Source organism: Bos grunniens, chromosome X, assembly GCF_055505025.1.
Source record: "Bos grunniens cultivar Pamir isolate PY7600 chromosome X, Bosgru_T2T1.0, whole genome shotgun sequence".
NCBI classification, from domain to species: Eukaryota; Metazoa; Chordata; class Mammalia; order Artiodactyla; family Bovidae; genus Bos; species Bos grunniens.
Window position 1 is genome coordinate 90,098,239 of NC_141194.1, and position 72,089 is coordinate 90,170,327.

The 72,089-nt window shown below is 42.0% G+C and overlaps 1 protein-coding gene across 2 annotated transcripts; it reads left to right on the forward strand.

Annotated features, from left to right (window-relative positions):
* The first annotated feature begins 31,378 nt into the window (after nucleotides 1-31,378).
* On the forward strand, nucleotides 31,379-48,079 carry PLP1 (proteolipid protein 1). 2 transcript variants are annotated; one of them, XM_086386978.1, is made up of 7 exons: nucleotides 31,379-31,491; nucleotides 40,133-40,319; nucleotides 41,863-42,124; nucleotides 43,197-43,365; nucleotides 43,802-43,875; nucleotides 44,626-44,691; nucleotides 45,962-48,079. In XM_086386978.1, the coding sequence occupies exons 1-7, from the start codon at nucleotides 31,488-31,490 to the stop codon at nucleotides 46,031-46,033; spliced, it is 834 nt and encodes a 277-aa protein (XP_086243104.1). In that variant the 5' UTR covers nucleotides 31,379-31,487; the 3' UTR covers nucleotides 46,034-48,079. The 2 variants fall into 2 exon arrangements, with proteins under 2 accessions (XP_086243104.1, XP_086243105.1); XM_086386979.1 differs by having other exon boundaries at nucleotides 41,863-42,019.
* Nucleotides 48,080-72,089: the final 24,010 nt, after the last annotated feature.

The window sequence follows — 72,089 nt, forward strand, 5'->3', positions numbered from 1 at the left end:
ATTTTACAACTGGCTTTGTTCACTCTATTAGCTGTAATTATTCTTTTCCTTTTCCCATTCTCCACTTACAGTCAAGTCAGGATGAAGTGGATCATGGACCATCCTTTGGCCAGTCATGCCTTTCTAAGGCTGGAGCTTGTCTGCCATTTTGGAATGTGTTGTCAACTCCCCTCCCCCTCCACATATCCAATAGCTACTGATGTTGTTTTAGTCTGCCTTCTAGGGAACTGGCCAGAGGATTTGATCCCAACTCCCAAGCTCACAATGATTCCTATTAGATACCTGGCCTGATCAGTTCAGTTCAGTTCAGTTCGGTCGCTCAGTCATGTCTGACTCTTTGTAACCCCATGGACTGCATCAGGCCAGACCTCCTTGTCCCTCACCAATTCCCAGAGTTTATTCAAACTCGTCCATTAAGTCCATGATGCCATCCAACCATCTCATCCTCTGTCATCCCCTTTTCCTCGCACCTTCAATCTTTCCCAGCATCAAGGTCTTTTCAAATGAGTTAGTTCTTCACATCAGGTGGCCAAAGTGTTGGAGTTTCAGCTTCAGCAACAGTCCTTCCAATGAATATTCAGAACTGATTTCCTTTAGGATGGACTGGTTGGATCTCCTTGCAGTCCAAAGCACTTTCAAGAGTCTTCTCCGACACCACAGTTCAAAAGCATCAATTCTTCGGCACTCAGCTTTCTTTATAGTCCAACTCTCACATCCATACATGACCACTGGAAAAACCATAGCCTTGACTAGATGGACCTTTGTTGGCAAAGTAATGTCTCTGCATTTTAATATGCTGTCTAGGTTGGTCATAACTTTTCTTCCAAGGGGAATATGTCTTTTAATTTCATGGCTGCAGTCACCATTTGCAGTGATTATGGAGCCCAGAAAAATAAAGTCTGTCACTGTTTCCACTGTTTCCCCATCTATTTGCCATGAAGTGATGGGACTGGATGCCATGATTTTAGTTTTCTGAATGTTGAGCTTTAAGCCAACTTTTTCACTCTCCTCTTTCACTTTCATCAAGAGGCTCTTAAATTCTTCACTTTCTGCCATATGGGTGGTGTCATCTGCATATCTGAGGTTATTGATATGTCTCCCAGCAATCTTGATTCCAGCTTGTACTTCAACCAGCCCAGCGTTTCTCATGATGTACTCTGCATTTAAGTTAAATAAGCAGGGTGACAATATACAGCCTTGATGTACTCCTTTCCCTATTTGGAACCAGTCTGTTGTTCCATGTCTAGTTCTAACTGTTGCTTCTTGACCTGCATACAGATTTCTCAAGAGGCAGGTCAGGTGGTCTGGTATTCCTATCTCTTTCAGAATTTTCCACAGTTTGTGGTGATCCACATAGTCAAAGGCTTTGGCATAGTCAATAAAGCAGACATAGATGTTTTTCTGGAACTCTCTTGCTTTTTCCATGATCCAACAGATGTTGGCAATTGGAACAGATCTCTGGTTCCTCTGCCTTTTCTAAAACCAGCTTGAACATCTGGAAGTTCATGGTTCACGTATTGCTGAAGCCTGGCTTGGAGAATTTTGAGCATTACCTTACTAGCTTGTGAGATGAGTGCAATTGTGCAGTAGTATGAGCATTCTTTGGCATTGCCTTTCTTTGGGATTGCAATGAAAACTGACCTTTTCCAGTCCTGTGGCCACTGCTGAGTTTTCCAAATTTGCTGGCATATTGAGTGCAGCACTTTCAAAGCATCATCTTTTAGGATTTGAAATAGCTCAACTGGAATTCCATCACCTCCACTAGCTTTGTTCGTAGTGATGCTTCCTAAGGCCCACTTGAATTCACACTCCAGGATGTCTGTCTCTAGGTGAGTGATCACACCATCGTGATTATCTGGGTCATGGAGATCTTTTTTTGTATAGTTCTTCTGTGTATTCTTGCCACCTTTTCTAAATATCTTCTGCTTCTGTAAGGTCCATACTGTTTCTGTCCTTTATTGAGCCCATCTTTGCATGAAATATTCCCTTGGTATCTCTAATTTTCTTGAAGAGATCTCTAGTCTTTCCCGTTCTATTGTTTTCCTCTATTTCTCTGCACTGATCACCGAGGAAGACTTTCTTATCTCTCCTTGCTATTCTTTGGAACTCTGCTTTCAAATGGGTATATCTTTCCTTTTCTCCTTTGTTTTTCAATTCTCTTCTTTTCTCAGCGATTTGTAAGGCTTCCTTAGACAGCCATTTTGCTTTTTTGCATTTCTTTTTCTTGGGGATGGTCTTGATCCCTGTCTCCTGTACAGTGTCACAAACCTTCATACATAGTTCTCCAGGCACTCTATCAGATCTAATCCCTTGAATCTATTTCTCACTTCCACTGTATAATCATAAGGTAGTTGATTTAGGTCATACCTGAATGGTCTAGTGGTTTTCCCTACTTTGTTCAATTTAAGTCTGAATTTGGCAATAAGGAGTTCATGATCTGAGCCACAGTCAGCTCCCGGTCTTGTTTTTGCTGACTGTATAGAGCTTCTCCATCTTTGGCTGCAAAGAATATAATCAATCTGATTTCAGTGTTGACCATCTGGTGATGTCCATGTGTAAAGTCTTCTCTTGTGTTGTTGGAAGAGGGTGTTTGCTATGACCAGTATGTTCTCTTGGCAAAACTCTATTAGCCTTTGCCCTGCTTCATTCTGTACTCCAAGGCCAAATTTGCCTGTTATTCCAGGTGTTTTTTGACTTCCTATTTTTGCATTCCATTCCCCTATAATGAAAAGGACATCTTTTCTGGGGTGTTAGCTCTAGAATGTCTTGTAGGTCTTCATAGAACCATTCAACTTCAGCTTCTTCAGCATTACTGTTAGGGGCATAAACTTGGATTACCATGATTTTGAATGGTTTGCCTTGGAAACGAACAGAGATCATTCTGTCGTTTTTGAGATTGCATCCAAGTTCTGCATTTCAGACTCGTTTGTTGACTGTGATGGCTACTCTATTTCTTCTAAGGGATTCTTGCCCACAGTAGTAGATATAATGGTCATCTGAGTTACATTCAACCATTCCAGTCCATTTTAGTTCGCTGATTCCTGAAATGTCAACGTTCACTCTTGCCATCTCCTGTTTGACCACTCCCAATTTTCTTGATTCACGGACCTAACATTCCATGTTCCTATGCAATATTCCTCTTTACAGCGTCGGACTTGGCTTCTATCACCAGTCACATCCACAACTGGGTGTTGCTTTTGCTTTGGCTCCATCTCTTCATTTTTCTGGAGTTACTTCTCTACTGAATTCCGGTAGCATATTGAGCACCTGCAGACCTGAGGGTTCATCTTTCAGTGTCCTATCTTTTTGCCTTTTCATACTGTTCACAGGGCCCATGGAATCTTCTAAAGGTTTTTCTCCAGTGATCCCTGGCTCAGCCTCAGACTCAGTCCCATAATCAGCCCTGAAGCCTTGAAGACTTCTGCAGGTGCTGCCTGTATTAGTTCCAACACTGTCATTCCTTTCATACTTAAGTTCCAGCCATCTACTTCATGCAGAAGAGACAGATGGTCTAGATTTAGGGTGGGCATAGGTGCCCCTAGGCTCATAGCCAAGAACAGCAGGAAAAGCCAGAGGGAGAACAGGAGGAGGTCATGACCTGCAGGGGCCAAGGAAGGCCTTCCTTGTCCCCAGAAAGAACATGGACACCCACCTGTTCTACCCTCCAAAGAGATTACCTCAGGAGCTTGATCAGCCTAAGAGAATAAGAAAGTTTCAAATCAGTGAAAAACCCAGCACAGAGGAAAGAGGAAAAACAATTGAGAGATCCAGGCCAACTCTGAAAAAGCAGAGAACTAAAAATAGCTGAGCTTTTTTTTTCTTCTTTTAGTGGTGGTGGGGTAATTAAGAGGGTGCTAGAACTGGACAGGAAGCAAGAACCATTTATTCTTGCCTGTTCCAGGAAGAGGTGAGTCAATGTGAATTCAGTTTTCTGGATCACTGCCTGCAGTAACCACAGATCTCCACAGATCAAGGATCCCCTTGCCCCCGGAATTCTTTGTGCAGTGGGCACTCCCTTCTCACTACCCACTAGCCCTCTGTCTGCAGCTCTTGCAATGTCAGGTCTTCCATAGGTGTGCCCATTTGTAGGATTCAGTGGCACCACATTGGTTGGTACCGGAAAAATTCACATTTGGTCCCTGCATACTGAAGGAAGCATTAAATTGGATGTTGGGTGTGGAGAGTGGCAGCATATCCCTGGCACATCCCAGTCATCAGTCAGCTCAGAGGACCCCAGAGGAGCTTGGAGCTGAGGGCTTGCTTTAGGAAGAGGGATATTATTAACCCCCACAAAACCTTTTTTAAAAAGGCAGGTCTTCAGTAGAGAGTCATTTCACTTGGGGTTTGTGGTTTGTGTGGGATAGGATGAAGATGGGGTATGGACCAGCTTTGGAAGGTGTGTAAAGGATCGTGCTGCCAAGAAGACACTGGTTAGGAGGGAAGTGGGAGAGTGGTAATCTCAACAAGATGCTAGCCAAGTCAAAGCCAGCTCTTAAGCTATGGGGATGAGGGAAGGAATTAAAGAGTGGTGTTCAAGAAGACTCTTGAGAGTCTCTTGGGTTGCCAGGAGATCAAAGCAATCAATCCTGAAGGAAATCAACCCTGAATATTCATTCATTGGAAGAACTAATGCTAAAGCTGAAGCTCCAATACTTTGGCCACCTGATGCAAAGGGACGACTCATTAGAAAAGGCCCTAATGCTGGGAAACATTGAGGGCAGGAGAAGAAGGGGACAGCAGAGGATGTGATGGTTGGATGGCATCACTGACTCAATGGACATGAGTTTGAGCAAGCTCCAGGAGATTGTGAAGGACAGGGAAGCCTGGTGTCCATGGGGTTGCAAAGAGTCGGACATGACTGAGTGACTGAACAACAACAAGAGTTACTCTTTATTAGGTCCTTGTTATGTGTCAGAGAGCCAGGGCTTTTCTGTAATGAAAATAGATATCTTTTAACAGGCAGTCTTCCCTGACAGCTCAGTAGTAAAGAATCTGCCTGCCAAGCAGGAAACCCGGATTTGATCCCTGAGTCTGGAAGATACCCTGGAGAAGGAAATGGCAATGCATTCCAGTATTCTTGGGCTTCTCAGGTGGCTCAGTGGTAAAGAATCTGCCTGCAATGTAGGAAACACAGGAGACAAGGGTTTGATCCCTGGGTTGGGAAGATCCCCTGGAAAAGGAACTGGCAACACACTTCAGTATTCTTTTTAAAAAATTATTTATTTTAATTGGAGGCCAATTACTTTACAATATTGTGGTGGTTTTTGCCATACACTGACATGAATCAGCCATGGGTATACTTGTGTACCCCATCCCAAACTCCCCTCCCACCTCCCTCCTCATCCCATCCCTCTGGGTTGTCCCAGTGTACCGGCTTTGAGTGCCCTGTTTCATGCATCAAACTTGGACTCGTCCTCTATTTCACATATGGTAATATACATGTTTCGATACTATTCTCTCAAATCATCCCACCCTTGCCTTCTCCCACAGAGTCCAAAAGTCTGTTCTTTATATCTGTGTCTCTTTTGCTGTCTCGCATATAGGGTCATCATTATCATCTTTCTAAATTCCATATACATGTGTTAATATACTGTATTGGTGTTTTTCTTTCTGACTTACTTCACTCTGTATAACAGGCTCCAGTTTCATCCCCTCATTAGAACTGATTCAAATATATTCTTTTTTAATAGCTGAGTAACATTCCATTGTTCATATGTACCACAACTTTCTTATCCATTTGTCTGCCAATGGACATCTATGTTGCTTCCATGTCCTAGCTATTGTAAACAGTGCTGCAATGAACATTGGGGTACATGTGTCTCTTTCAGTTCTGATTTCCTTTGTGTGTATGGTTAGCAGTGGGATTACTGGGTCGTATGGGAGTTTTATTTTCAGTTTTTTAAGGAATCTCCACACTGTTCTCCATAATGGTTGTACTAGTTTGCATTCCCACTAACAGTGTAAGAAGGTTCCCTTTTCTCCACATCCTCTCCAGCATTTATTGTTTGTAGGCTTTTTGATAGCAGCCATTCTGACTGGCGTGAGATGGTACCTCATTGTGGTTTTGATTTGCATTTCTCTGATAATGAGTGATGTTGAGCATCTTTTCATGTGTTTGTTAGCCATCTGTATATCTTCTTTGGAGAAATGTCTGTTTAGTTCTTTGGCCCATTTTTTGATGGGTTGTTTATATTTCTGGAGTTGAGCTGCAGGAGCTGCTTGTATATTTTTGAGATTAATTCTTTGTCAGTTGCTTCATTTGCTATTATTTTCTCCCATTCTGAAGGCTGTCTTTTCACCTTGTTTATAGTTTCCTTCATTGTGCAACATCTTTTAAGTTTAATTAGGTCCCATTTGTTTATTTTTGCTCCCATTACTCTGGGAGGAGGGTCATAGAGGATCTTGCTGTGATTTATGTCAGAGAGTGTTTTGCCTATGTTTTCCTCTATGAGTTTGATAGTTTCTGGTCTTACATTTAGATCTTTAATCCATTTTGAGTTTATTTTTGTGTATGGTGTTAGAAAGTGTTCTACTTTCATTCTTTTACAGGTGGTTGATCAGTTTTCCCAGCACCACTTGTTAAAGAGATTATCTTTTCTCCACTGTATATTTTTGCCTCCTTTGTCAAAGATAAAGCGTCCATGCTTCTGCTGCTAAGTCACTTCAGTCGTGTCCGACTCTGTGTGACCCCATAGATGGCAGCCCACCAGGCTCCCCTGTCCCTGGGATTCTCCAGGCAAGAACACTGGAGTGGGTTGCCAGGTGTCCATAGGTGTGTGGATTTATCTCTGGGCTTTGTATTTTGTTCCATTGATCTATACTTCTGTCTTTGTGCCAGTATGATACTATCTTGATGACTGTAGCTTTGTAGTGTAGTCTGAAGTCAGGCAGGTTGATTCCTCCAGCTCCATTCTTCTTTCTCAAGATTGCTTTAGCTATTTGAGGTGTTTTGTATTTCCATACAAATTGTGAAATTATTTGTTCTAGTTCTGTGAAAAATACTGTTGGTAGCTTTATAGGGCAGAGAGGGCAATGGCACCCCACTCCAGTACTCTTGCCTGGAAAATTCCATGGACGGAGGAGCCTGGAAGGCTGCAGTCCATGGGGTCGCTGAGGGTCGGACACGACTGAGTGACTTCACTTTCACTTTTCACTTTCATGCATTGGTGAAGGAAATGGCAACCCACTCCCGTGTTCTTGCCTGGAGAATACCAGGGGTGGGGAGCCTGGTGGGCTGCCGTCTATGGGGTCGCACAGAGTTGGACACGACTGAAGTGACTTAGCAGCAGCAGCAGCAGCAGCTTGATACGGATTGCACTGAATCTGTAGATTGCTTTGGGTAGTTTACTCATTTTCACTTATTGATTCTTCCGATCCATGAACATGGTCTATTTCTCATCCATGGTATATTTCTCCATCTATTTGTGTCATTTTAAATTTCTTTCATTAGTGTTTTATAGTTTTCTATATATAGGTCTTTTGTTTCTTTAGATAGATTTATTCCTAAGTATTTTATTCTTTTTGTTCCAATGGTGAATGGGATTGCTTCCTTAATTTTTCTGTTTTCTCATTGTTAGTGTATAGGAATGCAAGGGATAGCCTGAAACTTTACTGTATTCATTGATTAGCTCTAGTAATTTTCTGGTGGTGTCTTTAGGGTTTTCTATGTAGAAGATCATGTCATCTGCAAACAGAGTTTTACTTCTTATTCTTTTCCAATCTGGATTCCTTTTATTTCTTTTTCTTTTCTGATTACTGTGGTTAAAACTTCCAAAACTATGTTGAATAGTAGTGGTGAGAGTGGGCACCCTTGTCTTGTTCCTGACTTTAGGGGAAATGCTTTCAGTATTTTGCCATTGAGGACAATGTTTGCTGTTTATCATATATGGCTTTTATTATGTTGAGGTATGTTTCTTCTGAGCCTGCTTTCTGAAGAGGTTTTTTTTTTTTTATCATAAATGGGTGTTGAATTTTGTCAAAGGCTTTCTCTGCATCTATTGAGATAATCATATGGCTTTAATCTTTCAATTTGTTAATGTGGTGTGTCACATTGATTAATTTGTGAATACTGAAGAATCCTTGCATCCCTGGGATAAAGCCCAGTTGGTCATGATGTATGATCTTTTTAATATGTTGTTGGATTCTGTTTGCTAGAATTTTGTTGAGGATTTTTGCATCTATGTTCCTCAGTGATGTTGGCCTGTAGATTTCTTTTTTTGTGGCATCTTTGTCTAGTTTTGGTATTAAGGTGGCAGTGGCCTCATAGAATGAGTTTGGATATTTACCTACCTCTGCAATTTTCTGGAAGAGTTTTAGTAGGATAGGTGTTCGCTATTCTCTAAATTTTTGGTAGAATTCACTTGTGAAGCCATCTGGTCCTAGGCTTTTGTTTGTTGGAAGATTTTTTATTACAGTTTTGATTTCCATGCTTGAGATGGGTTTGTTATGATTTTCTATTTCTTTCTGGTTCAGTTTTGGAAGGTTATACTTTTCTAAGAATTTGTCTATTTCTGCCAAGTTGTCCATTTTATTGGCATATAGTTGCTGATAGTAGTCTCTTATGATCCTTTGTATGAAGTAAGATTAGATGTGAACTACAGGAAAAAAAAACTATTAAAAATACAAACATATGGAGGCCAAACAACATGCTTCTGAATAACCAAGAAATCTCTTGTATGCAGTAACACAGGAAAAAAAACTATTAAAAATACAAACATATGGAGGCTAAAAAACACGCTTCTGAATAACCAACAAATCACAGAAGAAATAAAAAAATAAATCAAAATATGCATAAAAACGAATGAAAATGAAAACACAACCAAAAATCTATGGGATTCAGTAAAAGCAGTGGTAAGGGGAAGATTCATAGCAATACAAGCTTACTTCAAGGAACAAGAGAAAAATCAAATAAATAAACTAACTTTGCACCTAAAGCAACTAGAAAAAGAAGAAATGAAGAACCCCAGGGTTAGTAGAAGGAAAGAAATCATAAAAGTTAGGGCAGAAATAAATGAAAAAGAAACAAAGGAGACTATAGCAAAAATCAACAAAACTAAAAACTGGTTCTTTGAGAAGATAAATAAAAGACAAACCATTAGCCAGACTCATCAAGAAAAATAAAGAGAAGAATCAAATCAACAAAATTAGAAATGAAAATGGAGAAATCACAACAGACAACACAGAAATACAAAGGATCATAAGAGACTCCAATATTCTTGTCTGGGAAATCCTATGGACAGAGGAACCTGATGGACTTCAGTCCTTGGCATCGCAAAGAGTCGGAGAAGACTGAGCAGCTGAGCATGCACACATACCTTATAACAAGCACCTACTGCACGTCAGACACTTTTCTGTACATGATCTCACTTAATCTGCATGAATTTGGCATTATTATGTCTACTTTAATTAGGCAACAGCAGCTCAGAAGAATTAAGTGACTTGCCCAGAGTGGCACAGCTGGTGCAGAACTGACGTTTGAATATGGTTCTGACTGATTTTGAAGCTGATACTCATTATATTACACAGGTGTTCCTCAGTGTCGACTCCTTAGAATCTTTGCTCCAGGAAATGCTCTAGGAAAAAAAAAGAATTTCTTGATTGTATTAATCAGGGTAGGATAGGAAAACTTCTGTGACAAACAGACACCTCCCAAATCTCAGTGGTTTAATGCAATAAATGATTATTTTGTATCCCTGTCACAGTGCAATGCTGCTTGGAAGGAGTGGGGGGCGCTGGGCTGGGGGTTTCTGATCTACACAGACTTCCAATGACCGAGGCTCATCTCATAGTGTGACTTGGTCACTTTTATGTCCCTGGAGTCCTTTATTGAATTCTCTGCATTCTGCCAAAAGGTGAGGGAAAATTGAGAAGGTGGAGGAGGCACAATCATTCTTATTTTTTTAGTTACATAATCAAAATAGTAAAATATGTTTATCAGTTTTCACAGTCAATAGTCAGAGAACAAATAAAAGATACCTATAATTGCAAGCCATAATAGGAACTTAACAATATAAAATAGTTACATACAGTTTGGGGGTTTAAGTAGATGTGGTAAGTGGAAGTGCATACATGCACATGTTCTCATCTGCCAAGCCAATCTATGTCTTTTGGTTGGTGCATTTAATCCATTTACAGCTAAGGTAATTATTGATATGTATGATTCTATTGGGCTTCCCTGGTGGCTCAGAAGGTAAAGAATCCGCCTGCAATGCAGGAGACTGGGGTTTGATCCATGGGTCAGGAATATCCCCTGGAGAAGGGAATGGCTGGCTACTCACTCCAGTGTTTTTGCCTGGGAAACCCATGGACAGAGGAGTCTGGCAGGCTACAGTCCATGGGGTCACAAAGAGTCAGACATGACTGAGCAACTAAGCACACACATACATGATACTATTACCATTTTCTTAATTGTTTTGCATTTATTTTCTGTAGGTCTTTTCCTTTTCTTATGTTTCCAGTCTAGAGAAGTTCCTTTAGTATGTGCTGTAAAGCTGGTCTCATGGTGCTGAATTCTCTTGCTTGTCTGGAAAGCTTTCGATTTCTCCATCAACTTTGAATGCGAGTCTTGCTGGGTGGAGTATTCTTGGTTATAGGTTCTTCCCTTTCATCACTTTAAATATATCATGCCATTCCCTTCTGGTTTGTAGAGTTTCTCTTGAGAAATCAGCTGATAACCTGGTGGGAGTTCCCTTGTATGTTATTTGTTGTTTTTCCCTTGTTGCTTTTATTTATTTATTTTTCTGCAGTTTTCTTTTTTTTTTTCTTTCTAATTTTATTTTATTTTTAAACTTTACATAATTGTATTAGTTTTGCCAAATATTTTCTTTGTCTTTAATTTTCATCATTTTGATTACTATGTGTCTCGGGACACATCCATTCTTTATTGCTTTGGCCTGGAGAGGACACACATCACTTCTACTTACATTCCAAACATAAGAACTAACCACCTCATTACAAGGGAGCCTGGGAGATCTAATTTGGCGATGGGCTCTTAAGAAGAGAAAATGTGTTTGGTGAGCATCTAAACAGTCTCTGCCACAGAGATCTAATATACTACAGTGCAATCTCCCAAAATATCAGCTCTGCTTGTGACCTTGGATGAGGTTATTTAACCTCTCTGTTCCTCAATTACCTTTAGAATGAAGAGAACAGTAGCGTCTATCTTACATGACAAGGGTTACATGAGGATTAATATAAGTGAAGCAAGGACTTCCCTGGTGGTATAGCAGTTAAGACTCTGTGCTCCCAATGCAGCGGGCCTGGGTTTGATCCTTGGTCAAGGAACTAGATCCTGCATGTTTCAGCTAAGATCCAGTGCAGCCAAATAAATAAATAATAAATATAAAAAAGTAACAAGCTTTAAAAACTACAAGTGAAGCACTTAGCTCAGACCTAGCACACAGTAAGGGCTTGATAAATGGCATCTAGCTGCAAACTCTATTCTTTCCATCTTTCAGAGACCATAAATGCACATTAGCATATTAGAGGTTCTAAGAAATCTCAAAGTAGAAACATTTTTTTTTTTAATGTTTGATTAACTCAGCCTTTCACAGGCAGATTTCTCCTCACAGCCACCTTTCAGCATCTGGTGGAACTGACATTATAAAAGAAGTACTTTGGGAAGCTCCATCCTCCTTCTAGGGAGTGACTCCAATGAACTGTGTCAGTGCTTTCAGAATGTTTCCATATCACGTTATTGATGCTTTCTTTCCTATTCGTTATCTCCTATTTGGAGAGGGGTTGAAGGGAGGTTCTTTTTTTTTAAATGCCAGCCTGCTGTCAGTTGGGCTGCTGGGGACAGGAGAAGAGGCATTGTGTCTTGTGGGGGCTGGGGGTTTCTAAGAAGAGGGGCAGAAACTGGGCTGGTGAGTAGTGACTGTGGGACAAACAAGATGACTGATGTCCAGATGGACCAAGTCAGCACCCCACTCTAACCTTCCAGGTTTGAATTTGGAGGATCCAATCTCAAGAAAGCCCCGGATCACTTCAGTGGTTCTATTCCCCTCTTAAATCTGTGAGTGAAGATGGGAAAATGTACTCTGATTATCTAATAAAGGCCAGCCATGAACAAGGCATCATATTAAACTAGGACTTTGTGGGGAGAAGATACCTGGTGCTTATAACCCTTACACGTGGGCTATATGAAGCACACCGTCTACCCTTGCCAGCCATAGTGCCCTCGTGGGAAGGCCCTCGATACGGTCTTGTGAAGTTCATAAATAGTGCCTCTCCTAACCAATTCTCAGGAGGGAACCACTATATCTTAAACAGTTTGTCCCCTGCTCCCCAGGCTTCCCAGGTGGCTCAAACAATGAAGAATCTACTTCCCAATGCATGATACCTGGGTTCGATCCCTTGGTCAGGAAGATCCCCTGGAGGAGGGCATGGCAACCCACTCCAGTATTCTTGCTTGGGAAATCCCACAGACAGAGGAGCCTGGTGGGCTCCAGTCCATGGGATCTCAAAGAGTTGGACATGACTGAGCAACTAATACACAGAACACACACACCTTTTCTCAAGACTCCAAACCCTCATCCTTGATCCCATCTCTCTGACTTCCTCTCTTGCTTGCTAGCCCAGGGAAGGAGCTCCTGTCATCATACCTGAGAGCAGGGATGTCTTAGAGCATCTTCAGTTCACTGATACTGCTATAAGCTGCCACCTGCTCACCATGCCACCCCCGATGAAACTATAATCCAAATAAAGCACCTTTAAGCAGATGCAGCCTCCAGGCAAACTCCCGTGCTCCCGTAACACACATTTCAGATCACTGTCCCTAAATCCCTACTGCATAGAAGTGGATAAAACTTTGTTCCTTGCCCCCTTCCCTCCTCACTACCCCTTGGGATTTTCTTGACAGGTAATTATCTGACAGAAGACATGCCTAGGTCAATGAATGTGCACACTTCTCCATCTTATGGCTCTCATGGCTGTGCCTCATGCCCACATCAGCCTGCGCATCTGCCCCTCCCTTATGAGAGTGCTTCCTTTAGCTTCTCAAAACATAGCGCCAGATGGGAGGGAGAGAAAAGGAGGCAGGAGGCATTCTTACTGGAGGAGGCCAAGATAATCTCCCCAGGGCAGAAACCATATCTCACAGCCCTTCTGAAACCCCTCTTTTACCCTCTGCACCAGGCACAAGGTGGACAGGAAGCTGACAGTAGGAAGAATTCACTTCATCCTTGCTGAACAACTGACACTCCTGTCATTTCCATTGTCAGCACTAAACAGTCAGAAGCCCTGCAGTAGCCACTCTGGCTCCTCCCTTCGCACATTGCACTGAGTTAGTGGCCTCACCAGGCTAGCTGGTTCAGCCTGTGAGCTCCTCAGCACCTGAGCCTGGAAGGGGCCTGAAGAAAGAGGTTTTTTTTTTTTTTTCCCTGGTTTTGCTCTGTACAGAAATGGATGGGTGATCCAAGTTATCCAGATGCAGGCCCCCAGGATAAATCACAGGACACATTAAAATACATCACAACCCCTCCAACCACACACACACGTACACGCACACACATGATTTAGTGAGCAGCTACTGTGTGCAAGTTAATGAGAACATTCAAAGTACCTGAGAATGATCATGAAGTGGTTGATTTACCACTATATCAACTAAGAATAAGAGGTAGCCTATTGAAAAATGGAATTTTCTTCAGAGGAATTGCCAGGAACCTAATAGAATGTCCTTCTGTATGCTCTGCTTAGTTGCTCAGTTGTGTCTGGCTCTTTGCAACCCCATGGACTGTAGCCTGCCAGGCTCCTCTGTCCATGGGGATTCTCCAGGCAAGATTACTGTAGTGGGTTGCTGGGCCCTTCTCCAGGAGATATTCCTGACCCAGGGATTGAACCTGTGTCTCTTAAGTCTCCTGAATTGGCAGACAGGTTCTTTACCACTAGTGCCACCTGGGAAGCCCCTAAAAGCAGTATGACATATTGTAAAGAGCAAGTCGTGGGTTCTTGTGTGGGTTTCCCTGCTTATTAGCTGGGTAATCTTGGGAAAGTTAAATTGTCAGAGTCAGTTTCATTATCTGCAAAATGGTGATGGTAATCATTTCTTCCTGTGGGATAAAAGTGAGAAAATCTATATGTCATTGCAGGAAAAGGAGAATGCACAACATGAGGACTTATGGGGTGCTTCAGGATTTGGACTTATGTGATTTTGGAGAATTCTGAAAGAGATGGGAATACCAGACCACCTGACCTGCCTCTTGAGGAACCTGTATGCAGGTCAGGAAGCAACAGTTAGAACTGAACATGGAACAACAGACTGGTTCCAAATAGGAAAAGGAATATATCAAGGCTGTATACTGTCACCCTGCTTATTTAACTTATATGCAGAGTACATCATGAGAAATGCTGGGCTAGAGGAAGCACAAGCTGGAATCAGGATTGCCGGGGAAAATATCAGTAACTTCAGATATGCAGATGACACCACCCTTATGGCAGAAAGTGAAGAAGAACTAAAGAGCCTCTTGATGAAAGTGAAAGAGGAGAGTGAAAAAGTTGGCTTAAAGCTCAACATACAAAAACTAAGATCATGGCATCTGGTCCCATCACTTCATGGGAAATACATGGGGAAACAGTGGAAACAGTGTCAGACTTTATTTTGGGGGGCTCCAAAATCACTGCAGATGGTGATTGCATCCATGAAATTAGAAGACACTTACTTCTTGGAAGGAAAGTTATGACCAACCTAGACAGCATATTAAAAAGCAGAGACATTACTTTGTCAACAAAGGTCCGTCTAGTCAAGGCTATGGTTTTTCCAGTAGTCATGTATGGATGTGAGAGTTGGACTATAAAGAAAGCTGAGCACAGAAGAATTGATGCTTTTGAACTGTGGTGTAGGAGAAGACTCTTGAAAGTGCCTTGGACTGCAAGGAGATCCAACCAGTCCATCCTAAAGGAGATCAGTCCTGGGTGTTCATTGGTAGGACTGATGTTGAAGCTGAAGCTCCAATACTTTGGCTACCTGATGCGAGGAGCTGACTCATTTAAAAAGACCCTGATGCTGGGAAAGATTGAAGGCAGGAGGAGAAGGGGATGACAGAGGATGAGATTGTTGGATGGCATCACCAACTCAGTGGACATGGGTTTGGGTGGACTCCGGGAGCTGGTGATGGATAGGGAGGCCTGGTGTGCTGTGGTTCATGGGGTCGCAGACTTGGACATGACTGAGCGACTAAACTGAACTGAACTGATTTTGGAGAAGGTTTAAGGAAGTGTGACTCCTCTGTCCATGGGATTCTCCATGCAAGAATACTGGAGTGGATTGCTATGCCCTCCACCAGGGGATCTCCTGACCCAGGGATGAAACCCAGGTCTCCTGCATTGCAGGCAGATTCTTTACCATCTGAGCCACCAGAGAAGAGCCTACACTAAGGAAGTGGGGCTTTGCATGGTTTGGAGGCTGTCAGGAAGCAGGAGTAATTCTATAACTGGGTATCTCAATAAATCATCTAAAATGAGAGAAGATTAAAGATGTAGTTAAAGAAGCAGCAGTCACTCATATTAGCCAGAATTGGGGGGTGGTGGTCATTTCTGAGGTTTAGATAATGTTCATATCTTGTTTTTGCTCAGATCAGATTATGCAGTGGCCTTTTCAATCTAAAGCTCTCCTACTGAGCTATTTTGGCCCTCACAGTGGTCTTTCTTGGCTTTGATCCATCATGGTCACAGGGTGGCCTTGTTTGATTTTGATGTTCTGTGAGGTTGTTTCGCAGAAGAACAGCAAGCCTTAGCTGATAGTATGAGGCTGAGTCCTAGCTGTCAGGGGCTACTTGTTTTTTCTTAGTGCTTCCCTTATAGCCAAGGGCAGATGAAGTTGGGTTGCAGGACATTAATCAATGATAGCCAGAGTTTTTCTTTTGCCAAGATTTTGCTCATCAGGAGGTTGCCTGGAGAATGTAGCCTATAGCAGGTATGCTGCTGTTGCTAAGTCGCTTCAGTTGTGTCCAATTCTGTACGACCCTATAGATGGCAGCCCACCAGGCTCCTCTGTCCATGGGCTTCTCCAGGCAAGAATGCTGGAGTGGGTTGCCATGCATGCAAGAAGTATTTGCTACAGTATAAAATTTCCCTTGACTAGTTAAGAGAAAATCAAGAGTAATGTGATTGCTTATAACAGCTCTGGACACTGAATTTTGACCAGGTTGTTGGGATTTCAGAGTTGAGTTTATATAATTTAAGATTTTTTTTCTAGGGTCAGAATCAAATTTTGGACTATCTTTGCTGGTTTCTAATGTGGGAATCACAGCTCCAATAGTATACATGAAGAGGCAATCAGTTATCCCTTCTGGGAGTTCTCCAAAGTGGCTGGTATATGCTTTATTTTGGAGGTGACTGGGTAATTTGGAGGCAATTTAAAAATTATTTATAGAGAAACATAATTTTCTGGAGGAGTGGTAATTTCAAATATCTGAAAATATCTAAAATTAGAGTGAATACACAAGTTAAGTTAGTGTGATGTCTGATGTCCACATATGAAGTACTACCCTAGTGAGGCACAGACTGTATTGGGAGCAAAACTGACACCTGCAACAATAGCAGAGAGCCCATTTTGTCTCCTTCTAACTTTATAGAGCTTTTTTTTTTTCTTTTGAGTCAGGTTAAGCAGTTCTTGCAAAATAGGCCAAAGTTTCTCTGAAGGTATTATATCAGTCTTTGTAGTTAAATATTAGTATGTTTCTTTTAACTTGAAATTTATTCAACATAGAAAGATATTTACATTTGAATATTTTATTTATGCTGAAGATAAACTCTATTTTTAATTTGTCAGATTATTTTTAATTCTAAGTTTTGGAGACAGAGTTCTCATAATAGTTCAACAATTAAAAGTTGGAGAAAATTTGACAGACTTACTTATTCTTCCTGTCCTTTCTTTTATAGAGTGAATGGGCAAATCCTTTTGTTACTTAATGTCCATTTTAGAAAACCCAAAGATAGTTTAGACATAAAAGACATTTTAATAGTTTTATCATTCTGCATTTGGGAAAGGGAAAATTAAAAATAGTTGTTAGAAGTGACAAGGTATAAGAAGACATAAATATCTAAAACCAAAAATATTTATAGTTAGCATGGTAGAATTACCTAGTGATAAACAACATCTATTAGGAAATTATTTTTTTTAAGAAGAGGAATCTTTATAAAATGATTTCAAATTACGTCACAAAGCTCTGAGAATTAACAATAATTTGGGGACAAAAAGGAACCTCTACTAATTTGGGCACAGAAAAACTTAATCATTCTACCAAAAAAAAGAGTCAAATTCTGCTTTTATTCTTTTGATACATTATTCATGCAGCAATTTAGAGCAAGGAATTGATTAATACAAGTATATATATATATGCACTTATGCATATTCAGATACATAAATGTGAAAATATGTAATAATCTCAAGCTTTTAACTATAGCTTTAAATATAATTACTTTAGTGTGTTAAATTAAACATCATATTAAGCAACTGACAGCTTCTTAAACTGGAGCCTATTATACAGAGTGAAGTAAGCCAGAAAGAAAAACACCAATACAGTATACTAATGCATATAGAGGGAATTTAGAAAGATGGTAACAATAACCCTGTATATGAGACAGCAAAAGAGACACTGATGTATAGAACAGTTTTATGGACTCTGTGGGAGAGGGAGAGGGTGGGATGATTTGGGAGAATGGCATTTAAACATGTAAAATATCATGTATGAAACGAGATGCCAGTCCAGGTTCAATGCACGATACTGGATGCTTGGGGCTAGGGCACTGGGACGACCCAGAGGGATGGTATGGGGAGGGAAGAGGGAGGAGGGTTCAGGATGGGGAACACATGTATACCTGTGGCGGATTCATTTTGATATTTGGCAAAACTAATACAATTTTGTAAAGTTTAAAAATAAAATAAAATTGTAGTTGGGGAAAAAAAAGCAAAATGAAAATAATATCCATTATCTTTTATACATGCTTCTATTTCTCTGTAATTTCTGTATTTAGTACAACTAAACATATATATTAATTCTTACCCTTTAAAAAATATTTGTTTATCTTATTTTTGGCTCTGCTGGGTCTTTGTTGCTGCATGCAGGCTTTCTGGTTGCTACCATCGAGGGCTACTTTTGGTTTTAGGGTGTGCAGGCTCAGTACCTGCAGCTCACAGCCCTTAATTCTTATCTTTAACCAAAGTACAGAACTTTTCTTTCTTCAAATATTAGAGAAAACTAGAGAACAGAAAATAAAAAGCTATTTAGCTATCTTTTCTCCATGAGCAAATTATTTCATATCATTTTAAAGTTTTAGGGGGCAAAAAAAAAGGTATAAAATATCATCCAAAAGGTTTTGTATGTTTTGTTAGTTGATTTCTATCAAACATAAGAATATAACTATATTTGTATCTGGCTTATTTATTTATTTATTTTGGAACTGTCCAGACATCCAAAGATTATTTACAATGAACCCAGGTCTAAGGTTTTAAAATTAGCTAAGAATCTGGACCGTCTAGTCAAGGCTATGGTTTTTCCAGTGGTCATATATGGATGTGAGAGTTGGACTGTGAAGAAAGCTGAGCGCGGAAGAATTGATGCTTTTGAACTATGGTGTTGGAGAAGACTCTTGAGAGTGCCTTGGACTGCAAGGAGATCCAACCAGTCCATCCTAAAGGAGATTGGTCCTGGGTGTTCTTTGGAAGGAATGATGCTAAAGTTGAAACTCCAATACTTTGGCCACCTCATGGGAAGAGTTGACTCGTTGGAAAAGACCCTGATGCTGGGAGGGATTGGGGGCAGGAGGAGAAGGGGATGACAGAAGATGAGATGGCTGGATGGCATCACCAACTCGATGGACATGAGTTTGGGTGAACTCCGGGAGTTGGTGATGGACAGGGAGGCCTGGTGTGCTGCGATATATGGGGTTGCGAAGAGTCGGACATGACTGAGCGACTGAACTGAACTGAACTGAACTGGAGAAACGGGAAATACAATTTAGCTAAGACATTGAACTCTTACAATACACAGCTTTTTAAGAATTTCATAAAATTAAAGTTTTGAAAAGATATCTATTATTTTCATTCTGTTTAGTTGAATACAACTTTATACATATAATTTTAATTTAAACAAGTTATGGAAACAATACTAACTTATTTAACTTATAAAACCAATGTAAAAAATTTTGAAAATTAGAAAGTTTAGTTATGAGACATTTAAACCTGGCTTTGAATAAACCAAGATGGTGTGCTAAAGATATAAAATCATACCAAAATTCTTCTTTTATTTTGAAAATAAAGCGTCTTCTTATTTTCTTATAAACTATAGCAACAAGGCTATTAAGCTTTTCAGTGCACACAAAAAGTAACATGGTTTAATACATTAAAATTTTCTTTTAGACAAATCTGTGTTTATTTGAACTAAATATTCCTAGGGTATATGTGAAACAACTAAATTGTTTTGTGATAAATTAATATTTCAAGTTTCACCAAATAGGAGAAAGAGAGAGAGAGGAACAGAAAAAATAAAAATGAGAGGGTCAGCCACAGTCAATGTATAATTATCAACCATAAAGGGTTAGTTATGTTTCCTGTGCAAGAATAAGGTAGAAAGTTCACATACAGAAATACAGATTTTGAGGTATACACATACAAAAAGAGTGGCATGTAGCTGGTTTTGACATAACATGGTCTCTGGATAAGTTTATCAAACTGTATAATTTAAAAGCCAGCATTTTTTAATCTTCCAAATATGGAAACTGAAGAGGTGATTCCTACATTAAACAAACTGTTCTCTCTTTTAGACAAAAGACACACTCTCCTCCTGAGTTTCTTTTGCTTTTTGCTCTAAAGAACCTCTCCTGTTCATGTCCAAAACTCCCCAAAGAAACCACTGCAGTTTTAAATCATCCCTGGTGAAATTGTGCCAGTTAAGGGGCTAAGTGTACAAATTAGCATTACGGGGAGAAAGCATGAAGGAAGCAGGTCTTGAGCCTGGAAGAGGTGCATTTTTAGACCGAGAAAACCCTATGAGAGCTCAACAGTCTATAAAGATGGTGGTGGTGAACTTCATGCATTCAGAGTTTGGCCAAAGGCCAGTCACTACCAGTGAGGGGCCAGACGAAATCCCCTGACACTGGGTAGATGAAACTGACCAAAGCAGGTCTCAGGGACACAAAGACAAGATTGAGAAACCTTTATAATGCTTTGAAACGATGTGTGTGTGCGCTCAATCATTTCAGCTGTGTCCGACTCTTTGCGACCCCATTGACGGTAGCCCTCCAGGCTCCTCTGTCCATGGGATTTTCATGGGAAGAATACTGGAGGGGGTTGCCATTTCCTACTCCAGGGATCTTCCTGACCCAAGGATCGGACCTGCTTCTGCTGTCTCCTGCATTGCAGGTGGATTCTTTACCACTGAACCACAGGGGAAGCCCTTTGAAACGATCAACTGAGATAAAGTTTGTCAGAAAGACACTGGTCTGAGGAGACCTGAACTCCTCAGTCCCTGGAGCCAGCTCAAGGACAAGTTCATTGAATTTGTGCCATCCTCTCCCCACAGATTTTTCCTCTTATAAACAAACAATGCTAAGACACTTAGACAAGCAGACAAGTAGGAGCATGTGTTAGAAGGCTAGAAAACAATTTTACCGGGGAACAATACAAATCTGAACAGATAACCAAAAATATCCCAAGGGATCATTCATGGAAAAGCAAAACAAACCCAAAGCTGAACGACTTCAATGAACTATCAGAGCACAATTCAGCACAAACTTACCTCCCAGATATGGGTAGGCTGGCACCTCAAACAGGTAGACAGGAGTCTCAGATGCAGTAACTATTACTAAGTGGCAGATCTGGGTCCAAGGCAGCCCTCAGCTGAAGGCTTCAGCTGAATACTGGTGAACCCTCATTTCTGTTGGTGTCCTCCAGCCAAAGACCGCCGGAGCACACCTGGAGTTGAACAAGTAGGACTTACTTCTCTTTGCCTCCAGGGAAAATGCATACCTTGTGGGACAGTAGGGTGTTGCCCTTTGATCCCTGGTTGGCGAGCTGGAGTGCCACAGACCACATGGTTGCCGCAAAAAAGAAAAAGAAAAAACCAACAAAACAAAACAAACAAATAACGCCCTACCCACAGACAAACAAACAAACAAAAAACAAAAATGTGATAGCTAGGTCATGTCTGAAGTGGTTCCTAGGCTAAACAACTCAGGGATCCAGTTGCCTAGTGAATCTGCGTTAACTGATTTTTGTGTAGACAGCACTGCTTTGCTGCCTCTGGAGCTGGCCTGAGGCAGAGGCTTATAGGCTTCAGTGGGTTCTTTTCCAGTGGGCCATTTCCACCTGAGAGTAATTTCTCCAACCCCCATCTCTGACATATTCTCTAATAGTTTGTAGTACACAATTTAGCTCTTTCTCATATTTTTTGTCTGCAGCAACCCCCATGGGTAATGGAAAGAACACCAGATTTGGACTTGAAAGAACTGCATTTGAATCCTAGCTCTTCCTGTGCCAGCTGTGGGCTTTAGACACCTCAATTTGCTCATGTGCAAAATGCGTGTGTGTGTGCTCAGTCACTTCAGTCCTGTCTGACTTTTTGAGACCCCGTTGACTATAGCCCGCCAGGCTCCTCTGTCCATGGGATTTCCCAGGCAAGAATACTGGAGTGGATTGCCATTTCCTCCTCCAGGGGTTCTTCCTGCCCCAAGGATCTAACTTGGGTCTCCTGTGACTCTTGCGTTATAGGTGGATTCTTTACCCCTGAGCCACCGGGGAAGCCTGTAAAATGGGTGTAACAACCCTAACTTATGTGCTGTGGGATTAACAGTGTTTACTTTCATGAAAGAGGAGTAGGGTGATATATTAGTTAACATCAAGGTTCCTCTTAAGAAAGGTATAGTCCTTTGTAAGGAAAATACTTGGATATGTCAGTTTCGGGGAAGGAGAAACTGATGGAAAGGACTGGAAGAGAACACATATGTGGCTAAATTGCTCTTTGTAAGAAATAAACATGAATAAATATTTGGACGTGGGAGAGAAGAAAAAAGAGGAAGTGAGAGAAGGGAGAAAGGAACAAGAGTGGATGCATAGCAGGAGGATGGAATTTGCAAAGAAATTCCAAGTAGCAGTGTAGTCAAGGACTTTTAAATACAGAAATGTTTAGTTATCACTTTCTAATTGTTTGTATCACTGTATGTCCCATCCATCTACCCAACCTTGATAAATTTGGTTACTTGTACAAATCCTTTATGGGAGTGGTTTTTCACAGAAATCCAGAAAGAAAAACAGCATTCCCAATCTGCTGTGACAAAAAATAGAAAGCAAGGAGTTGCTGGAAAGCAATAGAAAGCAAGAAGATGAACTGCAGATGAAGCAAAGTTCATTAGGAGCCCAAATTCAGAACCAGAATTGGCCATGGGATTTTGAGCTCCCTTAGAATTCACAGAAATCTTGGGGAAGACACTGATAAAGGGGCTTTCCTGATAAAGGGTAGTATGGGAGCTGTAGCCAATTTTATCTGAGTTTGAAAGGACAGGCCGATCCTCTGTTGATAATGGCTTCCATGCACACATAGGGCAGGCCAAGCATAGGTAGATGCTCACTGTTAGTTGTGTCTGAGTCTCCATTTGGTTAATATCTCTAATATGTTTTCCAGATGAGCCTGTAAATCCCCTCAGGCAAGGCCTGTGTCCAGAAATCCTCCTATTACTCTGTATTCCCCAGGATACAGGAGAGACGGGAGATGAACAGGAGAAAGGTCAGGCCTTAAGTACTGACAACAAACACTATTATTATTATTGTGCTGTGTCCTAAGCTGAGGTGTGATGTGAATCCAAACCCCTAATCCCTGCATTGTGCAGCCCACCTCGGGATCAATCACATCTAGCCTTGCTCCAAATGATCTTCCCTAGCACCAGGCATGGCTCAGGGGGTCTGGTAAGGCTCACAAGATGAAGGAATTGGAGGACAGAATGCAGAGTAGAAGGTGTGTCTATAGGGAACTGTGGTTTATTTTTTGAGGTCTCCCTAGCAAGTTCCCTGGCTCCCTCCCCAGAAGCCAGCTTGACTTGCCATGGAAGATTGCTCTGGCTTATATGGTTGCCAGAATTAGCAAATAAAAATATAGGGCACCCAGTTAAATCTGACTTTCCAATAGATAAACAGTGAACACATTCTTTAGTATAAGTATATCCCAAATAGTAATTGGGAACATAGTTACCCTAAAAAAATTTTTTGTGGTTTATCTGAAATTCAAATTTAACTAGGCATCGAGCAGTTTATCTGGCAAGCTTACTTGCCTGGCATGATATGTTAGACAGTAGAGGAAAGTAGGGTGGGGAGCTTTTGGAATTTCTTATTCAGCAGATTCAGCATTGGGAAATTGACACAGGCTGTTTTGCACAGCCTTCGAGGGAACTGCTTCAAGGATCATGCTTATGGCCATGCATGGGTGTGAGTGCTGATGTAGGTTGACCAGCTTGTCTCGGTTTGTCTGGAGTTTACCCAAGGTTAGCATGGAAATTTCCACATATTGGGAAACCTCTTGCTTTTTGGCAAATGAAGACAGTTGGCCATCCTGGTGAGGATGATACCTAGGGGAGCACATGGCTGAATTATTGAGTGAATCTCAATATTTCTTCTCAGCGTAGTTCCTTGAGTCCATTTAAAAGATGAACAGGTTCCAGGGAAGTCTAGGAATCCTGGATCTGAAAGGTGTTGGTTCTAGAGATCATTTAAGTTCAGACTTTGTTTGCTTAATGCTTATTAAACACTTCCAAAAATACTCTGTCACCTCTCCTGGTTATTATTGTTATTATTAGACCTTAGCATAAGCACTGTGGTAATTATTTGATGTTCATTGTCTTGTGTAATCTTTTCAATAACTCATTATTATTATTGTACCTTTTTGGAACGAAAAATTGGAAACCCAGAGAGGTTGAATTGCCCAAAGTCACAGAACTGGTATTTAGTGGAGCTGCTACTAAAGCCCAGGTGTGTCTGACTTCAGAGTCTATGTTATTAATCAGTTCTCTATGATTACAGAGCTCTGATCATCTGGAAGGCCTCCTTGGTATCTTGCTAAAATCCTTCATGCTGCAATTCTACTACTTCCTTCTTGTTTAGTTATTAACAGAGAGAGGACTGCTACTCCCAGGACTAGCCACGTTCTCCAAACTGAGATTTAACTGGGACAGCCAGCCCACCCCCAGCATCCTCCAGCTAACTTCATGATCCTTTTTGGAAGAAATTTGAGGACAGCTGGGGATCTCTTGCCCCAGAATGAAGAGCCCTATTGGCTGGCTCTCTAGGCTTGTAATATAGGCTCAGTGGCACTTTCTAAGCCAGCTCCTTGGAGGGTGTCTCCATGGGCTGAGCATTGGACAGAGCTTCTGTGGCTGGGCAGCTGCAGTATAGCCAGGGTAGAGAGGACAAACCAGGGAGGATTTGCTTTCCTTCCTGAAGATTTGTGCTGCAGGGAGGAAGCAGAGGCTAAAGGAAGCTGCTGCCACTCTATCTTTTGAAACTCTTCCAAGAACTGCTGGATTCAGCCTGCGGAAATAATTGCAGCGCTTTAGAAAATTTGAAGGATTTTCAAGGATAACCCGAGGAGCATGTAAAACCCTCTTTGGAGGGTCCTCTGGGGAAATTGCTTCTTAGACTTTATGGTTTTGGACTAACTGCACTTAAAAAAAGAACCTGGTTCCCTCCAAGGGCGAGGGTATCTACATCCTAGGAAGGGGCAAGCCAGGATGGAGGAGTACATTAACCCCTCGCTGCTGGGGATGCACGCATACCTATGGCTGATTCATGTTGATGTAGGGCAAAAACCAGCACAAGGAAATGGCAACCCACTCCAGTACTCTTGCCTGGAAAATTCCGTGGATGGAGGAGCCTGGTAGGCTTCAGTCCATGGGGTCGCAAAGAGTTGGACACGACTGAGCGACTTCACGAAAAATACAAAAATTAAAAAAAAAACAAAAACCCTCCCTGCTTTGGGGACTGGGGGAGGGGCAGAAGCTCCACAGAGCCTGTACACAGCCTCAGCTCCAGGGCCCTGTGCCCCTGGGCCCTCCCAGTTGTCACAGAAAATCCCACAGCAAAGGAGTTCCTAAGTGGGGGGGGGGGGTGTGTGAGAGTGGTTGGGAGGTGGGGGCTCCCCATGGCTCAGTGCCTGCCATGTGTTACTCAGTGGCAGGAGGAGCCCATGCTGATGGGGAAAGCAGCTGCCCAGGCTCAGCCAGGGATGGGGAGGAGGAGGTGGAAAGCAAGCCTCAGCTGGGGCAGGTGGGTCTCCCTGTGTAAGGCATCTTCTTTAAGTTCTGGCCCCATGATCTGTGCTTACCTGGAGTATATAGGAAGCACAGATCCCTGGTGGCTCAGACAGTGAAGAAGCTGCCTGCAATGCTGGAGACCCCAGTTGGATCCCTGGGTCAAAAAGATCCCCTGGAGGAGGGCATGGCAATCCACTCCAGTATTCTTGCCTGGAGAATCCTAGGGACAGAGGAGCCTGGTGGGCTATAGTGCATGGGGTCGCAAAGAGTTGGACACAACCGAGTGCCTAACACTTTCACTCTTTGCAGAATATGTTCTTAGCAGGGATAACTGAGGCTCCCCTTCCTCTCCATCCTGGATGCTGGCACAGTTCCTTAAGGAAGGCATCCCAGCCTCGAGGGTAGAGAATGTTCTCCATAGGAGCGAGGCTTTGGGTTGAGGTATTGGTACAGCCCACCTCTGTTGTAACAGGTGGTGTTGACTCCTTTGAACAAGCCAAGCAGCCAGGGCTGAAGGGCTTAGCCTGGCTTCTCTGAAGGGGCAGTCAACTTTGATGATGATGATGATGATAGAGGGGGCATAATCATATTTCTGGCATCCTGGGCAGCAGCTTTGAAAGGAAGAAGCCTGAGAATCTGCCTGAGGGGGTGGCTTCCACGGTAGGCATAGGCCTCACTGTTCTTGGGGCTAGCAGCAAGGCAAGGAGGGGCCTTGTTCCTCTGGAAGGTGAGGGAGTGGCCTCTTGGCCTGAGGAACTTTCTCTCATTCAAGGGCTCACATCTTCTCTTCCCATGGGGAGCAGGCAAGAGCAATCCTCCTCTCTCCTCCAGCTGTGCAGAAGGGGTTCCTGGGGGTCCTCTCCTGTGGCTGGAGGCAGCCCGTGTTTCAGAATAGGTCAGTGTTTTGGAAACACAGGCAGCTTGGGTGTGTGGGGGGAGCGGGGGCTGGCCAGCTTGTCATGGTGAGGACTTCTCTCTTGTGATCTCTTAGCATCAATGGAGCAGACTCAAGAGGCCTGCAGACTGCTGTCCCTCAATCTACCTGAAGCACATTTCAAATGAGATTTTCAACTGAAACACTAAGGCATGCATATAATTACAATTGTCCCTTGGTATTTGCGGGTGACTGGTTCTAGGACCCGCACAGATACCTAAATTTGTGAATGCCCCAGTCCTACAGTCAGCCCTCAGCCCCTAGTATCCACGGTTTCCACACCCATGTATTCAACCATTCACAGTGGTTGAATCCAAGGTTGTGAACCCGAGGATACCAAAGGCTGATTGTGCAAATTCCCATCACACAAAAATGCAGAGTGAAAAGTCTCCTTCTTACTCTTATCAGATTTTGTGAATCCTCCCAGGAATAGCAGAGATCGCTCTTGAAAATGTTCTCTTTCTTCTTTTTCCTGAGTTTGTTTCAAATTAACCATAAGGACTCCTCTTTTCTGACCTCAAGTTTAACCATACACAAAGTAGAGAAAATAGTATAATGAACCTCCATGTCCCCATCACTCAGCTTCAGTAGTTTTCAGCATTTAGCCAATGTTATTTTATCTAACTATAATTTTGTGAGGGAGGAAAAAATCCCAAGCATCATGACATTTCATCTGTAAGTATCTGGCTATGCATCTCTAACTGCTAAAAGATTCTTTCCCAAAACATAATTACCATGCTATTAGGGTCTTCCCTAGTGGCTCAGTGGTAAAGAATCCACCCGCAATCCAGGAGGCACTAGTTCAACCCTTGGGTCAGAAAGATTCCCTGGAGGAGGGCATGGCAACCCATTCCAGTATTCTTGTCTGGAGAATCCCCATGGATCGAGGAGCCTGGCGGGCTACAGTCCATGTGGTCACAAAGAGTTGGACATGGCTGAGCGATTACACAACAACCATGCTATTATCACACCTAACAAGTGTAAGAAAGCTCTTAGTATTAACTAATCCCCAGTGATTGATTTTGAATCCCACTGATCTACAAAGTTCACATAACTTGCCCTGCCTCGAGTTCTAATGTGGGCCCTCTGCTTAGCCTGAGAAGTACAAAGGGTTGGAGACTCCGGCCATAGCAGCCGGAAACCTGTCCATGTTCCCCCTGGTTGTTCTTATTCAGGCCAGAGGCTTTCCGTGCAGACATCTTTTTGGAGCAAAACAATTTTCCAAGCAACTTCTCAGGTTATCAGAGTTTGGAGAGGCATTCTCTAGAAGTGGCTCTGTCCTTTGCTTCCTGGGTGGTGTTGGGAGAGCTGTGTCTGTACCCCATCAGCAAACTGTAACAAATAACATTCATCCTCAGAAGTTAGGTGAGTATCTGACAGCCAAGGATAGTAGTAGTGTTTCTGCTGCACTCAGAGATTGTATCAAACGTACAGCACTCTGCAGGGACCACCGTACCAAGACTGGGTGAGTTTTCATGTTCATGAAGGTGGATTATGTGGACAACTGATTTCTGCATGTCGCTAGTAGCTGTTTGATGCTCCCCAGGCACTCATTTCCTGAGTTTATTCATCTGACTGTTCTGGCTTCCAGACTACCCCTCACTGTATCCTAAGCCATGGGCATCTCCCCATCACAAATGCACATCCAGCTCACCGCTCCCCCCCCCCAATTTCCTCCCACTCCATGCCAGCTCAACGTATGTGACATCTCTGGCCCTCAGTTCTCTTGGCCAGAAAGGGAAGGTCAAGCCAACTGGCATGAAGTTGGGTATGGAAAGTTCTAGTTGCAGGTGCTTTGGTTGTTGTTTAGTCGCTCAGTTGTGTCTGGCTCTTTACGACACTATGGACTGTAGCCTGCCAGACTCCTCTGTCCATGGAATTTCCCAGGCAAGAATACTGAAATGGGTTGCCATTTTTTTCTCCAGGAGATCTTCCTGATCCAGAGATCGAACCTGCATCTCTTGCAAGAGAAAGGCGAATTCTTTACTGCTGAGCCACCAGGGAAGCCCAGCCACAAGTGCATAGGATATATTGCCTGCCAAGCAGCCTCGGTGCCAGGGCCAGAAAAGCTGTAAGAATAAGCCACTTGCCTTTTAAAATTGGGTCTGGGAAGACATTATCTTGGGGAGAAGCAAAGCCTCAGCTCCAGAAGCCCCAGTGTTAGTAGGTGAGTTCAAGCTTTCACTGATACTGTGCCTTCTCTGTTCCCCTTGATGATCTTTTATGTGGACACGGAGAAGTGGCTCACCAGATTGGGTACTTGAGCCCTTATTTACTTTCCTGGGAGAAATTCACTGGAATTCCCTGAATTTCATAGTTTGGTTTGTATAATGGAGAAAATAGAACACTCTTGTCCCGTGGCTTTCAAGAATCTGGTTCTGTGTGATCACACAGCAGAGGGGGGATGTTTTATCTAAGCATTTGGAGTTATTTGCAAGAAAGCTGCATGACCAAAACAAGCGATGATCAAGGAGGCCCAGATCTTTGGAGGTAGCATCAGAAGTACATGAAGCAAACTGTTGGTGAGTTTCATACAATCCTATATTGTTCCCACAGGCACCCAGTGCAGGCAGTAGGCTACCACCAAGAAGACTGGTATTGCCCTCTAGGGGAATCCCTGGGCACTGCCAGGGATCCAGCTGGACTCTGGAGAATATTTTGTCTGCAGAACCACTGGAAACAGAATCACAGAAATATGTGGAGTTGGATAGATTAAAAAAAAAAAAAGAGCCCACTTGGGGACGGAGGGGAAAAAACCCTATAAGAGCTGTGGGAAAGACTCAGAAGACTGGTGAGTGGCAGCTGAGGTAGAGTGTCAAGCCCTACACAGCCACCGTGACATACTAGATCCTGGAGAGCTGGGAACCTTAAGGCGCTGGGGACAGTGAACATGACACAGTCACCCGGCTGAGCCCGTTTACCATCCCAGGCGTAAGAACAAGGGAGACACAGGAAGACGTGCTCCATCAAGGAATGTGGTGAGTGAAAGAGAGAGACAGAGAGAAGCAGTGACAGAGCTGGAGAAACAGAGACGCTGAGAGATTGAGACCTGGGGAGAAGACAAAATGAATAGTGAGGCAAGAGAGTTGAAGGAAAGAGGAGAAATGTGTATTAAGGGAAATATAGTTGAAAAATTGGTCTCTGTGAGTTTATCAGGAGCACATCTTTTCTTCCCAATAGCTTAGCAGTCCCCAGGGCTGCTGGTAGGAGTCCGGGAACAGATTTGTGAGACGCCCAGGCTGAGTGATTTCCCTTGCATGTAGAAGTGTCTCACCTATTCAAGCTGTGAAAAACCATCTCCCTCATCATATCAATCAGATTGATGTTTGGACACAGCTCCTGCCATCTGAGAAGCGAAGGGCACGCATTTGGTGACTTCTTTTTGGACCTCCTTCTCCTCCAGAGCCATTCTCTTGACAACATCCATCCAGAAGTTAATTGCTGGCACAGTCCCACAGCAGGCAGAGTCCATGGCTGGAGAACAGGGCTGGTGAGGTCAGAGATCCTGGGACCGTCTGCCATCAGTCGTATGACCTTAGTCTGGCCTGCTCCAGAAAACCACTATTATACGGTTCTGCCAAAGGAGCAGCATTTACAGGGATCCTTTCTTCTTGGGGCTGGTATAAGAGCAGAGGCTCCAAAGTTCTAGATTCTCTGCTCAACTATAGCAGGACTCAGGAACTTGGGGTACCCACAGGGGCATCTGCAGAAGACTCACCCATTTCCTAACAGCAGAGCCCAAGCCAGAAACGTGACCAAGGTCTCAACTCAAAGAGAAAACTGTAGGACACAATTTTGCCTCTCTCCCCTCATAGAAAGATTCTAGGCTCTGCTCAGTACCTCCTTCCTTTCCTTTCTTACCCCAAGGCAAAGCCATGGGGAAAATAAGGAAGGGAGGGCATACCTTACTTCCCTGGAGTTGTAGGGTAATCCTCCACTTATATGTCAACCAGTTTCCTCAAAGGCCATCCATGGGAGGATGCAGACCTCAAAGTCAAGAGAGTTGTGTCTTTCTGAGGCTCCTGAAGGGCTAGGGAACACAAACAAGCAGTTTGATAGACACTGGTTAAGATTCAGTTCTTTTAGAAAACCTTCCATATGTGAATTCCACCTAGTCCTGGGCACTCAAATACTTTCACAGTCTTTAGAAATAATAAATATTAGGTTTTGCATATTATTATTTCCTTGATTTGGCTATTTTTCATCATGCTTCTTTCTTTGAGGCAAGGACCATATTTCTTTCCCCTTCCCTCCACCCTCACTGACAACCATGGCTTTACCTCAACCCACTCCTTGCCTCTCATCACCCTGGATACAGCTCTCTCATGACACTCTATTCTCAGGGTGGGGTATTGACTACCTATTTCCCAGATTGTGTTCTTCTGTCAAAGTCAGTTACCTTCCATGGAAATCACCCACATCCCCAACTCTCACCTTTCCTTTAGTGTGTTCTGTGAACCTGCACAGCATGTCTTCTTGCCCCCTCCCTGGATCTCTGTTACTCTGTCTATAAAATGATTACAATTCTAGCTTTCTCCAGCCTGGTCAAAATCTGTTCGAGGAATCAACAGCTTGTGTTTTGTCCTCATTCAGTTAAAACCAAGAAGGATTTGGAGGAAATTATTTTTAAAAGCCAATTTTTTTCTCTATTGTGTTTCTAAAACTGGAATGGGAGGAATTGGGAGAAGTGCTTATTTTCTAAAGAGTGGTGGGGGAGGGTAAAGGTGGGTAGGGTCAAGGGCAGCTAGGTGTGAGGGGTGGTGTTGGGGCAGAGTTAGAAGGACTAGGAGATCACATCTAGGGTTTTGACCCTGACTGCCTCACCAGGGCTACCACCTTCATGGCCTCCGACACTTATGCTGCCACATCTCATACCAAAATAGACCCAAGGATCAGTTGGAGGCTTGCAGGACCTCTTTCTTTTATTTCCACCCCCAAACCACATTTCCAGATGTCTCTGCAGCAAAGCAAAATTCCACATAGGCAAGCCTTAGGGGAGGAGGGAAAGAAAAAAAGAAAAAGAGACAATTGGCACTGAAAAGCAGAAAGAGAAGATGGAGGTCTTAGAGAAGGGAGTATCCTGAGGAGGTGGGGACAAGGGGAGGAGAAGGGGAGGAGGAGAGGAGGAGGAAAGTGGGCCTGTCCCTTTAAGGGGGTTGGCTGTCAATCAGAAAGCCCTTTTCATTGCAGGAGAAGAGGACAAAGATACTCAGAGAGAAAAAGTAAAGGACCGAAGAAGGAGACTGGAGAGACCAGGATCCTTCCAGCTGAACAAACAGACTAGCCAGCCGGCTACCGTTGGAGTCAGAGTCCCAAAGACATGGGTGAGTTTCAAAAACTTTAGATTGGAAGATTCAAGCCAGAGCATAGGAATTTGCAAGAACTTTGGGGTTCAGAGTTTCTAATGGTTGAAATGAATTGTGTTCTGGCACTTGTTTTCTTTTTCATTCCTTAGCACGCAATTAGATTAACTCCTTCTCTGCTGTACTGAGAATGATGCTTTATTGCCAAAGAACTCCAGCAACACATGGAGAGTCCCACAGGTCCTTGGAGAGAGTGTCTGGAGGGCTGGATGTGGTCATGTGTCCTCCTACCCCCTTCCTTCCCTCTGCCTTCTCTTTCCCCCTGGTCCCCATGTACTGGTAATGGCCTGGTCAGCTGACATCCTTGGTTCTGCTGGAGGCAACTAATGTTGGCTGGCTCTCAGCTGTACAAAATGACTGCTTGCTTGAAACAAAATTTGGACCCTGTGGGGCATCAGAATGAAATTGGGTGACATGGATTCAGGCTTCGTCATGGCTGAGGAGGCCAATCTCAAGTTCAGGAAATGAAAATAAAGTCCTCAATGGCTTTACCATAAGGAAGAGATATGGGTACTGCTGTGTGTGTGTGCGCACGCACGCACCCGTTTGGGTGACCATATCTAGTAAATATTACAGTCTTAGCCTTCCTGAGGGCATGACTCAGATTCTAAATCCCTGCTATGACAAGGAGGCTACTGGGACCTTAGGGCTTTTGCTGACTTGGTTGAGTCCTGAGGGCATCTCCGTAGAGAGAAGCTACATGGTCTGGTCTCCTGTAGTGTCCACTCAGTGTGAGATGTACAGAGCACAAGGATTTTTGTCCATACAGGAGGCCACAGAAACATGTAGACATTGCTCACATTTGGCAAAACAAGAGCAACAGCTTGAATGTGTCCTAAATGAAATGAGAATCAACTGTCCTGTGCGTTCACCATCAAATGTATTACCCAGAAGGTTCCAAAAGCATCTACGGAAATGGGTTTTCAATTATATTAGGCTAGTGTCAGTTTTTAGGTTGTTTCATCCTGAAACACTGAAAGAGCTCTTGAGGCATGTATTCAGGCAAGATAATTAAGAAGGCATGAGCACTGGACTAGAAGTGAACATAATGAGGTTCAAATCCCAGATCTGCTACTTATGAACTTTGTGACATTGGGTAGGTTGCTATGAATTATTACGTCATCATCTCGAAAATAGGGATAATGATAATTGCTTTGTCTACTTTCAGAGTTATAAAAATAAAAAAATAATATGTGGGAGTACTTTGAAAATGGGCAAACTCTATAACGGTTATAAATAATAATAATACTAATTATTATACAATGATGCATGTACAGGCTGTCTCTTATTCTTCCTGAAATGATTGAGCTTTCTTTGCATGTACTTGGAGCACTTGGGCAAGAATTGTCCAGTTGAGTGGGGCCAGATGAGAGGTGAATATTGCAAGAACTCAATTCCTGTCCTAGGTAATGTCAAGAACCTTACCTGAAGTCAGGGCAGCTGATTGGGTAGGTTGTGAATGAAAAACAGAGAGGGAGTAAGGAAGGATGCTGAATATTACTTCCTCAGGGAGTAAAAGCCCTGAGGAAAAGGCAGGAAAAATCAGGTGACCATAGGGACATTTTCCTGTTACAGAGGCGGATAATTTCCTCCAGGGAAGATTATTGCAGATGAGGGCACAGTCGAAGCTGTATATGGGATCTCTTATTCTGAGGGTGAGCCATACTTGGGCTAGGTGCACATGATGGAGTGGCCATTATGTTTTCAGTTATGCAATAGCAAAGTACTGATATTTCAAATACTTTGTAAGTAATAGACCATCTCTAGCAAGGTACTGGACTGCTACTGCTTCTGACAGGGAGTGTGTTGCTGTTTAACTACTGCACTAGACAAATTATATCATAGAATCTGGGATTGGACTGGAAGGAACTTTAGAAGGTGTCTGAGCTAATTCTCAGTGCAGAATTCCCTTCTCCAATGTTCCTACAGCTTCTTCTTCATCATCCCCAGGAACAGGAAGCTCACTACCTCCACCACAGAGAATCAAGTAAGAGGAACAGGGAATTCTGTAGTGTTCACACAAGAGATTTACAAGGGACATGATAGTTCATTAAACCTCTTCCTGATTTGGGAGAGGGATGTTCCAAATGAGTCTTTCAGATAACAATGGAACTGGAAAAGAGCCAAAGAGCAGTAGCTGATTATTCTCTGCTTAGCAACACAATGGCATTACTGAACAGCAAAATATTGGCTCTTGCAAAGCCTGATGTCTGAGAACAGTGGCTGTTACCCTGGTAACCAGACTATGATGCCTCCCTCCAAAGGTGGCTGTTTGCTGAGCAGTGTAGTTTTGGCTGGCTCACAGTGTGAGTGCAGCCCAGGCAAAAAGTGTGAAGGCAGAGCAGGGGTCCAGGTTTTTACAAAATGCCTGAAGACTAACTGAATCCCATCATGATGGCAAGAAGTCTGCAAGAGTGCCAGGAGCTAAAAAGAAAGCAGATGAAACCAGCACATTTACGTACTTTTCCTAGAGACACTGACTAAAACTGACTAAAACGATCATATGTACCCTTCCCCACCCCACTCCTCACCTCAGCCCGGCAGAGCCAGAGGAGAACCAGGCAGATTGGAAGGTCTGCTCTGCTTCAAGGGCCTTTTGCCCTGGGTTTCTTCTAGGAAAGCCAGAAATTTACTCAATAACCTGACAACTAGAACTACGCTCTCAAATCTCTCTGAGTAGTAAATAGACCTAAGAAACCCTTGAGAAATGGGTAGGAGGGAAAATACAGTCTCCAAACCCATGAAAGCAGAACCCTAGCCAATGGCATCTTTTCCCCTTGTTGTGTGTTACCTTGAAGCCTTGAAAACCATCCCCAGGGTTCTTGGTGTTGAAAGAAAGCAACAGTAGAAATGCCCTCCTTGCCCACAGAACTTCAGGTCCAGAAAACTTCAAGTTAGGGCAGTAAACTGATTGGGAAAGATAACAGCAGCCTTGGCAGGTGAATAGAGTAGCTTTCCTTTCCCTTCCCACTGTCAGGGCTTGCCCAGTGTCAAACTCTCATCAAAAACCCCTTGGTTATTTTAAAATGGTCCTAAAGGTGATCACTCAGCTCTGCACTGGCCTCTGAGCTTTCTGCCAGGCCAGGCTCTGGAAAGGAGTCAGTGACATCCCAAGGAAGAGAACAAGGTTCCCTAGATCAGCTTCACACCGCAACCAAGGGAAGAGCGGGAATTGGTGGGAGACTGGGCTAAGGAAGGAAGTATGGAAACTCTTGTCTCTCAGTTTAGTGCCAGTTGCTTCTCTTTCATTTTCCCAGAAGTGGGCAAAGTGAGGACAACATGTCAGGGAGAGAGTTTAACAATCCAGTCTCTACCCCAGCCTCCCAATGTTTGGGTACAAGTTGGCATACATCAATGCACGTGTGCACCCATGCATGTGTGCATGTGTGAGTGTGTGTGTTTGGGGGAGGAGTAGGGAATATAGGAAACAAAGTGGTCCAGATGCTGTTGCCATGGTAATAATAATATCTTTTCAAAGAGGAGGCTGCGTTTCATTTTTATTTAATTATGTCTGCATGACTTGACTATCTAGCAAGCTTGGATTTTCATGCCTCAGTGGCTACAGAGCCCCTTTCCAGCACTTGAACATGGTATAAGTGCTGATTTCATGTAGGAAAGACAAGATTACAAGCAGGGCTTTGTCTGATTTGGATAAAGCCAGAAGCAAAAGTCTTTGTCTCTGGCACCTCCTGATGATTGTTGTTTTACTCCTAGAACCCACCCATTCATCCCCATCCATTCCTGGTACCAGTCACGGCTGCTCTAGCATCTTGGCCCTGTCAACTGCGATAGGTCCTGATCAAGTGAGCCTCTGTTCATGGGGTGAGGTTAAGGGGTGGGTTCTGGGAGGAGGGTAAAACTGTAGCTCAGATTAGAGACTTAGAGAGATGGGGCCAGTTTTTCACTCAATGAGCCTGCCTGTTGTTTAGCTCTATTGTATAGGGTTCTTCTATCTCTCCCTTTGTCAGCTGGATTCAAGGGACAGGCTGGGATTTGTGCAAGGCACAATTGGTCTCTTTCTATCATCCCTTTTGATCAAAGACCTTCCTTTCCTCCCTTTGATGGGTTCCCAGATTCAAACTGAATTTCCATCATGGAGCTTGTCCTTGAGGCATGCCCAGGGCATGGGAAAGGAGGGAGGGCTTGGGAGCTCTTGGCTCCTGCTTAAAGAGACAGCATCAGAATCAACCCAGTACAACCCAGTATCTATTTCTGGATAGACAGAAATATGGACGAGAGTCACAGCAGTCCTGTTGATCCTTGTCAGATTCCTGTGAAGAGCATTAATGAGAAGGACTTGAAGTTCTATCACAGATTGATTAGTTTTGGGAGTTCACAGATACATCTAGCCAACACTGAATATTTCCCCTTTGCTTACATTTTGCCCACAGGGCTTGGTTATACACATTTTAATACTAGATTGTAGGTAGCTTTGGTCTTTGATTTGCCGATATGTTTGTTCTCCCCAACACTGAAAGGTTTCTGAAGGAAGGGACTAGGCCTTATAGTTCCCTTTTGTCTCCCACAGTATCTGGGTTATTGCCATATGCTTAATAATTGTACTGAATTCAATGAATGGAAAGGAAAACCCTGGGGAAGGTCATTATTTTTCTGTATGATCTCTCATCAAAGTCAGGTGGTTTAGGGACTTCCCTGGCAGTCCAGTGGTTAAGACTTTGCCTTCCAATGCAGGGGGCACAAGTTCAATTCCTGGTCAGGGAGCTAAGATTCCACATCCCTAAGAGCCAAAATCTCCAAGAAAACATAAAATAGAAGCAATATATTATAACCAATTCAGTAACGACTTTAAAAATGATCTATATAAGAATCTTTAGAAAAGGTCAGGTGGTTTAATTCAATTCAGTTGCATTGGGTAATATTATTGCTATATAGTTCTTTTCTGCCAACTCCACCATGTTGCAGTCAATACTTAGCCTGGAAATATAAGAATGTTTCCTGAGAGGCCAAGGAGGTTCTACAGAATCCCTCATGGCCTTCCTGAATCAAACCGGTAACTTTTCAGCCATGAAGTCTTCTGAAATGGAGACCCTTTGGCTTTAGGTTATTGTTCACACAACCCCAAATTAAAGGGAACCCAATGAACCTTCCTCGGAATGTTTTGATTGTAAACTCCTTTGATGACACAATTTCTTGCATGTTCTGAGTTTTTCCCAGTTGGAATCCAAAATTTGATTTTTTGCTCGGGCTGACTGGTGGAGATTCTTCACTTCTGCTGAACTTAAATGCCCTCAGAACAAACATTTCATTTCAATGTGAAGAGATGGACATCTTATGCTGATATTGTTGAACTATTTATAGCTGAAGAGTGATAGATATACTCAGGACCATTTAATTTCAGCTCCACGTTAGAGATTCATTAAAGCCTAGGTCTTTCTTGTACCTTGCTTCGAGTGACAGTAAAGCAGAAATGGGGGTGCTAAGTTATTTGAGCTCTAAGAAAATGGAGGAAAAATGGATTGAAGAAGAAAGAATATCAGTGGATGATTCAGAGTTGCTCCCAAGGCTTAGCCCTTTATCACCCAGTAAGAACACTATATATGATACTCTCTGGTTATTTGGATGATACAGGGATCAGATGGACTAACGAGGCTTTCCCCCTGATCTTTACAACCCTGGAGGGGGCATCAGCTGAAACTTAGACTGGAATTCTGCTTCGTTAGCAAGAGTTCAAGTTTTTTCATTCCTGATCTCACCTGCACCACCATTTTAGCCCTTTCCAGGATAAAAAAGGTGGGGTGAGTCAGTGGGCACAGGATGGTCACTTGCTTGGGAGGGGGGTTCTCCTTACTTTGGGCTAAACAAACAGTTCTTCCATTGTTCCCTGGGTCTGACCCCCTTTCCACCCCCAGGCCTGGAGGCCCCTGCAGAATACCAATGAGGCTCCTGAGATCTCGGGGAAAAAACAAGGCTTCTTTGTCCAGGAGAGCTATGGAGGGTTCTGTCCAAGCCCTGACCCTGTGCTGGGGAGAGAGGGAACAGTGGGGTCATGCACCTTCCCCTCCCTCCACCCCCAGGCTTCAGAGACCTTCTTCAGTAGAAGACTCTAAGAGTTTGGGAGTGGGGAAGATTTGGATAGGCAGAGAAGGAAAATGGCAGCACTGTTTATTTCCAAGCTCCTTTTCTTGACTTACAAGATGCATCTAGTATCTTGACCTGTTAAGAAAGAGGAAGATCAATATCTGAATGTTTCCTGAGAACAATAATCAATTTCAAGTGCTGTGTTTTTCTCTCTGGTTTATATATGCGTTTATGTACATGTTTGCATTCACGCATGTGCCCCCGCTCTGGCACAAATGTGTGCATGTGGGAACACACACACACACACTCACACCCCATGCACCAGCTCTAATGAGGCACTCTTACCAAGCACAATTCATACTAAGTAAACTCTGCCTCCACTTAGAGCAGCGAATCTACAAACTGATTGCTTTCCATAGGGGCCAAGTTTTCCGACAGCAGGCCTTCAGTTCTTAGAGAAGGGAGGAAATGCAGTTCTGCTTCAAATGTTAGCTACTTATTTTGCTTGGCTTGGGCTTCTATGCCTAATCTCTGGGGTGACACACAAGAATTTTGAGGAAGAGGCTCTTTGAGCACCAAGGAAGGGCTATCATTTTAGGGGACAGTGGGTAAGAGGACTCACTCACGCTGTGGCCCTGAGAGCAGAGACAAATGCCTCTACCTCAGCTTTCTCAAGATAGAGAGAATTTGGTCCTTCAGAATCTGTTCACATGGACATAGTTCAGGCACATCACCAGATGGTCAAGCTCTAAGGGCTACAAAGAAACTGTACTAGTATTAAGAGAGTCAGACAAAGGATTTTCCTGGTCCCTGGCATTAAAAAAATGAGCTTTGGATAAACTCCAAATCTAAAAGTCAATACAATGCATTTTATTTGTGTAAGGAGTTTCAGCATGCTTTCCCAAAATAGCAGCTTCTTGGCACGTTTGCTATTTATTTGTGTGTGTATATGCACGCAAATAATTTTTATATGCATATAGTATATCAATCCTGAATATTCATTGGAAGGACTGATGCTGAAGCTCCAATACTTTGGCCACTTGATGCATAGAGATGACTCATTGGAAAAGACCCTGATGTTGGAAAACGTTAAGGGCAGAAGGAGAAGAAGATGACAGAGGACGAGATGGTTGGATGGCATCATCGACTCAATGGACATGAGTCTGAGCAAACTCTGGGATATAGTGAAGGACAGAGAAGCCTGGCATGCTGCAGTCCATGGGGTCACAAAGAGTCGAACACAACAGTGACTGAACAGCAACAATGCATATACTATATACAAAATAATTCATATATCATATCTATATGATATGTGAATAGATGGATAAAATTAGTGTATATATAACTTATTTTCTGAAGATTTTCATTTCTTTCACCTTTTGGGGTTGTGGGCAAGAGACTAGAAGGTGCCTTTCCCATCATCTACTGGACGTTTGTTGTTTCACTCCACATGACACCTTAGAACTCAGGGCTTGTACTTGGGACACAGCTACTCTCAGAACCTGTGACTTCTTATGTGCCCTTCCTGTTTCTCAGCAACACTTGCATGGGCCTGGGGTACCAGATCTGTGGAATTTCAGAGTCTCAGCATTTTAAGACACCTGTATTCCCAGGCCCTAGTGTGTTTTGTCACCCCAGAAAGACATTTCATGCTTTGTTGACTTTGTATAATGTGTCTTTGTAGTTGTTTTGACAGAACTCCAGGGTAGGACTAAGGGTGGGGACATTGGCCAAACTGTATCATAGGGGGACAAGTCAGCCACGCAAAGTGTCCCAAAAGCATTCAGCCTGTATGTTTACTACTGCGAGTAATAGTCATCCTCCCATGAACATCTCCTGTCCTCTGCCAGTTCCCTCGTTTCTTTGGAGTGCTCTCCAGACATCCAGACTAAGAACAAAGCATTCTGTGCTGCAAATGCAATGTTCAGAAATACCCAGGAACATGCAATTTCAGTTTTCCCACCTGAAATGCTCTTTAAGGGTCAACTCTTGTCTGACAATATCAATATTTCTATGAAATTGGAAGGGCATTTACCCTTTGTAACCATTTACTAGGCTGCCTGAAACTGTTGGTTGAAAATGTCAGGTCTACCTAGTTCATTCTCCTCCATAAACAAAAATGTCCCCATGGCAGAGTCTATGTCTTTTACATGTTCACACTCCATGTGACACCTAGCTCAATGCTGGACACATAGTAAGTACTCCATAAAAGTTGATAAATGGCGAAAACAAACAAATCAGAAGGATAAGAAAGGAGGGAATGAGAGCACCATCTTTCTAGTGGCCTACTTGAATACTGATTATTCAAAAACTCATGGACATTTTGGGAATTCAAGGCAAGGATTTATCTTCAAGAATGGAACAAAATATGGTTGGGGGGAGTCAGTCTCACATTCCAAAATTCTGAGGTTCTAGACTCTCCTGCTTTTGGTCTCTGAGGTGACCCCTCCTCCATCCCTGCATCCATGCATGTGAGCACAGGGCCTGGCTGGGCTGGCAGAGAGAGATGAGTGATGAACTATGTATTGTACATCCCTGACTGTTTGCCCTCCTTTTTCTTCAGGCTTATTAGAGTGCTGTGCAAGATGTCTCGTAGGGGCCCCCTTTGCTTCCCTGGTGGCCACTGGATTGTGTTTCTTTGGGGTGGCACTATTCTGTGGCTGTGGACATGAAGCACTCACTGGTACAGAAAAGCTAATTGAGACATATTTCTCCAAAAACTACCAGGACTATGAGTATCTTATCAATGTGTAAGTACCTACTCTCCCCCACCAATCCTGTCTATCTTCGAGACACAGAACTCATCAGTACCTTAGTGACTAGTAGGGGATTGGTGTGGAGCCAGACAGAATTCCTGGGTCTTCCTTCTTTTTTAAAAAACATTTTTTATTGGGGTATAGTTGCTTTACAGTGTTGTGTTAGTTTCTGCTGTACAACAAAGTGAATCAGCTATATGTATACACATAGCCCCTCCCTCTTGGACCTCCATCCTACCCTCACCTGCCATCCTACCCATCTAGGTCATCATAGAACACAGAGGTGAGCTCTCTGTGCTAATAGAACAGCTTCCCACTAGCTATCTATTTTACACATGGTAGTGTATATATAGTGAAAGTGAATATATATATATATATATATATATATATATATATATATATGGGGCTTCCCAGGTGGTGTTAGTGGTAAAGAACCTGCCTGCCAAGGTTCTTGGTTGGGAAGGTCCTGGGTTGGGAAGGTCCCCTGGAGTAGGGTGTGGCTACCCACTCCAGTATTCCTGCCTAGAGAATCCCCATGGACAGAGGAGCCTGGCGGGCTATGGTCCATAGTGTCGCAAAGAGCTGGACATGACTGAAGCGACTTAGCACACACACAGTGTATATATATGTCAATCCCAATCTCCCAATTTATCCACCCCCCACTCTCTGCCCACACATGTGTTCTGTACATTTATGTCTCTATTCCTGCCCCGCATATAGGTTCATCTGTACCATTTTTTCTAGATTCCACATACACACATTGATATGTGTGCAGATTCCACCTATAGCACATCTGAAGCCCTAAATGAAGGGGAAGTGCCGCATTCAGGGGAGGAGGTCTGCCTGCCTGCCACCTCACTCCTACCACACCCACTCCACCCCTGCCCTTGCTTTGTCTCACATGTTCTCATTTCTGCTAAGTAGGGTTAACATGGACTGAGTTGGAGCCTCTGCAGTGGTCCATATAGAGAACTCGCGGGAGGCAGACTGATGAGACAAGAGTGGGGCTGCTGCTCTCGTTTCACCATACCACTTGAGTGTGCTCCAGCCCAATACTAAGCCTCTCCTGTTTCTAGAGCAAGTTAGGCTCTACTTCCTTCATCCGTCTTCCTTTTTACTTAGCTCCTCTCTCCTCTCTTCTCTGATGGAGCATCTCTGAAGGGTCAGGCCAAGGAAAGTAGGGTCCCAGTTCTTCAGGTCACAGGGTAAGACAAATGTGGGGGAGGAGCATCTTCTTTTACTTCAATAAGTGTTGCTCAGTCGTGCCCGACTCTTTGTGACCCTATGGACTGTAGCCCGCCAAGCTCCTCTGTCAATGGGATTCTCCAGGCAAGAATACTGGAGTGGGTTGCCATTCCCTTCTCCAGTTACCTCAATAAGTACAAGGTAGAAGCCTAGAGGAAGAACCTAGTGATTCCCCTAAAGCATCCCTAGCCTTGTTTAGGAGCCTACTCAGGAGTCCAACTGACTTATGCAGCAAGGGAACCGGGTCCTCCATGCATAAGATTTTCTGGCTTTGTGTTATCTGTTAACACAGGATCCATGCTTTCCAGTATGTCATCTATGGAACTGCCTCTTTCTTCTTCCTTTATGGGGCCCTCCTGCTGGCCGAGGGCTTCTACACCACCGGCGCAGTCAGGCAGATCTTTGGCGACTACAAGACCACCATCTGCGGCAAGGGCCTGAGTGCAACGGTAACAGGGGGCCAGAAGGGGAGGGGTTCCAGAGGCCAACATCAAGCTCATTCTTTGGAGCGGGTGTGTCATTGTTTGGGAAAATGGCTAGGACATCCCGACAAGGTGATCATCCTCAGGATTTTGTGGCAATAACAAGGGGTGGGGGACAACTGGGCATGAGTCTGTGGCCTCATCCCCACCCAAGGCTGGGTCCTCTCTAGGGGCCTGGCTTCTGAGTGAGGACCTGATGGCTACGGCCAAATGAGGTCAGGAAGAACGTGGTGCCCAGCTGGCTTAGCCTCGCTTTTCAAAATGTCCCTAGAAAATTTCATCTCAAAAGGGAAAGCCTGAGTTCTGTGGGGTGCTTCATACAATCAGACCATTTCTAAGCCATCTACTGGTACCTCTTTGATCCCTTCCTAGCTGGGACCACAACAACAGTAGATCTGACTGCCTAAGAATTTAAAATGTTACTCAGTGGATTGAGATGTAGGTTCCTGATCTGAGAGGGAGGGTGGATCATAGAAATTAAGTAATTGACTCCGAGATGGAATCCATACTATTCTGGGATCCTACATTGTTGAAGGTCCCAGAGGGAACTAGCATAGATCTGCATGTTTAAGGCCTTATCTGTCAGAGGGCTATTATGCTTCTAGTGAGGTACACATTGGTTTCCAGCCTCTAGAGTTAAAGACCATTTGGGGGCTGAACATCTGGGGGTTGTGCTGTTATCTTTTGTGGCTAGTATTGGCTTAGAAAGGTTTTTGGATTGGAAATTGAAATCTCTGATTGGCTTTGTTCAATAACTAGGGATCCAAAGTCCTTTGACAAGGGGCATTTTTTAAGCTCAGCCTAAGGCATTTAAATGGCACGACTTTCTTTCAAGATCTCTTTTGATTTCTTCACACCTTATCTGTCCAAACAATCTCCCGAAACCTTTCTAACCCAGGGGTCCTCCTCACTCCAACCCCCACCCATTCTCCCCCTCCCCGTCATTACTTGGGGCCAATTCTCTAGTAGATAAGACACTGCCAATGACATTTGGCAGAGGTGCCCCTCTTACTAATTGTATTTGGTGGAGATCCCTGAAATCTGGTTTCATGTCTGGCACATGCCATTCCAGGATCTCTTTGTTTACATTTCAATATCTGCAGGCTGACACTGATTTCTAACCACTCCATGTCAATTGTTTTAGTTTGTGGGCATCACCTATGCCCTGACCGTTGTGTGGCTCCTGGTGTTTGCCTGCTCTGCTGTGCCTGTATACATTTATTTCAACACCTGGACCACCTGCCAGTCTATTGCTGCCCCCAGCAAGACCTCTGCAAGTATAGGCACTCTCTGTGCTGATGCCAGAATGTATGGTGAGTTAGGGTGGCTTGGCTCTCCTACTCCCTATAGAAGCATGATATATTTGGTTCTTAGGCTAAGGAGGGTGGTAATTATGGGGAGAAATAAGAAGTATGGATGCTCGTTAATCCCTCTCCACTGAAACCAGAGAGATTTCTTCCCTGAGAAGGGAAACCACTTGTTGGAAGTGGTGGGAGTTTTCTTGGCTGTTTGCACTGCTTTCTCTTAGTTGACTGCTGTTCTGAAACCAGAAGCAGCCCATTTCAATAACAAACAGAAAAATTTTCAACTGTTCAATACTACCTCTATTTTTTGAGTAAATCTTTAGAAAAGAAAATCCTGATAATTAGTAGGACCCAACTCTTCAGCCAGGATGATTAAAGATGAAAGTTCTCCAGGTAACCCCAAAGCTCTGTGAAGTTTACCTTGTGATATTTGTCTCTTACTTAGGTGTTCTCCCATGGAATGCTTTCCCTGGCAAGGTGTGTGGCTCCAACCTTCTGTCCATCTGCAAAACAGCTGAGGTGAGTGAGCCATTGGGTTATTTTACAATGAAATGGCCCAAACTGTAACATTTCTACCCATCTTGGATTTTAAGGACTACAGTTTCTCTTTGCTGGGTTTTGAGTTAGCAGATTGCCTTCTATGAAATATCGCCTGAGCCAGTGAGCGTATACTTGGTAAAATATCTAGTTTCCTAAAAACAGCAGATAAAACCTTCCATTCTAAGGCTTACTCTCTTAAAAGAGAAATTTGTAGATTTAGGTAAAGATAGAGCTTAATGGCAAAACCCCTCAAGTGAACATTTTTATTCTTAAAAACCTTATCAAGGAAATGAGTTGTGCACAGATATTCATCGATTTTATAACACACATTTCGTTTGGAACTTCTCAATCTCATTTAAAAAGAAAGTACATTTGAAAAAGGAAAACACTGTATTGAAAATGGATATTATGCACAAATGCAGCAGGGGAATAAAAGGAAGGAAGAAGGCAGTAAACTATTTCTTTGAAAGCAAAATGTTTTGGGATCCCAGGCACAACCGTGGGGAACCAGTTGATTATTTGGGAGGACTATGTTATTTTATGAGTATTCTGTGTTCTGGGTGCTATGGGTACACGGAAGAATGGGAGGCCTATAGATGTGACAAGTTAGTTAGAGATGCCAAATTAACACACAAAAAAATCAACACCTTCTGAAAGTTGCGCTTCACAATCTACAGCACAGCTTAGTTTTGCAGTTGCAAGACCCAGTTCTTCTGCATTTTCTTACAGTTCCAAATGACCTTCCATCTGTTTATTGCTGCGTTTGTGGGGGCTGCAGCCACACTGGTGTCCCTGGTGAGTTGTCTTTGAATGATCTTGGCAAATAAATGGTCCTGGGATAGCTTGGAGACAGCTATACTGAAAGGTAAAAAGATAGATTCCTTCTAAACTTGAAATGCTGGAGAGAAGCTCCTGGGCAGAGATGGCAGAGTACAGAGACTATGTCTTTCTACTTTGGGTTGGCAAGGAAGAAAAATTTCAAAAATGAGATAGGAACAAGCAAAGTGATATGAGGGAAGAGGAGGAAAGAGATTCGTGGTCAAGAAATAAGATATTGGGACTTCCTTGGTGGTGCAGTGGCTAAGATTCTGAGCTCCCAACACAAGGGACCTGGGTTTGATCCCTGATCAGGGAACTAGATACCACATGCCACGGCTAAGAGTTCGCATGCTGTTCCTAAAGATTCTACAGGCTGCAACAAAGATCAAAGATCCCATTTACTGCAACTAAGACCCGGCACAGCCAAATATACACATACATACATACATAATTTTAAAAAGAATAATAAGATATCGCATTTACAGAGCATGTGACATTGCCAAGTGCTTTGCAGTCAGAAATTATCATTAATTCTTAACACATCCTGGTCAGATCAGTGACAAGAACACTGAAACCTTACTAAACGTGATTTTTTGTGGCCTGGAATTCTATACACTATAAATAGGAATCCATCTTGGATGCCTTCCAAGGGATTTAGTTACTCTCCTGAAAATACTGGAAGGACCTCTTAACACTATTAGAATTGTTATTATTGATGGTGTCGCGGCACAGTGTCAATGTCATGCCTTCATTATTAAGAACACGGGGTACTGAATAAGTGTTGATCTCCTCAGGATCAGCTTGCAGCACTCCTGGCTTCCACCACTGAGGGTTTTCTCCAGAGTTGAGTTGTTCCTCATCTTGTGAAATAAATGGCTGTATTAAGTGGAAGAAAGCTGTGCTGCACAGTGGGGCTATGCCTCTACAGGAAGTCTAGGTCACTCAGACATACAGATATGATGATGGCAGAGCCCAGGTAGTGTTCACTTCCCTGAGGAAAACTCAGTGCTGGGCAGAGCAGGGGTGTAGAAAAAATCCTTGTCAAGTTGATTCTCTGGGCCTGTCTCATGGAGGACTTCTAGTCAAGTATACAGGGCAAAAGCCTGAATGTGTTCCTTTGTGCAGAATATTTTTTTCTTTATTTACCTGTGATTTTATTTCTACCCTTCCTCATTCCCAAAAGGATTGGAAGAGAGAGAGCTGCCTTTTCTACTCTCACTAGTCTTCTCTCTTCTCTTCCCTACAGCTCACCTTCATGATTGCTGCCACTTACAACTTTGCCGTCCTGAAACTCATGGGCCGAGGCACCAAGTTCTGATCTCCTGTAGAAATTTCCCTTTCTCTAATAGCGAGGCTCTAACCACACAGCCTACAGTGCTGCGTCTCCCATGTTAACTCTTTGCCTTTGCCACTGACTGGCCCTCTTCTTACTTGACGAGTGTAACAAGAAAGGAGAGTCTCACGGTGATTAATGTCTCTGCGGACTCTCCCCTCTTACGTACCTCTTTTAGTCATTTTGCTTCATAGCTGGTTCCTGCTAGAAATGGGAAATGCTTAAAGATGGTGACTCCCCAACTGCAAGTCACAAAGAAGTGGAGGCTCTCATTCAATTTTCAAGCATCTCCCGAGGACCAGGAAGTGTTTTCTTCTCAAAGGGCACTTCCACTGATGAAAACAAAGTGGAAAGAAAGATGTTCAGGTAGAGAGAAGGGAGGCACCTGTCCCTGTTGCCATCTTGGGAGCCAAATATATTCTCTTTGGTGTACAAAACCGAGAACTCACTCCAGTCTCCCTAGTACCACTGAAGAGAGAAGAAAAAAAAGAATGCCAGCAAAACAATAAGAGCATTTGCCCAAATCTACCTATTGCAGCTGGGAGAAGGGGGTCAAAGCAAGGATCTTTCTCCCATAGAAAGAGAGCACTGACCCCGATGGCGATGGACTATTTAAGCCCTAACTCAGCCAACCTTACTTATAGCATAAGGGAGCATAGTGTTTGTGTAGACAAAGGGGGCGCTTGGCCTTATACCTCGTTAGAGAAGAGAAACAGGGTGTAGTCAGCATCTTCTTACTCCCTTCTCCCTGATAACAGCTACCATGACAACCCTGTGGTTTCCAAGGAGCTAAGGATAGAGAGAAACTAGTTCATATGAAAAATAGACTGGCCTAAGGAGCAGCAGTCGCTAGTGGCTAACAGTGTAAACTGGGCCAGCCCTCTGGTAGACACAGGATAGATAACTTTTTGGATAGCATGTTTTTTTCTGTTAATTAGTTGTGTACTTTGGCCTCTGTCATATCTTCACAATGGTGCTCTTTTCATGGGGTATTAGCCATTCAGTCATAGCAGGTGATTTGAAGATCTTGATTTGTTTCAGAATGATGCACATTTCGTATTTTCCAGCTTGTCTATCACTTGTTTGGGGTTGTACCAGAAAGGTCTGGAGAATGATTCTTTGATTATGATTCTCTAACAAATGAAAATTGGACATTAAACAACACAAATGATATGTAAAATTGGCTAGTTCTTGCATCTGTTGGGATTTTTGACCAATGATTCCGTTCTTTGCAGAAACAGATTTGGTGAATTTGAATCTCAGTTTGAGTAACATATCTGATTGTTCTTTCTAGGTGGTGGGAGATAATTTGATTTAGTAATGTTACCTTGGTGTGTTAAAGAGTTAGTTTTAACATACAAGTTATTCTCTCCTGGTGCAGATCAAATAACTAAATGCACCAGCCATTAGCTATTCTGTTGGTGAGGTTCCATGGAAAAGGAAAGGGGGAAAGAGTTTGAAACTCAAATAGCTCCCAGGTTTCAGTCTTCCCTTTTTATGTTTGGGTTTTAATGTTGGGTTAAAAAACAAAAAGCTGATTGGTCTTTATTCAGGGAAAGATTTTACGGGTATGACTGTAGGCGGCTCTTTTGATGTAAAGAGTGGTTTTGCTTTCTCCCCCAAAGTGATTTCAACAACATTTAAGGAGATGTAAAATCGTTACCAAAAAAACACTTGATATTTGTTTTCAGCAAAGTATACAATATAAGCTTCCAGGCTGCATATAGGGAGAAGATGGAAAAGGTTCTGTAAGAAACCAATCAAGATCAAGGAAAGTGAAGTAATCCATACCTTGTGTTTTGTTTTGATTTAATAATATAACAAATAACCAACCCTTCCCCGAAAACTTTCTATGTATACATACACACATATACACATACGAACAGAGTTAATCAACTGAAAGTGTTTCCTTCATTTCTGATATAGAATTTCAATTTTAACACACATAAAGGATAAACTTTTAGAAACTTATCTTACAAAATGTATTTTATAAAATTAAAGAAAATAAAATTAAGAATGTTCTCAATCAAACAACTGTGTCTTTGAATTGAATTGTTCTGTTTGACTCCACAATAGCAGTTCAACTAATTGTACCTTTATTGTGCTTTGTTCAAGGACCTTATTTATTTTTCAAGTCATCCCAAGTCATTCTCACAATAATTTTATGAAATAAAGAGTAAATAAATCACTTCTGTTTTTATAGTTGGAGACACTAAGAAATAGAGGCAAGGTAAATTACCACAAATAACCAGTATATATCTGGGCTTGGACTAGCACTCAACTCAGGTCTTGATACTAATTCATTGCATTTTAGGGTTTCTTTTCACTTAGAAATTGGGTTTCAGAGTGCTGTACAAATTCAGAGTCAAATATGGTTACTTCTTTTATATGACAATGGGCTTCCCTTGTGGTTCAGCTGGTAAAGAATCCACCTGCAATGTGGGAGACCTGGGTTCGATCTCTGGGTTGGGAAGATCCCCTGTAGAAGGGAAAGGCTACCCACTCCAGTATTCTGGCCTGGAGAATTCCGTGGAGCTGTACAGTCCATGGGGTTGCAAAGAGTCAGACATGACTGAGTGACTTTCACTTTTATGTGACAATAGTGCCCCAGCCCTGGTGTGTATAGGATTCAGTTATTGTTAACTTTTCCTTGAATTGTTTGTATATTCCAATAATGAACGCTTAGTGCTTCAGGCACGAATAATGCTTAGTTTTATATGAGAAGTACTGGGTGAAAGGTTTAATGTATGGGCAGAACAGATATAGTAAAGGCAGTGTAAATGTAAACAATCTGTGGCAGGGCAGTATTAAGCTAATTAGCAGCACATGCTATCCCAATGCCCCACTCACTAGCCCACTTAGGACACAGCATCCAATCCCTGTCAAAACCCTAGGCTATGATTTGGCACTCTAACGACCAGCCTAAAGAGATGGCAAGGAGCATCATCAGAGAGAAAAGAGAGTCTAGCTTGGGGGCAACAAGATATTCATCAGTTAAGGAGCTCTGTACAAAAGTAGTTTCAATGTAATCTCCTGGTTTCTGCTTCACTGCAATTAATATTCTGCAAGCAAGGCTAGTTGGATGACTTTAAGACAAAAAGAATAAAAATATGAAAAGGACTTATTTTTAGACACTGGCAAACAAGGACAGAGCACCATATTTTGGAAGACTGATTCAGGGTGCTATAAAGTGAATGTATTTTTGCCTCAGAACAGTGGAAAGCCAGTTCCCAAGAAAGCTGTGTTCTCCATCTGCCCTTATTTGGCTCTGCCCTCTGGGACCCATCTATAGATCGAGTTTTCATGCTCTCAGAAGCTGAGAGCACATCCAGTCTATCAACTGAGTGCATTGTTCTTAGCTCTCCCACACACCACAAACCTCCTTTCTCTGAACTGAAAGAGTTCTCTTTGTGCCTAGATCAGCCAAAGATCAAGATGCAGCAGTATAAACAAGAAACATTTTCTTACAGCGTCAATTGTATTGCTTTTCACATCTCCAGGGTCAGTACTGAGTGCAGTTATGCAGGGTGTGGAAGCTGTGGGTTTGGCCCAGAGCAACATTCATTCATTCACTAATTCAGTCTACAAATATTAATTGGGCCCTTATAAGCTTTGTGCTAAATCCTAGGAATTTCAGGTTTGGGGGTGATGTGAGTAGAAAGGGGATAAAGATATGATCTCAAAGATCTCAGTCAGCCTCAACCATAGTGGAGAAATCTCCCAGGGTGGAGCATGGGAGCAGTGGAGGCAGGGAGCATGCAAGAAGCAGTCTGACTGGCTGACTGCAGTGGGCATGTGAATTCTCCTTTCAGTATGTGGGAGAGGTCGAGGTTAAGGGCCATGACTTCACGTGGCTCTGGTTTTCTAGGGCCCTGATAAAAACAAAACTTCAATTTAGAGCCCTGACAACATGTGACTTGCTCTCTGTGTCACCCTGCTCCTGGCCTCACATGTGACAGTATTTATGCACACACTGTCACAATGAGTGTGTGTGCTTCCACCCACTCAGTCATCTGGGGAGTCAGAGGGCACACACATCAGAATTTACGTAAACACAGGCTATTCTGCCTGACTTTTTTTCCTTCCAGGCCAAATCTGAGAAGCCATGCATGGGTAATATGAGACACATGATACTTCTCTCTTTGATTTTTCATATTGAGAGCACAGACAGCGTGTCTATTTTGACATTCATGTCTAGCTTGATGAATATTAAGTAACAGAGGGAATAAATAGCCATTCTTACATTAAAAAATCAATACTTGGCCTTTTCCTACATAGATAAACAGGTAAGGAATTCAAGTCAATATCTATAAACTGGGAAGATTTTCCTTGTCCGATTTGAAACAAGCAATCGTACTTTTCCCAATTTTTATTGTCCTGGAAAGTTTGGTGTCTATGTGTTCCAGCTCTCGAACTCTTGAATTGATCAACTTTATTCCAAAGGAAAGAAAATTAAGATAGAGTTATGAGCATTTTCCACATAACGAAATAATCAAAGGAAATCCAACCTTAACATGGTTCAAACCTTCGACAAATGTTCAACGAATTCTCTGTGCCAAGTGCCGTGCTAGTTGCTGGTAATATAGCTGTGACTAAAACAGACACAGTCTCTGCCCTCAGAGATCTCAACTAAAGGGGAAAAAGTTAAGGAGGGAGACAAGTAATGTGGTAAAGAATGAGAGTAACATCCTGAGACAGAAAAAGGTGGGGAAAAAGAGAAATTTGTACAGTCCCTTGAGAAACGGAGTCAAGTAAATGAAGACGGAGGCATACGAATCTGTGCCTAGAGAAAGGCCTGACATACTATGGTATTAGGGTCAAAAGATGTTAATGCATTTCTAATGTATTGTCCATCAACATAAACAGTAAACCTCCAGCTCTGGGCTCTGAAGGAACTATATTAATTGATACTCCAATCTATTATGTGAAGGTCTAACTTTCAAACATGAAAAGGGAAAAACAGCAAAGCTGGGTTCTGATGGTTATAAGAGAGTTGATACTTCAAAATTTATAGGTGTCTCAAATTTTTAAAAATATTTTTTTCTGATTAAGTTCTTTAAAAAAAATTTAAAAGTATAGTTGAAGTACAGTGATATTTTATATAAGTTGTTGTTCAGTTGCTAAGTCGTGTCTCACTCTGCGACCCCAGGGACTGCAGCACACCAGGCTTCCTCGTCCTTCACTATCACCGGGAGTTTGCTCAAACTCATGTCCATTGAGTCAATGATGCCATCCAACCATCTCATTCTCTGTCATTCCCTTCTCCTCCTGCTCTCAATTTTTCCCAGTATCAGGGTCTTTTCCATGAGTCAGCTCTTTGCATCAGGTGGCCAAAGTATTGGAGTTTCAGCTGCAGCAAGAGTCCTTCCAATAAATATTCAGGGTTGATTTCCTTTAGGATTGACTGGTTTGATCTCCTTGCAGCCCAAAGGATTCTCAAGAGTCTTCTCCAGCACCACAATTTGAAAGCAATAATTCTTCGGCACTCAGCTTTCTTTATGGTCCAACTCTCACATCCATACATGACTACTGGAAAAACCATAGTTTTGACTATACAGACCTTTGTTCTCAAGGTGATGTCTCTGCATTTTAATACACTGTCTAGGTTTGTCATAGCTTTTCTTCCAGGGAGCAAGCATCTCTTAATTTCATGGCTTTACTTACTGTCCACAGTGATTTTGGGGCCCAGGAAAATAAAATCTGTCTCTGCCTTCACTTTTTCCCCTTCTATTTGCCATGAAATGATGGGACCAGATGCCACGATCTTAGTTTTTTCTGATGTTGAGCTTCAAGCCAGCTTTTTCACTTTCCTCTTTCACCCTCATCAAGAGACACTTTAGCTCTTCTTCACTTGCTGCCATTAGAGTGGTATCATCTTCATATCTGAGGTTGTTGATATTTTTCCTGGCAATCCTGATTTCAGCTTTTGATTCACCCAGCCCAACCTTTCACATGATGTACTCTGCATGTAAGTTAAATAGGCAGGGTGACAATATACAGCCTTGTCATACTCCTTTCCCAACTTTGAACCAGTCAGTTGTTCCATATCTGGTTCTACCTATTGCTTCTTGACCCATATACAGGTTTGTCCAGAGACAGGTAAGGTGGTCTGGTACTCCCATCTCTTTAAGAATCTTCCACAGTTTGTTGTGATCCACACAGTCAAATTCTTTAGCATAGGCAATGAAGCAGAAGTAGATGTTTTTCTGGGACTCCTTTGCTATCTGCATGATCTAATGAATGTTATTCATTTGATCTCTGGTTCCTCTGCCTGTTTAAAACTCAGGTGACTCAGTGGTAAAGAATCAGCCTGTCAAGCTGAGGATGCAGGTTCAAGCTCCAGGTCAGGATGATACCCTGGAGCAAGCAGGAAATGGTAACCCACCCCAGTATTCTTGCCTGGGAAATCCCATGGACAGAGGAACCTGGCAGGCTACAGTCCTTGGGGTCACAAAGAGTCGGACACCACTTAGTGAGTAAAACAACAATTGTGAAAGTTACAGGTGTGCAATATAGTTATTCACAATTTTTAAAGGTAATAGTCCATTTACAGTTATTACAAAATATTGGCTATATTCCTTGTGGTGTACAATATATCCTTGTAGATTATTTTGTACAGAATAATTTGTACCACTTAATTCCCTACCCCTATATTGCCCCTTGGAGAAGGCAATGGCACCCCACTCCAGTACTCTTGCCTGGAAAATCTCATGGGCAGAGGAGCCTGGTGGGCTGCAGTCCATGGGGTCGCTAAGAGTCAGACATGACTGAGCGACTTCACTTTCACTTTTCACTTTCATGCATTGGAGAAGGAAATGGCAACCCCCTTCAGTGTTCTTGCCTGGAGAATCCCAGGGACGGGGGAGCCTGGTGGGCTTCCGTCTATGGGGTCACACAGAGTTGGACACGACTGAAGCGACTTAGCAGCAGCAGCAGCAGCATATTGCCCCTTCCCTTTCTCTCTCCCACTTGAAACCACTTGTTTGTTACTTGTATCTGTGAGTCTACTTCTTTTTTGTTATATTCACTAGTTTGTTGTATTTTTTCAGATCAGATCAGGTCAGTCGCTCAGTCATGTCCGACTCTTTGCGACCCCATGAATTGCAGCAGGCCAGGCCTCTCTGTCCATCACCAACTCCCGGAGTTCACTGAGACTCACGTCCATCGAGTCAGTGATATCATACAGTATTTGTCTCTCTGACTCATTTCACTTATCATAATGCCTTCAGAGTCTATCCATGTTGCTGCAAATAACAAAATTTTGTTTTTATGACTGAGTAGTATTTCACTCCACATCTTCTTTAGTCATTTATCTGTTGATGGACGCTTAGGTTGTTTCTATATCTTGTTAATTGTAAAAAATTAACTATGTTTACATGAAAATTTTGGTACATGTGTCTTTTCAAGTTAGTGTTTTTGGTTTTTTTTTCAGGTATGTACCCAGGAGTGGAACTTCTGGGTCATATGGTAGCTCTATTTTTAGGTTTTTGATAAACCTCCATACTGTTTTCCACCATGGCTGCACCAATTTACATTCCCACCAACAGTGTAAGAAGGTTCTCTTTGTTCCACATCCTTGCTAGGTAGCTCTCATCTTATTTGATGATTTGAGCTTACATCTAGAGCAACTTAAAAGAGAAGAAAAATGTGGCTCTGGCAGTCAAAACCCTCTTTCATGCCTTTAGATGTGCTAGTTATGAATTTGTTGAAATCTTATTTGATTTAAAATGTGAAATCAGCTAACAGTAACCAAAAAAATGCTGACAGAAACATAAGCATTCTCCTATGTGTGTGCTCATTCACTCAGTAGTATCAGACTCTTTTCGACCCCATGGGCTGTAGCCCATCAAGCTCCTCTGTCCATGGGATTTCCCAGGCAAGAATACTGGAGTGGGTTGCTATTTCCTCCTCCAGGGGATCTTCCTGACTCAGGAATCGAACTTGAGTCTCCTGCATTGCAGGCAGATTCTGGAAGCTAGTTAGAAATGTAGACCCTCAGGCCCTGCCCTAGAATTACTGAATCAGATGCCACAATTTAACAAGATCTTAGAGAACATTTTTCTGTATGTAATTATGTAAAAATGCATTAAAATGTATAATATACTTACCTTAAAAAATTAATGTGATATTTGTGCACTGCCTTACTAATATATGCATTATAAAGCATGTAAAACAGAACATTTAAAATGTGAATATGAAATATTTTGAAATAAAGTTTCTTTCATTTGATCACATATGTAAATTTATCTCTTATTTGAAACATTCCTATAAATATTTTAGTGAGAACAATGTGATTGAATATGTCTCATGAATTTTGTAATGATGGTTGAACATTTTGGAATATAGCAGTTTAAGGCTTGGCTCTAATGAATGTCATAGCTGGAAACAATGTCTAACTAAGATTCATAGATCTAAATGGCTGTGGTATGACATTACCTGTGCTCAGTAAATCATGTTACTAACTTTTCACTTATGCAAAGGTTTTTATTAAAATTTGGGTATTAAATTCCTATTCTCCCTAGCATCAATCAGTGGCTCTTGCAGAGTAAAATATTTTTACAAATCAGTTCAAGCTATTGCAGGCTGTTTTAGGCAAGTTTATAATATCTTGTTACATTTTTTTCACACAATTCTCAGCAACAAAATTACAAGAGGATAATAAAAAACACTCTCTGTGACCTATGCCTTTGAAAGACATTTCCTTTCTCACTTATTGTTAAAAAGACATCTTTCCTTGACAGACAGACTGAGTGATGACATCAGTCAATCTTTATATTAGATATTAATGAGATAGTTTCTTTCTTTTTTAAGATTAAAAATTAATATAAATGCTAGTTCTGATGAATCATATTTCAATCTCATAGAGTACACACATCCCACATTAGATACAATACTGTGTAGCAGTTTTTCCAAACCATGTTGAGTATGAAAATCTCTTGCTTTAAGGTGAAAACTTTTCTCAGGTATGACCATGATAGTGGTCATATTTTACTATTAATTGGTTGAAAAAATATTTAAAATGTACTGTTAATTTGGTAATACTCTTTTTTATTAATGTAAAGAGTTTCTCTTTTATTCTTCTTTTTAAAATTTAAGTGTAGTTGATTAAGAATATTGTGTTAGTGAGAATAATGTGATTGAATATGTCTCATTAATTTTGTAATGATGGTTGAACATTTTGGAATATAGCAGTTTAGGGCTTGGCTCCAATGAATGTCATAGCTGCAATTAAGAATATTGTGTACAGCAAAGTGATTCAGTTACACATATGCACATATATCTACATTTTTTTCAGATTTTTTTCCATTATGGTTATTAAAAGATATTGAATATAGCTATACAGTAGGCCCTTGTTATTTACCTACATTATATATAGTAATGTGTACTTGTTAATCCCAACTCCTGATTTATCTCTCCCTCCCCTTTTTCCCCTTTGGTAACCATAAGCTTGTTTTATATGTTTGTGAGTCTGCTTCTGTTTTGTAAGTTCACTTGTATCATTTTTTTTAGATTTCATTTATAAGCTATATCATTTGATGTTTCTCTTTCTCTGTCTGACGTATTTCACTCAGTCTGACAATCTCTAGGTCCATCCATATTGCTGCAAATGTCTATTTCATTCTTTTTCCTGGTTGAGTAATATTCCTGTGTGTGTGTGTGTGTGAGAGAGAGTGTGTGTGTGTGTGAGTGTACACACCACATCTTCTTTATCCAGTCACCCATTGATGGACATTGAACATTTAGATTGCTTCCATGTCTTGGCTATTGTAAATAGTGCTGCTACGAACATTGGAGTGCATATATCTTTTCGAATTACAGTTTTTGTCTTTTCTGGATATATGCTCAGAGTGGGATTGCTGGATCATATGGTAACTCTAGTTTTTTGAGGAAACTCCATATTGAATAACACTCTTTTAAAACATTTTCTTATAGAAAATTTCCAATATACACAAAAGTAGAGAATCAATTTCATATATTGTTTACTCAACTTCAACAATCAACATTCAATAGCACTTTAAAGCGAGTTTCTATTTTATTGCTGTCCACATACATGAGGATATTCATTGATTTATTATAGTGGCAATCCTTGGTGTTCAGCTGGATGTGGTGACTCCTTGCAGAAATGCTGCCATTTTCTACCCTACATGCATGTGGACAGACTAACAAAGCTTAGAGAACTGTGTCACTCTAGAGTTTAAAATCTTTGTGAGTTAAACTAGGCTAGGAGGTGACAATATACTTGAATCATTTCATATTGGCCCCCACAGAATCACTTTTAGTAAACTGCTCTGCTTTGTGATATAAGGGACCTATACTAAGGAGTGCTTCTAAAAAGCAGTCTTATGCAACAGTGACTATGTTTACTATGGGTATGTTTCTGTGGGTGTCATTCACTATACTATACTATATTTACCTAGAAAGCAACAGTGGAGACATTCCACAATCTCTGAATCAAAAATAGCTGAGCCTTATTTGAATGGTGGGGTAATGCAAATTCATTATGATTACTGATGTTGCTGTGTTTTGGATGCTTTTTTTCTGGAGCACATTCAAGCTTTAGTAATTTAATCAATTTTTGAGTTGTTGAAACCATTTCAGAACAACCTCTTGCTTCGTTGGGTTCTCTTTGTTTCTCTCTTTCCCCTCTGGAGCTGCACAGGGTGGTCGGGATTGAAAGATGGAAGAAAAAAACAGTTCTAGGTCTGTTTTTTTTGTTTGTTTTTTTTTTAAATTTCTTCCTCCAGCCTCAATTTCGAACTCCAGAATACAGAAATAAAAGACTGGGCTCAGGTGTGGTTTTGGAGTGAGTTAATATGTGGATTCAAGTATGGTGAATTAACATCTCTCAACGAGACCTTGGCAGATTTGATATTCCAACCCTGAGATGAACTCCAGGTTTTTTTGTTTTTGTTTTTGTTTTTGTTTTTTTGCCATTTTTAATATATCATCCTTGAAGGTACTCTATCTGGAAAACACTTCAAGAAATAGATATAAATTTGAGTTAAAATGGCTTCATGCCCAGAGTTTTTATTTTCACAGTTTCGGAAGGCTTTTACATTGTTCATTACTCTCTTTCCCATAATAAGAGCTGAGGGGAGCTAATTCCCAGGGCTGTTCTCCACATTCTGGGGTTCTACAATTGTTTCAAGGAGTATAAAAAATATTAAAAAGATTTTAATGCAATTAAAATTTTAAAGGCATATGACATACATTTTAAGGAAAAGATGAAATAAACTAAAATAAAAGAAGCAATAATTTTCAGTTCTACAATATCTGGAAATTACTGCTTTAAACAGTTACCAAAGGAGTGGATTCTGCCCCATTTCCTCCACTTCTGCCTTCCTGGGCTTAAGGGTGGGTACATTGATGTCGCCAGGAATAGGTTTTGCTCTGACCCCCTATGTTGATAGTCACGGCCCCTCCTCCATAGTGTTTCTGCACCCCATTCTCACAGCCTGAGTATTCACCTTGTACCCCAGATATAATAGGACTGTCCCAATTTTGGATCACTACAACAGTAACTTGTAACTCTGGTTCCCTCCTAGGAGTGTGGCTCAGAATTGCTGTTACCAGTTGGTTCACCATTCCTGTTCAATGGTGACAGGCCTAGCAACCACTGGCAAATCTGCCTGAACCTCTCTAGATTCTATTTCTGCACTCTGTTCACCCTACTGGCTTACAGAGAAATCCCCTGCTCCACCAGACAATCTGGTAACATGAATAACAACCTGGAACTATAATAACAGCAAGCACATAGAACTTCTGCTGTGGGTCAGCATTATTCTTAGTGCTCTGCAGATATGAACTCATGCAAGCTTCATAACAACCCAAAGGTCAGTACTATTAATATAAATGATATAGTTGAAGAAACTGAAGCATGGTACAGGTTAAGTACATTGCCCAAAGTTATAAGCTGATAAATGGTGGAACTAAAACTTTTTGAACCACTTTATTGAGGGATGATTGACATATAAAAAGCAGTATATATTTAATATATTACAACTTGATGTGTTTGGAAATAAGTATACCTTGTGAAACCATCATCACTCTCAAAGCCATAAACTAAGCCATCATATCCAAAAGTTTCCTCTGCCCACTTTGTTTTGCTTTGTTTTTCCTTTTGCCATAAGTGAAAGTTGAAGTTGCTCAGTTGTGTCTGACTCTATGCAGTCCATGGAATTCTCCAAGCCAGAATACTGGAGTGGGTAGCCATTCTCTTCTCCAGGGGATCTTCCAAACCCAGGGATCGAACCCAGGTACCCTGCACTGCAGGCAGATTCTCTGCCAGCTGAGTCACCAGAGAAGCTTTGCCATAAGAACACAACATAAGATAGAACTTAGGAAAATTTTAGCTACACAATCCAGTTAAAAGGGCCTGTTAATCACAGGCCCTGTGTTGAAAGTAGGCCTCCAGAACCTATTTATTTTGCATAACTGAAACAGTGACAGACTTTATTTTCTTGGGCTCCAAAATCACTGCAGATGGTGACTGCAACCATGAAATTAAAAGACACTTGCTCCTTGGAAGGAAAGCTATGACCAACCTAGACAGCATATTAAAAAGCAGAGATATTACTTTGCTGACAAAGGTCTGTATAGTCAAAGCTATGGTTTTTCTAGTAGTCATATATGAATGTGAGAGTTGGACTATAAAGAAAGCCAAGAGCCAAAGAATTGCCACTTTTGAACTGTGGTGTTGGAGAAGATTCTTGAGAATCCCTTGGACTGCAAGGAGATCAAACCAGTCAATCCTCAAGGAAATCAGTCCTGACTATTCATTGGAAGGACTGACGCTAAAGCTGAAGCTCCAATACTTGGGCCACCTGATGTGAAGAACTGACTCATTGGAAAAGACCGTGATGCTGGGAAAGATTGAAAGCAGGAGGAGAAGGGGACGACAGAGGATGAGATGGTTGGATGGCATCACTGACTCAATGGACATGAGTTTGAGCAGGCTCTGGGAGTTGGTGATGGACAGGGAAGCCTGGCGTGCTGCAGTCTATAGGGTCACAAAGAGTCGGACAGGACTGAGTGACTCAACTGAACTGAAACTCTGTAGCTTTGACCAATGCCTCCCCATTTCTCTTCCCCACCCCCAGCCCCTGGCAAGACTTAAACCTAGGCAGTCAGATTCCAGACTCTTTGTACTTAACCACTGCTCTGTGGCTCTCCCGGCACAAGGACATATCCTATCATAGGGGATCAGGGCTTTGAAATTAAGAAAAACATTTTATATATGTATATACTTACATATATATACAAACACATATATGTGGAATCTAGAGAAATGGCATGTGCATGAATGTGTGCTCAGTGACTTCACTCGTGTCTGACTCTTTGTGACCCTATGGACTGTAGCCATGGCTCCTCGGTCCATGGGATTCTCCAGGCAAGAACACTGGAGTGGGTTGCCATGCCCTTTTCCTGGGGATCTTCCTGACTCCGGGATCAAAACCAAGTCTCCTGTGTCTCCTGCATTGCAGGTGGATTCTTTACCACTGAGCCAACTGGGAAGAAAAATGTTATAGGTGATCTTATTTGCAAAGCAAAAATAGAGACACAGACATAGAGAACAAATATAAGGATACCAAGGGAGGGGTGTGGGATGGATTTTGGGATTGATATACATATATATATATATATATATATATATATACACTATTGATACTATGTATAAAATAGATAACCAACGACAACATACTATATACTACAGGGAACTCTACTCAGTGCTCTGTGGTCACCTAAAGGGGAAAGGAATCTAAAAAAAAGAGGGGATATGTGCATTCATATAGCTGATACACTTTTCTGTACAGCAAGAAATACAAGGTTGTAAAGCGACTATACTCCAATAAAAATTAATTTAAAATAAATAAATGGATCGGATCAGTTCAGTTCAGTCGCTCAGTCGTGTCTGACTCTTTGCGACCCCATGAATCGCAGCACGCCAGGCCTCCCTGTCCATCACCAACTCCCGGAGTTCACTCAGACTCACGTCCATCGAGTCAGCGATGCCATCCGGCCATCTCATCCTCTGTTGGTCCCCTCTCCTCCATAGGTATATTAAGAAACATTTTATATAACAAAATTGTCCTGTTTCTCCTGAAGAGAAAGTGAGATTAGCGAGAACAGGATGTGAGGGTCCAAAAAGGCTAATCAGAACTTGGAATACCCAGTTCTCACTATGAGGAAGAACCTCAAGGCAGAAATGCCACTGTGCAAATTATGTAGCCACTAAGCACAGAACAAGTTTTATCAAAAAATAAACAGCTAAAAAATATGTACTATGTAAAACACTAGCACATGATTTAAGGGGATATCAATATGTTTCAGTTCAGTTCAGTTCAGTTCAGTCCGTCAGTCACGCCTGACTCTCCACGACCCCATGAATTGCAGCATGCTAGGCCTCCCTGTCCGTCACCATGTTTAAAGACTATTAAATACTTTAGGGTGGATGCCTGGGGTGGGAGGGGGATCTGGGAGTATAAATCATGGAAGAAGGAAACAAAAAAAGAAAGACAGGGAGAGAGAGAGAGAGAGAGAGGCCTTGCCTGGAATGATGACAAAAATTTACTAAGAACTGGGGACTATGATCAACTCAATTCTCAGCCACCTGAGGTCCAATTAAACAAATAAATAGTTGCCCTGCAATAGAATCCTTTACTTTTGAAGATGCTTGTCATTTTTCTGGTTGTCTATATAGAGTGTCTGATACATGTCAAGGGTAAGTAAAATCTAGTAGGTGACTGTATAGGAATGAACCTTAGTGTAGCCTTTGCTTTACTGGGAAATTACTAGGCTATTCTTTGTTTCTTCTTTTCTTTGCAGTTTGACTTGAAAATAAACTCATACCCCAGGCTGTCAGTGTACGAGAGGTTACTCTTCAACAATTTATGGAGATGTAATTCACAAGCAACTGACCCATTTAAAGTGTACAATTCAATTAGTGATTAGTGTGTTGGCAGGATTGTGCAATCATCACCATAATTTTAGAACATTTGCATCACTCCCAAAAGAAACCCGATATCCATTAGCAGTCACTTTCTATTCTTTCATCCTCACCCTTCCAGCCCCAGGCAACCACTAATCTACTTTCTGTCTCTAAGAATTTGTCTATTCTGGATAGTTCACATAAATAGTAACCTACAGTATGTGATCTTTCATGATTGGTTTCTTTCCCTTAGCATAATATTTCTGAGGTTCATCCGTGTTATAGCATATATCAGTACTTTGTTCTTATTTATAAGGCCAATAACATATCTTCCAATTGTTGAGTAATATATCCAATTACCAAATATATATTCCATTGTATGGATATACCACATTTTATTTATTCTTCAGTTAATGGATATTTGGGTTTATTTCCACTTTTGGGTAAGTATGCTGCAATAAACATTACTGTACAAGTTTTTGTGAGAAAATATGTTTTTAATTCTTAGGAGTATATACCTTCCAGTAGAATTGCTGAATCATGTACTAATTCTATGTTTAACTTTTTGAAGGACTGCCAGATTGTTTTCTGCAGTGGCTGCAATATTCTATATACCCAACAGCAAGGTATCAAAGTTCTAATTTCTACACATCTTTGCCACAAAGTGTTATAATTTGATTCGTTGATTATAGCTATCTTAGTGGGTATGAAATGGTATCTCATTTTGGTTTGATTTGCATTTCCCTGATGACTAATGATGAGCATTTTTAATATGCTTATTGTATATTTATAGGCCACTTTCACATCTTTGAAGAAATAGCTATTCAATCCTTTGCCCTTTTTAAAACTGGGGAGTTGTCTTTTTATTATGGAGTTTTAAGAGTATTATATAAAGTATAGGAGCTACAAATCCTTTATCACATACATGACTTTCAAATATTTTCTTCCATCCTGAGTTGTGTTTTCACTTTCTTGATGGTAGTTTTGAAGGAAAAATTCTTTGATTTTGAAGAGTCTAATTTATTTTTCCTTTGAGGCTCTTGATTTTGTTCTTATTATCTAAGAAGTCCTTGCATAACCCAAGTCGCAGATTTTCACCTGTGTTTCCTCCTAAGAATTTTATCACTTTTAAAATTAATTTTTATTGGGAGATATTGGCTTCACAATGTTGTTAGTTTGTGTTGTAAAGCAAAATGAATCAGCTCTTCATATCTATATATCTATATCTATATCTATATGTCCCCGCTTTTTTGGATTTCCTTCCCAATTAGGTCATCACAGAGCATTGAGTAGAGTTCCCTGTACTATAAAGTAGGTTCTTATTAGTTATTTATTTTATATATAGTAGTGTATATACGTCAATCCCAATCTACCAGTTCATCACCCCTCCCCCTCCTTCAGTATCCATCCGTGCATTCTCTATGTCAGTGTTGTTTTAACTCTTATGTTTAGGTCTATGAACCGTATTGAATTACATTGCTGCTGCTGCTGCTAAGTCGCTTCAGTCATGTCCAACTCTGTGCGACCCCATAGACGGAAGCCCACCAGGCTCCACCGTCCCTGGGATTCTCCAGGCAAGAACACTGGAGTGGGTTGCCATTTCCTTCTCCAATGCATGAAAGTGAAAAGTCAAAGTGAAGTTGCTCAGTTGTGTCCGACTCTTAGCGAGGAGAGCCTACCAGGCTCCTCCATCCATGGGATTTTCCAGGCAAGAGTACATTAAGTCCCCTATATACGAATCTTCAAGTTGCAGACTTTCAAAGATGCAAACACGTGCTCCATCACCATCAGGCATGAGTGAAACTGCAGCTGGCCTTCCATCTCCTATTGATGATCCTCCACCTCTACCACCTCCCACCCCCTTCTCCCTGTTCTAGTCAGTAACTTTTTCTGCCTGTTCACTTGATGCAAGCTAGTCCCTGTTTGCCAGCTGTTGTACTGTACCACTATACTTGCAAGGAACTATACTGTAAGATTAAAAGGTTTTCTTTATTTTTTGTGTGTTTGTTTGTTTATATGTATTATTTGTGTGGAAGTATTGCAAACTTTTCAAAATGTGGTGCTGGAGGAGACTCTTGAGAGTCCCTTGGGCTACAAGATCAAGCCAGTCAATTCTAAAGAAAATCAACCCTGAATATTCATTGGAAGGACTGATGACTGAAGCTGAAGCTCCAATACTTTGGCCACCTGATGTGAAGAGCTGACTCATTGGAAAAGACCCTCATGCTGGGACATATTGCAGGCAAGAGAAGTGGGTGACAGAGGATGAGATGGTTGGATGGCATCATTGACTCAGTGAACATGAGTTTGTGCAAACTCCCAGGAATAGTGAAGGACAGGGAAGCCTGGAGTGCTGCAGTCCATGGGGTCACAAAGAGTCAGACACAACTGAGCGAATGAACAACATGGTAAACCTATTACAGTACAGTACCATATAGCTGATTATGTTAGTTGAGTACCCAGGCTAACACTGTTGGACTTAATGAACAAATTGGACTTTTGAATGTGCGCTCAGAATGGAACTCATTCATATGTACAGGACTTACTGTAATTTTTGCATATTGTATGAGGCACAACTCCATTCTTTTCTACATGGATATCTAGTTGTCTTTTGTTGACTATGATGGCTACTCCATTTCTCCTAAGGGATTCCTGTTCACAGTAGTAGATATAATGATCATCTGAGTTAAATTCACCCATTCCATTCCATCTTAGTTCGATGATTCCTGGAATGCAGATGTTCACTCTTGTCATCTCCTGTTTGACCACTTCCAATTTGCCTTGATTCATGGACCTAACATTCCAGGTTCCTATGCAATATTGCTCTTTACAGCATCAAACCTTGCTTCCATCACCAGTCCCATCCACAACTGGGTGTTGTTTTTGCTTTGGCTCCATCCCTTCATTCTTTTTGGAGTTATTTCTCCACTGATCTCCAGTAGCGTATTGGGCACCTACTGACCTGGGGAGTTCATCTTTCAGTGCCTTATCTTTTTGCCTTTTCATACTGTTCATGGGGGATAGCATATTAAAAAGCAAAGACATTACTCTGTCAACAAAGGTCTTTCTAGTCAAGGCTATGGTTTATCCAGTGGTCATGTATGGGTGTGAGGGTTGGACTATAAAGACAGCTGAGAGCTGAAGAATTGATGCTTTTGAACTGTGATGTTGGAGAAGACTCTTGAGAGTCCCTTGGACTGCAAAGAGATCCAACCAGTCCATCCTAAAGGAGATCAGTCCTGAGTGTTCATTTGTAGGACTGATGTTGAAGCTGAAACTCCAATACTTTGGCCACCTGATGCAAAGAGCTGACTCATTTGAAAAGACCCTGATGCTGGGAAAGATTGAAGGCAGGAGGAGAAGGGGAATGACAGAGCATCAGATGACATGGTTGGATGGCATCACCAACTCAATGGACATGGGTTTGGGTGGACTCCGGGAGTTGGTGACGGACAGGGAGGCCTGGAGTGCAGCAGTTCATGGGGTTACAAAGAGTTGGACATGACTGAGCGACTGAACTGAATTGATCCAGTTGTCACAGCACTATTTGTTGGAAAGACCATTTTTCCCCCCTTGAATTATCCTGACACCTCTGCTGAAAGCCAACTGACTGAAAATGTAAGGATTTATTTCTGGGCTTTTAATTCTATGCCATTGATCTATATATCTATTGTTATGTCATTACCACACTGTCCTGATTACTATAGCTTTGTAATAAATTTTGAATTTTGGAAGTGTGAGTCATCAAAATTTGTTCTCCTTTTCCAAGACTGTTTTAGTTGTTCTGCATCCTGTGTGCTTCCATATCAACTGCAGCATCAACTTGACAATTTTTGCAAAGAAGCCAGCTGGGACTTTGCTGGGGATTGTGTTGATTATGTAGATCACTTTGGGAGTATTGCTATCTTTGCAATATTAAGTCTTTCAATTCATGAATACAGGATGTCTTTAATTTCTTCCAATGATGTTATGTATTTTTCAGTGTACAAATCTTGGACTTTTTAAAATCAAATTTGTTTCTGAGCATTTTTTTGATATTATTATAAATAAAATTATCTTAATTTCCTTTTTTGATTGTTCACTGCTAGTATACAGAAATACAACTGATTTTTGTGTGTTGATCTTGTAACTTGGAACTTTGTTGGACTTTATTAATTCATAATTTTGGGGGATTTCCTTAAAATTTTAAATAGTAACAGTATGTCATCTGTGAATAGAGATAACATTAATTCTTCTTTTCCAATGTAGAAGACTTTTATTTCTTGTTCTTGCCTAATTGCCTTGGTTAGAACTTCCATCACCATAAAATAAAAGTGGAGAGTGGACATCTTGTCTTGTTTCTGATCACAGGGGCAAAGCATTTGGTCATTCCCCTACAGGCATGATGTTAACTGTAAATATTTCACAGATGCCTTTTATCAGGTTGAGGAAGCTCCCTGATATTCTGAGTTTGCTAAGTGTTGTGTCTCTGTGTATTTTATCACAAGAGAGTGCTCAATTTTGTCATCTGTTAAAGTAATCATGTGTTTTTACTTTATTCTATTAACATATTACAATGTTTTATGTATGTTACCAGCCTAGTATTTCTGAGATAAATCCCAATTGGTCATGGCATATAATCGTTTTTACATGCTGCTTGATTCAGTTTGCTGGTGTTTGGTTGAAGTTGTTTGTTTATATATTTATAAGGGTTAAATGGTCTGTATTTTCTTTTCTCATAATGTCTTTATCTGACTTTGGTATCGAGGTAATAATACTGACTTCATAGAATGAGTTGGGAAGTGTCCATTCCTCCTCTATTTTGTGGATTGTTTGTGAATGATTGTGTTAATCTTTTTTTAAAGTTTAGTGGAATTCATTACTACAGCCATCTGGTCTTGGGCTTTTCTTTGTGGAAAGCTTTTTTAAAATTACTAATTCAATCTCTTTACCTGTTATAGATTTATTCAGATTTTCTATTTCTTCTTGAGTCAGTTTTAGCACTGTGTGCCTTTCTAGAAATGTGTCCATCACATCTAAGTTATTCACCAGGAGTTGTTCATAATTTCCTCTACAATTTTTTAAAAAAATTCTATAAGATTATGTTTTGTTCTTGATTTTAATGAATTGAGCCTTTGCTCTTTTATTCTTGGTCAGTTCATCTAAAGTTTGGTAAGCTTTTTTGATCTTTTCAAAGAACCAGCTTTTTTGTTTCATTAATTTTGCTCTTTTTCTACTCTCAATTTAACTTATTTGCACTCTAGTCTGGGTTATTTCCTTCTTTCTCCTTGTTTTGTTTTTTATTTACTCTTTCTTATTTCTTAAGGTGAAGGCTAAGCTATTGATTTGAGACCTTTCTTCTTTTAATGTAGGTGTTCCCTCTAAGTGCTGCTTTTATTGCATTCCCAAGTTTAGGCATGTTGTACTTTCATTTTTCACTCATCTTCAAGTATTTCTTAATTTTTCTGTGATATTTCCATTTATCTATTTATTATTAGGATGAGTAGTGTTTAATTTCCATGTCTTTGTGAATTCCTCAAATTTCCTTCTGTTGTTAATTTCTAATTTCATTCTGCTGTGGTCAGAGAATATTCTTTAGATAATTTCAACCCTTTTGAATTTATTGAGACTTGTGCAATTGTGTAACATATGATCTATCCTGAAAAATGTTCCTTGTGCACTGGAGAAGAATACATTTTGGTTTGAATCATTAGAGATGCTTTGTTAGGTCTACTTGGTCTATAGTGTCATTTTAGTTTTATTTTTCCTTATTGATAATTTGTCTAGTAGTTCTATCTATTGTTGAAAGTCAAATATTGAAGTCTCCTGTGATTATTGTTCAATTGTTTATGTCTTCCTTCAATTCTGTCAGTTTTTTGCATCATGTATTTTGGGGTTCTGTTGTTAGATGCATATATGGGGTAGATTCTTGAAGGTTGCTCAGCTCCCATCTATACCAAAGTAATAAAAGAATATATCCAGACTTCAAGAAGAAATTTAACTGGAACTCCTCACAACAGTTTGGCAGATAACATGGAAAACATATTGATTATTGGATGATATAATTAGGTGGGTTTGTAATAAGTTGAGTGATTGTACCATAATAGTGCTAACTAGTGGGGGTTTATGTCAACCTGAAAGGCTCTGTCCTTCAGCATGTCCTGTTCGAAATTTTGATTAATGACTAAAGTTAAAAAAATAAGACCTGCATATTAAATATGTCAATGACAAGAATTGAGAGTGACAGCAAATATAGTGGCTGCTAGAATTAGGTTAAGAAATCATCTTAACAAATTGTGACCATGGGATGAGTCTAACAAGATGCAATTTAGCAGGGGTAAATGTATTGCCACAGTGTTAAGTACCCTATCTCCTCCAGTGAATTGCATTAATACAAGATAGCAGTACAAGATTGATTAGTACCACATGAGAAAGCCATTTAGGGAGTATAATTAATAATGAGTAGCTAGTTGTGCCTAGCCCAGTGCCTGGCAGTAACTGCTCAAGGAAAGAAAAAGGAAAGAAAAGAAGGGAGGAAGGGAAGGAGAAAGGGAAGAAAGCTTGGTACAAATACAAAGAAATATAATGTGATTTTAGGTTGAATTAGCAGCAGTTGATTATCTCAAGAAAATCCCACTACAATGATATTCCTAGGGGAGGAATAGTTGGAAGGTGGAGGAGGCCTTGCCACCCAAATCTTGCCCCATCTTCCCTCTATGTGCCAAGACGTAAGCTATCACTAGATCCTGTGCTGGTGAGGAAAGTAGCTGATGGTTGAAATTTACTCTGTGGTGCACCAAGGCACCCAAAATGACACATTTTACCAGAGGAACACATTAGAGTTTGCTCTGAGGTCAGAGCTCAGGAACCAAAGGATCACCCTAGACTATGCCTTCATGACCCACACCTCCTATCCAGTCTACCTTTTTCCTTTCATTACAATGGAAACTTGAATGATTGCAATAGCTTCCTCTATGCTCTTCCTGTCTCTATTGTAGCCCCCATTCACATTCACCCTCTCACTGGAGTCAGAGGACTCTTTAAAAAGGCAATTCTGGTCTTCAGTAACTTTTATGTTTAAAACTTTACTGAAAGTCTGCACTCTTAGTGATTCCCATACAGTCTTCTTTCTCCTCCTCCTCTTCTCTTGCACGGCTGTCACCCCACCCGCATCCCTCCCATAATAAGATGCTGTCCTTCTCTGCCTCTCCTACTGTCAAAGTACTCTTCTGTGGAAGAATATTTCTTGAGCTTCCTTCACTGAATTATTTATCTATGCTTCCTGGAGCATGACAAAACATCTCATTAAAAGCCCTGGGTGGGGATGACACCCCCTGGCCCCAACCCACACAGCTAACAGGAGAAAGAGCCAAGAGGAGGAAGAGACATGGTGGCTGGGGTGAGAGTTCCCCCCCAAAGGGCCTGTAGAGAGAGTCCATGGGACCCGGGGACTCAGGAGGGTGATGGATGCAGGCAGGCTCCTGACTCCAGGGTGACCAGCGTGCTGGTCTGGGCCATTATCCTTTTTGAAAGCTTTGGACAAACAAGAAGGCCTGAGCCCACCATGCCTCTCAGTCTAAGACTGTTCAAGTGCTGAGCAGTCAAAGAAATAGTCATGACACTGAGGAGAACTCACCCCTGTCTCTGCCATCAGGACTCAGTAAAGTAGGACAAGTTATCCATCCCGATTGTACCTAGAGGGACAGAGCCATGCAGGGAAGAGAGTGGAGTGGGGACTGGAGACCTAATTTCCGGTTCCAGCTCTGCCATTAGCCAGCTGTGTGACCTTGGGCACACCACTTGGCTTTTCTGTGTCTGAGTTTTCACTTGTACAAGGGAGGCAGCACACACGGTGCGGTGATTCAGGGCGTGGGCTCTGGAGCCAGGCTGTCCGGGTTCACATCTCAGCTCTGTATGTGACAGTGACAAACCCATTTGGCCTGACAAAGCCTCAGTCCTCTTACTTGTAAAATGGGGACAACAAATAGTGCCCGCCTCAAAAGATTGCTGCAAACTGTACAGCAGCCAGCACACAGCCTTGAGAGACACTCAGAGACGGTTGCTACGTGCATCTCATCAGAGATCCTCGTTCTCCAGAGTCTGATCTGTTCAAGTCACTGGGGCCTGGCTCTTCGTTCCAGAGGAAGCATGCCATTCTGGTGGTGAGGAGACGTGGTTTGCAGGTGGCCTGGGCCAGCCCTTCAGAGAAAGATGGAGGCACATCATGTGTGATGTTCTGCAAACCTTCCTGTGGCCCTCCTCATTTTGAGGCATCCTGGGGAACCCTTAGGTGGAGACCAGGGCTCCCAGGCTTCCAGGACATTTGCCCATGACACTGCATAGGATAGAGTAAAGGCTGTGAAGGAGGAAAAATAATTTCCTCTCTATCCTTCCAGGTTCTTGAGTGAGGCCCCTCAGTTCACTTCAGTTCAGTCACTCAGTCGTGTCCGACTCTTTTTGATCCCATGGACTGCAGCATGCCAGGCTTCCCTGTCCATCACCATCTCCCGGAGCTTGCTCAAACTCATGTGCATTGAGTCAGTGATGCCATCCAACCATCTCATCCTTTGTCATCCCCTTCTCCTCCTGCCTTCAATCTTCCCCAGCATCAGGGTGTTTTCCAATGAGTCGGTTCTTCACATCAGGTTCCCTGAGGTCTCTGGCCCTGTAATAAAAGACAGATTAACAGGAGAAAAACATACAGACTCTGGAACCTATGTACCTCCTGCATTCACGGGAGAGACCCAGGAAAATTGAGTGACTCTCCAAAATGGTCTAAGCCTCCAACTTATATACCATCGCCAGCTAAAAACAAAAGAAGATGATAAGGGAGTCGGGGAGAGCCAGTGATGGGAGGTTTTCAGGAAAAACTCAGGGAACAAGGGTAAGATTGTCATGCATATTTAACAATTGCTGTCTTCTCCACTGATAAGAATTTCTTGAGATTAAGCCATCCTTCTCTTCATGGTCCAGGAAGGGAGACTCCCTTACAAATGGAGATTTCCCTTATAAATGTAAATGTTTCTTACAACATGGTAACTTCTACTAGGTTTCCAGAGCTTTCTTAGCTCTGCTGTTCCTTAAAAATAACCAGCCTAAAATAATCCTTATGCCAAAGAGATATATTTTGAGGTGGTGAATTCTGCCCTTGCTCTGTGCCCACCCCCGGGGAGCCACAGCAAGGGAGGTCAGGGCCAGGGCAAGAAGTCAGCAAATCCAGGCCTCTCCTCCCCTGGCCTCTGGGTACTCAGACAACCAACCAGAAATGTGCAGCTTCCCTTGACCTCTTACCCCAGACCAGACTGCCTTGGCTTTGGTTTGCTTTCCATTTGGGGAGTCACCTATGATTCTGCCAAGATTTGGGAACCTACAGAGAAAGGGCCTGTGCTTCAAGCCATTAATGGTGTCATGAGCAACCTGGCCAATAGAGCAGCCAGGACTAGCCCCACAGAGGTTTGCCACTCAGCACCATTGTCCAAGCTGGGGCTGCCACCAGTGCCTCCCCATTCATCCACCCATCCATCCATCCTTCCACCTAACCATCCATGCACCCACCCATCCTTCCATCCACCCAACCATCCATCCATGTACCCATTCATCCTTCTATCCACCCACCCCTCATCCACCCACCCACCCACCCATTCACCCATCTATCCATCTAGGTACCCATCTATCCTTCCATCCACCTTCCCAGCCACCCACCTATCCACCCATCCATCCACCCATCTATCCATCCATCTCCAAATATTTAGCTGCCATTTATCTTGTGCCTGGCCCTGTACCAGGTGCTGTGGGAACTCAGCAATGAGAACAACACAGGCCTGGACCTAAGGGAGCTTATAGTCTCTTCAGGGGAGGGGAGGGCCTTTATGAGGAGCCACACACATGGATGTGAGATTACAGATTGTGAGAAACAGAAGGAAATAGAGAGGTGTTCTGAATGCCTGTAAGAGTAGGAAGACAGGGAAAAAGCCTAAAGAGGTGATGCTTAGGCCTGACCCCAAGGGAGAGAAGGCACCAGGCAGGCAGTGATTGAACGGAGAGGATGAAGGAGGGCCGAGTTGTATCCCTGCCCCGGACCAGGGTGTTTCCAAGCCCTTTGCCTTGGTGGGTCAGGCTCTGGGTTCTGGATGTCCATTGACTTTCACTTGACAAACAAACTCTCTGACTGTCACCGCTGAGGCTTTTCAATACCGAGCCCTCAGACCATGGGCCTCAGAGTCCAAGAGAAAACTTGATATAGGTACGTGCCTGAGCTGCACAGCCCACAGAGACCTGAATTTAGCAGGTCATGGTGAGTTCAAGTATTTGCATTTTCAATAAGGTCTCTAGGTGGTTCTGTTATAGGTGGTCTGTTGCTCTGTGGGCCATTCTTGGCCATTCTATGTCTATAGACATAATCGGCATGTCTATAATGCAAATTTGAGTTTCGCATCTGTTTGTTTAAAAACCTTTCATTTGTTGCCTATTACTTTCAAAATACATCCACATTCCTTAGTAAAGATAAATGGCTTTTTGTGCTTTTGCTTCTGCCTCAACTTCTGCTCCTGCTTCTTCCCATTTACCCTCCTCATCCCCACACCTTTAATAGTGCCTGGTACAGGGGAGACACAGGACAAAAATTTACTCATTACCATGAAAATGAAGAATTTAAAACATATCATATTTTGCTTAGGGACCTGGGGATATTTCAAGTCAAAAAAAAAAAAAAAGAGCTGTTTTCAAATACTGGAAGTCTATTTCATGTAAAACACTTGTTTCCTTTTTTTTTTTTTTAATTTAGAGAAGAGATATTTTATTTTGGACTTCTGTATTTCAGATTTGGAATATGCAAGTCTAATTCTCTTCCTGTACACTGCATATATGTGGGATATATACACAAAGACCTGTAAAATACTTGTTTTGAATAGCCCTAGGACCAATCAATAGGAGAAGGCATTGGCACCCCACTCCAGTACTCTTGCCTGGAAAATCCCATGGACGCAGGAGCCTGGTGGGCTGCAGTCCATGGGGTCGCTGAGGGTCGGACATGACTGAACGACTTCACTTTGACTTTTCACTTTCATGCATTGGAGAAGGAAATGGCAACCCACTCCAGTGTTCTTGCCTGGAGAATCCCAGGGACAGGGGAGC

Coding starts and splice junctions, on each gene's coding strand:
- PLP1 (XM_086386978.1), top strand. Junction 43,876..44,625: donor CCATCTGCAAAACAGCTGAG/GTGAGTGAGCCA, acceptor ATTTTCTTACAG/TTCCAAATGACCTTCCATCT. Junction 44,692..45,961: donor CAGCCACACTGGTGTCCCTG/GTGAGTTGTCTT, acceptor TCTTCCCTACAG/CTCACCTTCATGATTGCTGC.